Raw genomic sequence first — 72089 nt, forward strand, 5'->3', positions numbered from 1 at the left:
TCTAATTAATTCAAGTTCGATTCCCGACGAAAAATCCAAGATGGAAGGTGATGACATATACTGTAACCTTTGTGGTGTTGTAAGGTCTACAGATCTGTGTTATTCACAAACAATAAATCCGGTCTTTGAATTAATGAAATGTCTTTGTCCAAGAATTTGTATGAGCACTCAAATTTTTCCAGGAAAAAGAATTGTTCTTTAGAATCCATATAATTCGAATAAACATTAAAATGTAATTCTCCTAACTGGTCACAAACAAACGAACACCTTGACACCAAGTGTTTTAAGCCGAGACTGAGAAGAAAAAGAAAAAGACTATACAGTAACTTGAAATGCAAAACAAATTCCCGGATGAGGGTCAACTTTCCAGAATCTTCAAGAAGTATCTACGTCTAAAATCACGTAGCCCCAGTATGACCTTGACAAAAAAACAATCATTTTACTCTAAGAATAAGATAAAAATAAAAAGTTGTTTACTTGTCTCAGTGACTTATGAAATCAAGGTCGGGAACTAGGTCAATTTTAGGTGTTTACAACTGAAGAGTCGAGATCAAACTATGTTCTGAAAAAATATCGAGTTCCTAGTAAACAAAATTACATTACATTGACATGTAATGAAATAAAAAATTAAAAAGATTTTAAAACTTACAAACAATTAAATTAAATCAAATAAAAATTAAAGCCAATATACTTAACAATAGAGGGTATCGATCAAGCCCGTGCAGAAATTGGTGATATAAGGGATCTTGCTGAACCAGAATCAGAACCAGAACCTAATTAAAACAATCTACCTGCCCGATTTACCAAAGAAGGTTTTGCAAAACTTCAGGAGAACCCTACAGCGATTGCTGCACTAGGATATTCGATTCGTGATACTTTGTTGGACTAAAAAAACGCTGATCTTCCAGAATCAAATTTGGTTCTTTTTGTGTTTCTAAACTACCACGGTATAAATTGAGTCTCAAAGACATATAACGCCTGTATTTAAAGATTTTGAGAAACAAGTCGAAGAAGATAGAGAAGCCCGATTACTTGGAGATATATTATCACCCAAACGATCACAATTTGAATCATCGCGTATTGAGGAAGAAGAAGCACCCGGATGTGGCCTTGCCACTCGTGATCGACATCGTAGGAAACAAGCTGGTAATATGATCGCTGAATCGCCGGTGATTCAGGATAAACTTTGACCAAAATAACATCCTCGCTGATGTTGATAGACAAGAAATTCTGATTGGTGGAAGACGAGCCGGCATTAATTCCCACGAAATCATCAATGAAGCAGCTGCTATTTTATTTACCAGTGGCCTCATGGGCAGTAGCGTTTATTGGGCGCTGATCGATGAAATTATCGACGACTACTACAATGAGTGATCAATTAGATCGGCAATAACAAAAATAACATGACTATACACAATGCTCAACGTAGAGCTAAAAGCGCCAGGGTGATAAATTCAGGATTACCGGTTTATAAGATGATCTAGGGAGATGGACTCGGGATATTATTCACGGTTTATTTAGAAGGATAGCCCAAAGCTATTCCGATTGCAAAGCAATTAGGTATGAAAGCCATCGAAGTTGGTCGTGATTAGAGTATTGGCATTGTTGGTAATGCTGCTGGTCAAGCATTCTCGCGACCAAAGACATACTCGCACGATTAGTACGACGAAAACTACAGCAGATTGTGAGGCATTCCAGCGCAAGCATTCCAGTAAAACCGCCTAGCACCGAAGTAAGAATTTCAGTAAACCTGACCAACACCGAAGTGATGTCACCAAGTGTCAGCAAAATAATAAATCAATCTGCAATAGAGCAGTTGAAAGAATTAGCTGGCGTGCCATCTTTGACAAAACAAGCGTCCGACGAGGTAGAAAACATAACCACAAACCTAATAGTGAGTAATGGTCTGGCCCATCGTCGTCGCTGATCAACCACTTATCCATCAACGCTGGAACGTCGTTTTAGACAGCAGTGAATATAATAAAAATGTTCAAACTTGTATCTGAACCAGCATTTGACAAGGACGTACCAGTACTCAAGGATGAGTCTCTGCGTGATTATCAACATTATTCTTATGAAGCACGAGTACCAAACCAACGTGGGCGAATCCAAGTCCAAGATGCTTCCAGGTATTTCTTGCCCGCCGTGGGATTTTTCGAAGTTCAGGGTAGATTTTTGAGAGATAATAATAGTCCACACACTGAAGATGACAAATGTGGATTCGTTAACAATGGTGTTATCGGCCTTGAAAGATATTCCGATGATTATTCAAGGTCTGCTGGTCCTTCAGTGATGTTCTCAAACGATATTACTGACCATTATAATAATTCACAGTATGACATAAGACGACCAAGAAACCATGCAGACGACGCTGACGCCGACGTAAATCCGGTAGTCCATGATGTTAATCCAGTGATGTGATGTGATGTGATGTGATTTTTTATTTTTAATGATGCTTTAACAATTTTTCAGTCATATCGCTTCGATGTCTGCATTGTGGCAGTTTACAGTGATGTCTAGCACTGGGGCATCATGCCGCAGACATGTAGCATGATGTCCCACCCAGTCACATTATCCTGACCCCAGGCCGACCAGTCCTAACACTAACCTCTTAATGCTGAACGCCAAGCGAGGCAGCTGTTAGTACCTTTTTGTAAGTATCTGGTATGACTCGGTCGGGGATCGAACCCACGACCTCCCGCATCCGAGGCGGACGCTCTAACCACTAGGCCACCGGAATGGTTCGGCGTTAATCCAGAATTTAACTTTGGATTTGCGGTACGACAATCTTAAATTTAGACTCAAGGTAAAGTCAGCAGTGTGATACCATTGTCTCATATTTTTGGATTCTGCAGACCTGTTAGAAAAGTTATCTTTGAAGCCAAACATACCGTTGAGTTAGTCTGAAAGTCCACAGACAACGATGCAATTTGGCGAGATAATACTGGATCTGCAGGTAAAGTAATACTAATAAAACTTGCATTGTGGATGTCAGTAATGACTCCATCGCTCACAGAAGAAGCTCGATTATTATCGTTGATAGATAACGGCGGCATGTCAACGGTGTCGTCGCTGACAATGACGAAAACCACAGCCGGTAAAACTGCCCCGCACCGAAGTGATGACAGGAAGTGTCAGTAAAATAATAAATCAAGCTGCAAATGAACGGTTGAAACAATTAGCTGGTGGGCCATCTTTGACAAAATAATGGAAAAAATATAACCGCAAACCTAATAGCAGGCAGTGGTCTGGCCCGTCGTTGTTGGTGATACTGATCAGCTTTAGAACATTGTTTTAGACAACAACGAATGTGATAAAATGTTCAAGCGTGCATCTGATCCAGCATTTTACATGGATGCACCAGTACTCCGGGATGAGTCGGTGCGCGATTATCAATATTATGAAGCACGAGAACCAAACCAACCTAGAAGAATTGAACTACAAGTCCAAGATATATCCAGGTATTTTCTACCCGCTGAAGCATTCATTGAAGTTCAGGGTAGATGTTTGAGAAATAACAATAATCCATACGCTGCAGATGACAAATGTGGATTTGTTAATAACGGAATTATGGTGTTATTTAAAATGTCGTGTATATGATTGTTAGTAGACAAATCGAAGTATGTCAGAATGATGTCGATGTTGCTACGATGATACTCGTTCTTGCAAGATATTCCAGCGATTATTCAAGGTTTGCTGGTCCATCAATGATGTTCTCAAACGATATTAATGACCATCTTAACAATACACAGTATGACATAAGACGACCAAGAAACTTCGCGACATCGCTGACACCGACGTAACCCCGGTAGTTCATGGTTGCAATCCAGAATTTAACCTAGGATACGCAGCACGACCATCTCAAATTGATGCTCAAGGTAATTCAGCTGTGTGATACCACCGTCACATATCTTCGGATTCTGCAGACATGTTAGGAAAGTTATCTTTGGGGCCAAAATACAGTTGAGTTAGTTCGAAAATCCACTGTCAACGATTCAATCCGGCGAGATAATGCTGCAGCTGTTGGTAAAGTAATAATAACCAAACTTGCATTGTGAATGCCAACATTAACTCATCAGTAACATAAGAAGCGCGATTGTTATCGTTCATGGATAGTGGTGTTAAGTCAACGTTGTCGTAGCTGACAATGACGACAAACTCAGTTACAAACACAGCAAATTCATTTGCATGGCAGATAGTGGCAGACAGCATGGCAGATAGTTTCTCAACAGGAAATACCAGCACCACGACATATATTCGTTGCGATTCAAGGTAACACAAGATTAGAAAATCAAGAAATAAACCCGATGGTGTTTGTCAGATTAGCTGTGTCTACGATTTCGCTGAGGATAAATTAACATCAGGAACCATCCAAAGACATTATATTGAATTTCGAACAAAGCAACGTAGCAATGGTATATCATAGTTGGAAGAGATTTATGGGGTGTGAACAGAATGTTGATTCTGGTTTGCAGATACCTCAGCGTAATTTCTCAACGCTGTATCCTATCTATTATTCCTCACTGGAACATCTGGATTTGTTCAGACAATCTGTCGTTGATATTCATGTCCGAGCAACTGTTAATGATATACCGGTTGGTCCTGGTGGTTAGAGAACAATCGTTGTTATACTGTCAGACAAAACAATGTTGCTTGAAGGTGTTGGCGGTCTTAAGTGTAATTGGATCGTAAGCGATCTGTAGTTAGATTATTCATGATGTTTATATGATTATATGTCATGTCATCACGTCAATGTTACTCCGACACCTGGTCAGGTGGCCGAGTGGTCTAAAGCGCTCACCGTTCCGGATCACTGCCATCTCACCTCTGTCTGCGTCGATTCGAATCTCAGGTTCGGCTAACGTGTGTAGCATTTGAGGAGACGAACAGACCTTTTGCTGAAATATAACTTTGAAAACTAAAAACCTCATACGAAAAAAAAAAACAATAAGGTCACTGATGCCAAATCAAAGCCTCTAACTTTACCGATAGTTATTCTTTCAGAGTCTCTCCTGGGGGTTAGTATTTTTGTTACTTTATTTTTGTCATTAGTGTTTTTTAAAAAGTATATATGTTGTCGTTTACCCGCCTGACGTCTCTCTGAGGTCGCGCCTCCTCTACTGCTATAATTAGATCATTATTATATCAATAATGGCACCTGGTGCTGAATCTTATACAGCTAGATTAGCTCGAGAAAGATAAGAAGCAGTCAAAACATTTTTTCCTGTTCGCGATTCTGTTAGACGAAAACTTCAAGAACGTCCATAATCTCAGGTAGAATTTGCAGAAAGTTCTCAGCAATTATTCAAACCCATTACAAAGGTTACTGAAAGAGTTGCAGAAGCATGTGAAGGTCTTCGCCCAACGTTAGAACAGACTGTTACAGATACTAGAAAAATAGCAAAAAGAACTAAACAAACAAAAAGATTTTAAGAGATCTTCCAACTGAAATAGCTACTGCTCAACCCCCCTCCCCCAGTCTTATTTCTTGTCCTAACAATATTCTTTCTGACGTAGGTAGATTAGAAGTTTTATTGGAGGAAAACGTGCTGGAAATAATTCTCTAGAAATCATTAATGAAATATCTAATATTTGCTGAAAATTATTTACTGGCGGTATTATGGATATCAATGCTTATCGTTCTCTCATTGATGAAATCGCTGATGATTATCACAGCGACTAACAAATACATCTAATTAATCATCATTTAATTCAAAAAATGATTATGCACACTGCTCAACGTGGGCCTGTAATTATCAGGGTAGTAAACTCACGATTACCAATTTACAAAGCGATTTACAGAGATGGACTCGGTGATGTTGTTCAAAGTCTATTCAAAAGGATATCCCCAAAAGCAATACCAATTGCAAAACAGTTAGGGATGAAGGCTATTGAGGCTGCTCGTGATAAAGGCATCGGCGCTATTGGTAATCTTGCCGGTAAAGCGTTCTCAACAATCAAGGATAGACTAGCACGGTTGATTAGACGAAAACCGCAGCAAGTAAATTTATCCAGCACTAAAGTTATGCCTGCAAAAATCAGTAAAATAATAAATCAAGCTGCAAATGAAAAACTAGCAGATTCGCTGTTAATGAAGTTGTTCCTACAAAGTTAACAAATGAAATTATACCGACAAATACAAGTTTTCTTTTTTCAGGAAGTAGTCTTCGTGCTAGACGAAGATATTTATAATAAGATGTTTTAACGTATAGCCGATCCAGCGTTCGACATGGACGCACCGATTCTTAAAGATGAATCTATACGAGATTATCAATTTTATTCTTATGACGCACGTGTACCAAATCAGCGTGGTCGAATCGAATTACAATTCAAGATACAAGCAGATATTTCTTACCTGCTAAAGCATTTACTGAAGTAGAAGGAGAACTTGTAACAGACGTCGTCGATAATACACCATATGGAGCTAATGACATAGCTGGTTTTCTTAACAATGGTATTATGGCGTTATTTGATAGCGCTACGTACATGAATGATGGAAGATATATTGAATCAATTCAAAAAGACGTTGATGTTGCTACAATGATAACAGGTTTAGCAAGATATTCAGATGATTATACAAGATCAGCTGGTCCATCAGTGATGTTTGCCAAAGATAACACGGATCATCCTCACAATGTTAGGGAGTTCAGTGAAAGGTAAGAGCAGCTGGAGGAGCAGCTGATGGGCCAGTAATTGTATCAATCAATGCAGACTACAACTTAGGCTTTGCTACACGTAAATCAATGTTGAAAGATGGTCGCAGAAGATTTTCAGGCGCGATTCCACTGTCACACATCTTCGGATTTTGTACAAATATCAGAAAAGTTATCTTTGGAGCGAAACATACAGCTCTATTTGTGAGAAAGGGTAACGATAATGATGCTATTTGGCGACCAGCCCTCGTTGCTGCTGGTAAAGTAATATTATTTAAACTTTCATTGTGGATGCCATTAATTAATCCATCAATTGCTGAGGAACAAAAATTACTTTCTTTTATGGATTCAAATGGTAAATCATTGTTATCATGGTTAATAATGACCACATAAAGCATTCAGAGCAATATTGATGGGTTTATTCACATGGCAGATAGCATCACAACAAGGAGTTTCTGCGCCAAGGCATATATTTATCGCTTTACAAAATGCTGAACGATTAAATAATCAAGAACGTATTCATATGATATTTGACACACTTGCAGTTAGTGAAGTTTCTTTACGGATAAATGGACATCAAGAACCATCTGAAGACATAACTTTAAATTTTGAAAACAACTACTTAGCACGTGCATATCATCGTTTAATGACATTTATGGGACGTGATCAAAATATAGATACCGGTTTACAAATATCGCAGTTAGATTTTAGAAATCTGTATCCGATCTATTACTTTTCTTTGGAACATTTATATTATTTAAATAATCTGTTGTTGATATTCACTTTCGAGCTCGTGTAAACCCAACTGGTGGTGTTAATTACAGAGCAGTTGCAGTTATTCTTTCATATAAATCAATGTTACTTGAACGTTTTGGTAGAAGAATGAGAGTTGTTGACGCACCAGTAGAAAACGTGTAATTAAATTACTTATCATATTATACAAATATCGTATAGTCACGTTAATGTCACTCTGACTTCCGGTCAAGTGAAAAAATTACAATCAAAACTTGCAAGTAAATGCGGAACAAAAATGTCACTAAAAAGATTAAATTTCTGGTGGTGGTCCAAACAAATTATCATTAAGCAAGATTCAACTCAAACATTTTAATAAGGCTTTAGAATCAAAAACCGGAGTTCAACTTCATCTTCCTCCAAGCGCTTTTAAAGACAATTAAAACAGGTGGCATATTTCCACTTCTTGCAGCTATACCAGGTTTAATAGCCGCTGCAGCCCCAGCCATTGCAAAAACAGCTGCACATGGTGTTTTAAGCGGTACTGCCGAAAAGGTTGATAGCATGCTTGTTGATAAAATAACAAGAAAAGGATATTAAAAAGGGAAGGGGTCTAAGATTACCGGGAACCCGTCATCGGTACGGAAAATGTCTGAGACTTCCTGGAACACTTCGCTAATTTTGCCTATGTCAGATTTTGATTTACTCGATGTTAAAAAAGTAAATATACAAAATTTCAGATGTGTTTTTATGCGTGACCAATTACTAAAACAACCAAACAATTTTGAAACAGGCATTATTAATCTCGATAATAGTTCTGTTCCAGGAACTCACCTGGTTGCATACGCAATTGATCCACGTAGAATCGTTTAGTTTGATTCGTACGGGTTGGCTCCACTAATTGAATTTTTAAAGTATACAAACACAATAAAAACTCCAGTCTGGTATTCATCATTACCAACACAAACACTAACTGATCGCCATTATGCGGCCGTGAAGTAATTAATGTGCTCAAAGCTATATCAAAAACTGCAGATGCACCTCATAAAGTCGTGCATGATTATACAAGCATCCGTGTCCTTTTAAACAGATATAAACGTATAATGGTTGATATTTACGGAAGATCTTCTCTTAGTGGTACCACTAAGGGCAAGGAAAAAAAAAAGATGATACTGATTTGTCAAATTACGCGACTAAAGATTAACTCGCTGTTATTATGAACCTCTCTGTAGTTGACCGAGATGAAGTTGTTATTTTTCAGGATAAATACGGTGTTTTAAAGACTAGTAATATCAAATTAAGAGCTGAGTATGATTCTCACGTAAGCGCGTTTACAAGACTTCGTAGAAACTTTCAAAAACTTAATGAAATCGCAGATGATTTCTTTGGCACCCCGTTGACTGTTAACGTAAAACTCGTTGATATTAACATAAAGCTTGGTAATATTAATACAGCTATATCAGAGATTGAAACGATTAGAAAAAAACTAGAAGATGTTATAAGTGGAATTCCTGAGATCGTTAAAAAAAATTAATCTGATTAAAATTCCCCACAAGCAAATTAACAACATGGTATATACAGTACCGTACGACCAAGCATTATGGTCACCACTCAATAAAACTATTAAACATCGTGCTGAGGTTACCGGTATATACAGGCTCTCATTATTCGGTGTTATAATATTTATAATATCTACCACGATTTCACGGCGTTATTCGTCAAATGGATTTATGTTAGTGATATAAGATCAAAACGACGAGGTAACATTTACTGTGGAACCTGAGCGGAAAAAAACTCAGTCTGATTTATTATTGGTGTCTTGAATTAGTAGCTAAATTCCCACCTAATTAAAATACAATGGGTATTCCGATCAACGTTCAACGTGATGTTACAGCGCAACATTATTATATGTATAATCAAACACGTGAAATATCGTTGACGAGAATATAGTAAAAATAAAGAAATATTGCAGACGTGTAGTTATTGTTGATACAATTGTTTATTCGGCGTCTGCTGTTATTGCTGGAACCGGCGTATTATTATCAATAATAACAATGATGGCGCCAGTAGTTGTAACAATTTGTTTCAACTGCAACTAAGACTGCCAGTATTCTCAATATCATTGCAAAAAAATATGCACGTGCATAAATGCAGAATTACATGATTATATAATAAAATTACACACAGTGACGTTAGCATACTCCAAACTCATCCTCGTTATTATGAACGAGCCTTAGTGATGGAAAAGTATCAGATTGTGAGTTCACGGAGATGATCAAAATCTAGAAAGAAGCAATGACCGTGATTGATTTAGAAAATCAGGGTTTAAATAACAATGTCAACTCCGCTGACACCTCCAAGCGGGCTACTTCAACAAATCGTAATGAACACAACTCCTTCAAAAACAACAATGATATCGGTAAGCTCAACTAATCCAGAATTTAGTGTTAACTTTCCAACAGCGATTCCAGTGAAAGAAATCGCACTAGCACAATTACGAATATATTACAGTTGGCCGAATATCAGATCAAAATCATTTGGTGGATTACAGGCGAATAGTTCGCTAACATTTGCAAACGAAAATAAACCAGATGGAACACCCAATTGGCAAGTTGTTTCTATTCCTACAGGAAGTCATCAAATCGAACAAATAAACGAAGAATTTCAGCGCAAAATAAAAGCTATAACCGGAAAAGAAGCAAAAATAGCTATTTCAGTTCACGAACAAACGTTATCAGCTGCAACTGAAATATATTCTTCAGATTACGTTGTAGATATGTATCAATCATCAATCAGATCTGTTTTAAGATGGCCAGACATTTCACCAGAGTATCATGGACCACTATAACCAAAGCTAAATGAATTTTTAAAAAAAGATAGCAACATTTTTATAACAACTCCAGATTATCGAGATGGATATCCGTGGCGTCACTGTACAGATCATCTTTCTGATGGTAGAATATTTCCTAAAACACCGTTTTCAATAATAGATTTAGATGAAAAAACTTCCGATCTTATTGTTTATGAAAGATATTTCAGATCATTGACTGAAAAAAATTAAACTGAACATATCACTACATTCACGACATTTATGCAATTATTTAAAAATTATATCCTTGAGTATCCTAATAGCGACCTAAGAAATAAAATTACTGAAGCGATACAACATTTAAATCAAATTGTATCAGATCTTGTATTTGTTAATCGAGTTACTATCGAGGTAATAAATGCTAGCACTTATGATATAAGAGATAACAAAAATAACAAGTATCAGGCAGTTATATATTAATCACTATAAAATAGCTGAAGCGAAATTTTTTTAAAGTTGTACTACCAGGATGTGAAACCGATGATCTAAAAAGAAGACTTAACGATATTATTAACGAAAAGTTTCCTAAAATCGTTGAGTCATGGAGAAAAATAGCCCCACCAGCATCTCTTCTCAAGCATAACAACAATCCATATGGTGGCGGCAGATATATGTCATAAGGAATCGTTAATATAACCTCAACGATTGCAGTTAATCTTGTATGCGATGTAATTGATGACAGCTATCAAATAGATCTTGAAAAATCAAATCAGGCTCAACAAGGATATATTCTGTATACCTTTACTCCGCAAGTACCTCCTGGATATTTGATTGTACAAGAACCTATTAATCCTGTTTATCTACGTTGTCATAATAATTTGTTATCAACTTACTGACCAGTACTCATACTTAATTCTTAATATAAATTTATACGTCAGATCTTAACGATTTTCAACCTCAGCGTCAATAAATTTTTATATTCTGATGACTAAATTATTGTTTTATGTAAAATGAGATTTCGTAATTCATGAGGTGAAAACCCCAGCGATTCTCTAATTGATTTATCGATAAATCGATTATTTTTCGATAAATTTTTGTATAACACACCTAAACATGATATTTTTCATGTGTTTTTATCAGTTCTTGGACTGATTTTCTAGTTAAAAAAAGAGAATTTATCGAAAAATGGTCAAAACTATTTTGGAGAATCTCTGGGGTTTTCACCCTCAAGAATTACAAAATCTGATAGATTTTCCTTGACAAAAATGACTAAAATGGGTGAAAAAGTTATGAATTTTAGCCAACTTTCATGGAAAAATAGGTTATTTTGACCAAAAATCAGAAAAAATAAAATATTTCAGAAAAAATAAAAATCGTTATAATAAAAATGTTATCCGTAGATGTTTTGATCATGATGATATTTTTGCAGAATGTTTTACAATTATTTAATCAAAGAGGTATATTATTTAATGTACCATCATGTGAGGGTTTTTCTACATGACAAAGACGAGGTACTTGAAAACGCCATCAGGACAATAATGACACAGTCTCCAGTCAACACAGAACAATTTAGTGTTAATATAGTTATTGATGAATACGGTAACGAAGACTTTTTATTGAAGCACGAACAATTAAGTTAACTGCGGCGAGAACATATTTCCATGATCACGTGTGATAGAGATCAGATTATGAATTATGCACATTCCTGCATTAAATTTGATCAAGTTAAAAAAATATTGTCTAATTCTCAATAAAAATCTGATGGCATATTATCTAAAAAGCAAACAAAATAAAAAATCTATTTCAACAGAATATTTTTTGACTGATTCTCAGGTAGAATAAAAGTGAGAGGATAATTAACCACTACATTGCCGTAACTTTCATTTTCATCAGTGACATTGTCAGTTTCACTGTTTTCACTTTCACTTTCAAAATTCTCCTTACTATTTTCGCTTTCACGATCAGAAATAATCTTTTGTTAACTGTCTCATGCGCGTGTCAATATTTTCTTCGTTTCGTATTCGTGATCTAATTTTGATCTTATTTTTTCTATCACGCTTGAGAGGAATACGAAATTTTTAGCTTCTGTATCTGTTACAGTAGCCACAGATTGGAACATAACCTGTTGTATAATTTTTATGAACCTATATTCAGCTGGTAATGTATATTTATCTTCAAATTTACGCTCTTGCAGTGATCAAAATCAGAAATAATTGTCTCTGGATCAAGTTGAATTTTTATGCCGTCTTTTTTAATATTTTTAATACCGAAATAATATCATTAATATTGTTAAAATTCATTTTATTATACATACTATAAAATATATATTTAAAATAAAATATATTAGGCCACCATTGACCGTTTTTGAGGAAGACACAACCTCCATGTGAATTCCTAGATTGCCAAACGATATTGTAACAAGCTCAGAAGGCGATATATTTTGCACAATACAACATATCTACATGTAATCTTAATTCTAAGGATAGCAAAACAAATAATTTTTGTTTTTGAGGACGGCATAAATACATATAGAAGCATATTTACAGCATTTTATAAAAGCATATATTTACAGCATTGTTAAGCATATTTACAGCGTATTATATACAATCTTATTTCTAAGGACGGCACAACATATAATCTTGATTCTAAGGACGACACAAATACATATAATTTTTGTTTTAAGGACGGCACAAATACATAAAATTTTTGTTTTAAGGACGGCAGAAATACATAGACGGGAGCCTTCTCTACGTTCAACAGATTTTTGCACACCCCCATAATTCACCCCGGGAGAGTGCAAAAGCATATCCACCACGTGGTCATATGGTGGGGAGGGTGTTTTTTTCTGTTGAAGTTCGAGTTTGGGTTTTTGGCCCCCCATATTATATAGAATAATTGAGAAATATCGCAACCGTCGACAGTTGTCAGTCACGGGTCTCGATCCCTAGACCTCGATTATCAGAGTTCTATGCTTTAGTAATCAGCCACGGAGACATCTTACAGATATACGTTTCAGAAATTATTATTATTATTGCTACATACAGTACTGAGTAAAATCGCAGCATGAATTTATTTCTGTTTAGAAACACGCTGTAGAAAATAACTGTATATATATTTCTGCAAATATTCCTGCCTTGACAAAGTCAGGTTTATTTCTGCGAAACAGATCTATTGTATTGTAAAGTACCGCGTGTTTTTCTGCCTTGATTTCGTTTGTAAGTTAGAAACCATAAATTATCATTCTACTAATTTGAACTATTATACAATTGACTGATATTAATTACGACACAAATGGTTAATTAATTAATTATCATGACAAATTGAGTTCCAATCTACGGACAAACATATACTACAGAATTATCTCTCTTGGTACAGAATTATCTCTCTTGGGAGTAGTAGGAAAAAAGGAGTTATGAAGAAATATAAACTACAGAATTATTTCTCTTGTGAGTACTAAGAAAAGGGTTTCCATAATTTCCATCTACAAACCCTCACGATGACTTTTTAGTGTCCCATTGAAAAGCGGACATCATATATAAGTTTGAAATGATAAATTGATAGTTGTATCACAATTAATTCATTACTGAATGATGACCAAAAAACGAAATTAAAGAAATAATTCGTAATATAAGCGGGATAACTACTTAATTACTCTACCGGAGATAGCTTAGCTTGACATTTATCTCTCTCAACAGGGGGCCCCGAGTGGCCGAGTGGTCTAAAGCGCTCTCCGTTACGGATCACTGCCATCTCACCTCTGTCTGTGTGGGTTCGAGTCTCGGATTCGGCTAATGTGGGTATGCGAGAAAGCTTGCCAGTAGGTTCTCGTGGGTCGGTGCTTCTTTCCGGGGTTTTTCCGGGTTCTTCCTCCACCATTAATACTGGCCGCCATGTATAGCCTATCGTGTGCTGCAAAATGGCGTTAAACCCTACAACAACAACAACAACAATCTCTCTCAACAATAATGGAAAGTTAGTTTTTGTTTATATTTCTTAGAGAGAGAGAGAGAGACAGAGAGAGAGAGAGAGAGAGAGACAGAGACAGAGAGCAGATGTGGTTATAATTTTTGCAACAAAATATGCTGATTTTGATTGAATATCGAAATATTTCGCAGCTGCATATATCGACGGGAATATTATGTCTATCTCCAGTATCTGCATTTACACACTTAATCGCCCTCTTTGTAAATATTTTTTTCTTCATATTTACCAGTACCACCACATACAGAATTCTGACTCTGCGTGATAGATCTCAAATTAGATAAATTATTATCGATTTTTATACCCTTGATATGATCGATCACAAGACCGTCTTCGATCAATCCATTGAAACATTAAAATAAGAACCTATGGCAAAAATACATCTTATTTTTCCCGATACTGGATATGAAATAACCAGTATTAATGACATTTCCGACTGGTTTTTTTAGTCGACATTGTCTGATTATACCATCACGATTTGCTTCATAATATGTTATAATAGGATGTCTTACGAAGTTTTGGCTCATTTATATATAATATCATTTGTTTAATTGATTTTTTGTCTAAATCATTATTTTGAAAATCTTGTCAGATAATCTTCTACACTTTTTATAACCTTGTCATTATTGTCGTTATCTTTTTAATCATAGTATCTTTTATGTTTTACCACCACTTGCACGCACAACCGCATTTCTCCTCTCACTCCAACACCGCAATTTAAACACTGTTTTGGTTCTACACGTTCCATTACGCACGCTTTGCAAATGATATCCGCAGAATTCGTTTATGCAGACAAGAACCTATCATTATTAACCAGTTGCATTTGTCCTTTGTTAGAAACATTATATATATATATATATATATATATATATATATATATATATATATATATATATATATATATATATATATATATAATATTGCAATTGAAATATTTGTATTAATTATAAATGGATGAATTTGATAGATTATCTAAGATTAATCCTTATAAAGATAAATTTAATCTTGACAGAATATCCCCTGACTTACAGATAAAAGCTCTGTTTGATCCGAAGAACAAAACTTTGATTAATAAAATTCATGACGCCAAGAAAGAATTTCGCAAAGATGACGCTTCTTCTGTGTGGTCAATATTCAAAGTCATACGCAGTGACAAAGGTGTCGATGCTACGATGAACGACAAACGAGCGGTAATGATCATTCATTATCTCGACAATCGAAAATATCTTTTTAAAGTAAAATTTATTAAGGAAGTAGATGATCCCTGGATTATCCGTGACAAATATGATCCTGTCCTTCATATTGAAAAAGTTACCATACTGAGTAAAACTTCCAAACCAGGAATGTTGACTGGTATTGACAAACCGTATTATGAAAGAGCGTATCATGTAACCCCAGTTATTTATGGAATTTATCTCATAAATGATAAACCCAGCGTTAATAATTTAAAGCCAATGAAATTTTCCGGGTTAAATTGTGTAGCCGAACCAGTAACGGAACATTTTACCGTTTCGACTCGTGGAAACGGTCTACCGGATAAAAGACGTAAAATAATAAATGAGTAGGGATAAATAGTTAAGGATACCGGAGCGTCTGTCAAAGATATCGCTGAACTAGGAAAGAAACTAAAATTTCCAATAAAACTGAAAACGATAATCGAAGAGATTTTGTACGAATCAAAGTATAAATCAAAAGGAGCTTCATTTGAAATGATTGATCATAATACGCATGCATGGACTAATGCAGTAACAATCTTTGCATGAAATCGAACTGTTAAATTTTACCAAGGAGATATATTTAACGAAGCAAGTAAAAACGATCCTGTATTAGTATGGTTATTTCAGAGTTCAGATAATGGAAACTATGATCAGATTGTACGGAACTAAATTAGGTACAACTGTAGTTATATGGACGGTGAGTCACCAAAGTTTACTCATTTAAGATCTTCAATGCTCGCGTACGTTTTGATAAATCCATTATCGATGATAAACAAATTTCCTGATACTGCGGTTAGAGTCGCCACAGATTCGTTTTATATCAAAAAAATAAAAAATAAAAAAAATATTCAGGATTGTTGGAAAAATTGAATATCCTCACTTATGCATCATGGGGCGAATGGAGAATAAAACAAGAAAATATAATTGATTATTCTGAATCAACCGACGTTGAAAGCAGATATATTTATTACAAAAATAATCGAATATCAAAATTGTCATCTGCACCGTCTGTGTATGATCTCGTAGGTAGACATAAAACAGTTTATCTTAATGGACCAGATAGTTCTGGTAAAACAACTCGTGTGATTAAACTATTTCGGAATTTTGATATGTTTGTTTTAACCCCTACACACCGACCCGCCAGAGAAATGAACGAACGTTTAGTAAAATCGTGTACTTATCACAGCTTTTTTTCGATGGAAAGGAAAAGCATTGGACTCCTGATCGAATGGGTGAAAAATACATTCCAAGATTATCGTTTGGGATGAAATATGTACAGTGTCGTTAGAAACATAAAAAAATTTCTTGATTGGTTACTAACAAAAAATACTGCCGTAATAATGTGCGGCGATCATGGTCAACCACCACCTTTTGTTGGATTGTCTCTACATAAATGGCTGAGGAATTGTGTTGATTATTATGAAGAAATAACTGATGATCATAGAGCGCTTGATCCAGAATTAAGAGAGTTTAAAAATTAATCAGACTACAACCGAATAATGTTCAGTGTGAAATAATGCGTGAAGTAATTTCAAAAACTCCTATAAACAATTTTTGGAATTTGTGAGACCAAATGTTTTTATAGTGGCAAGTAGAAAGATAGTGCTTGATATACTTCAACAACAATTATTTATGTTACATAAAGAAAAAGTTTCAAATCTACTCGTACCATTATGTTATCGACCGGTTGATACGCGACGACAGAATATCGACGTTGATATACCAGGATCGTCAGAAAAACAAAATCTTGTTTTAAATTATATTGTTTTAGTTGCTGTCAATGTTGTTGAGAGCGCGTTAACTATTGACAAATCTCGATGGATGCTAGGATACGCGATGACAATACACTCATCTCAGGGGTTAACCATCTCTGATACTCGAGTTTGGATCGTCGATGATCGTATCGAATGGTCAAATTTAGTTTACCTCGCAGTTTCTAGAGTTAGAAAAATATCTCAATTGCGGAGGGTTATCAAAGACTTTACAAAAACAACTGGCGATGTTATTGACAATGATATAATAAGAAAAAAATTAGTTAGCTATAAACATTGTGAGAAAAAATAAGCGCCACTCTGACATTGATGCTGAATTAATAATGACACTGAAACAACAACAGAATAATCATTGTGCGAGCTGTAATACAGTAATGTTGTGGTGCAATATTCTTAATGATCCGAGACAATTTACTATAGACAGAATTAATAGTATGTTTGGTCATACACGCGAAAATCTAATGCCGACCTGTCTTGGTTGTAATCGTCGTTGAGGAACAGTTGAATCTAGTCTGTAGACTGCAGGTCTACCAGTAGATCTTACCACGCTAGATCTTACCACGCTAGACATTTTATGCGTTGTAATGCTCCAGATAGCATCAGTCGCTCTTTTTTACCACCTTCAAGTTCACTGGGTTCATATGAATATCTTACAGTAACATTACCTAATACTGGTTGTTTTGAAAATTCATGTCGTTGTATTGGTATATGTTTTTCTTGTAATTGCATTAATAGATTTCATAGAAGTTGCACGAGTAATTACATTGTTTAATGCTGCTATCACACTTGGTAATCTTGCAACCCATTCGCGAGATCTTTTCTCTTTCTGAATTATTTCCTTCGCATACTGATATCCAAATAACCGATCAGCAAGTGTTCGATTAAATCGTTCAACAATTGCATGATCACGATGAATTGCGGTATGACCTCGTCTAATTTCGACATTATGTTTTTTCATCAGTGATGATACTACACCAAAATATTCTTTGCCAGGATCAACCTGTAATAGCTGTGGCCATCGCAAGGGTTCTCGTTGATAAATTCGTTCAAAAGCAGATACAACTTCAGCAGCTGTTTCAGTTGATAGTGGCTTTGCTTCTTTATACCTACTTGCAACGTCAACGACAGTCAACGCGTATTTGTATGTTTATTGACGTCTAGCAATTTTTATAGTATCGTGTGGTCAAAATAAAATATCAGCCTGATGAACTTCATTAGGAGTGCTGACATCAAAATGTGCATGCTGAATTCGTTTAGGTGGTGGTAGGTAAAATTGCCATATTGCCTATCGTGCTAACCATTTTTCAGCAGTAGAACGTGTAACATTTGCTGCATCAGCGAGGTTACCAATTGCCGCTCTACCTTTCCAATATCCTCTTGGGCTATAATAAATCGATTCCATTATTGTAATAATTGATCGATTAATTAGCGGCTCCGAATAACAATTTACCTTTCATCGCCGATCTTACCAACCAAATAGATAATGATTCTCTCATATTTTTATTTTTTATGGAATTTAACGAATGAATTAACTTCACATATGCAATATGTCGTTGTCGTAAATCTTTACTTTTATAAGCTACACCATGAGCGTGACATGCTTTATCAATATCATTTATAGGTTACTCTCCAGGTTTTGGTTGATCTCGTTCGTCAAGTCGAATATCAAGTCGGGTTCCAGGACCACAATAATTATATCCAGGAAGGTGTTTTTCTCCTGGGTATTTAGCCATGGTATTTCTGGTAATTTTCCTGATGAAGTAGCCATATCACCACTTATGTTACTGGTAGAAATAAATTTATATTTACTTGTACCACATTTTACACATTTACCTGCAAGTGTGCGTCTTTTATTTTTTGTTATCATTGTTGTCAAAATGCTCGTAGGAGTATGTGCTCTACATCGAACACAGCATAGATTCATATTATTTATTATAGTTCTACAACATGGATGTCATTGATTTCTCAGCGCCACGAAAACAAGAGCCGGTAAACCATATTTCAGCATTACCGAATTCCATCACAATGATTATAATAGGTCATTCCGGATCAGGTAAAACACAATTATTACTTAATTTGATAATGAGATGGTTAAAGTAGGACAAGTTATGTTTAGTTGCACCATCAGTTGATGATCAGAGATGCTACGATGTACTTAACGATTTTAATGAAAATTCAAAATTGTTAAATGAAGATGGTGACGACAATATTAATTTTATAACCGATATTGATGAAGCATCGTCTGTAGATGAACTAGACAGGTTTATTAATAATCTCGTAGTATACGATGATGTAATGCTGGACAAGCAATCAAATCCAGCTAGAATATTTTCCAGAGGCAGACATAAAAATACAGATATAATTTATGTCATTCAGAGATGTAAACAAATACACAAATACCAAAATTAATTAGAGATAACTTTAATATGTTAGGTGTGTTTAATGGAGCTGATATACATACTCTGAGAAATATTCATCAAACTTGGTGCAGCGGAGATATGGATATAATCAGATTTAGAAATTTTTTCTCAAAAGCACAAACTACCCCACACGGATTTATAACAATAAATTTACATGATTCTCGATCGCGATATCGTATAGGCCTTGATAACATTTTTGGTTGATATAATAATGATCCAATTATAGCAGCTGAGGAGGCGCGACCTCAGTGAGACGTCAGGCGGGTAAACGACAACATATATACTTGTTAAAAAACACTAGTGACAAAAATAAACTACCAAAAAAAAACAAAACAAGAGAAACACTTAGAGAGACTCTGGGAGAGAAACTCTCGGTAAAGTTAGAGGCTTTGGTTTAACATCAGTGACCTTATTTTTTTTTCGTATGAGGTTTTTAGTTTTCAAAGTTACGTTTCAGCAAAAGGTCTGTTCGCCTCCTCTGCTGCTTCGGTACGTGAGAAAGCTTGCCTGTAGCTTCTCGTCGGTGGTTCTTCCCTCGGTTTTCCAGTGTTCTTCCTCCACCAGGAAAAATGGCGTCAATCCCTACAAGAACAACAACAGCAACAACTACACATGGTCAGATTAAAAAACTGCAATCCGCATCGAAGAAGAATTCTGGGATAAAATTAACTCTGAAATCAGCGGAGTTGCAGGTTCCAAATAAATTATGGTTGACTGAACGTCAGCTCAAACACCACATTGACTTGATCTTTCTGCGAATGCAATCAGCGAACCAAATAAAACCGGCGGTATATTTCCGTTTCTAGCGACGTTACAAGCGTTCATTCAAGCAGCTGTTCTAGCTGTTGCAATGCAGCTGCACTTGGTGCAGTTGGAACTGCTGCCGGTATCTCACCGAGAAAAGCAACATAAACAAAAGCATAAACACCTCAAAAAAAGAATGGGGTCAAAGATTACGAGGAAAGTCAGAAAAACAAACAGTGTAGAAATCAACTACATAAGTATAATCATGTTGTGAAAGAAGTATGACTTATTTTGAATTTATTAAGCCCTTACACGATAAAATAAATTGGCATGGTTACTCTAACCTTATCCTGTCCGCCATGACAGATAACGCGAGACTCTCGTCGTGACCCCTTTACTACGTAAGGCTTGACAGACCATATTTTGGATATTCTACGCTATATTATTATCAATCAAGTGCAAATAATCGCTTCTTGGTGGAATTTCAAAGTTGCCGATAAACCGTATTTACTTTTAATGTGCAGAATTTCTGACCCAAACGGCGCCAGATATTTACTACGATTTGTTTACATTTCCAAATAAGGCGTCAATGTCCTTATATAGCACACAAACAAACGAGGCTGAGAACGGAAGTAATCATTATTTGAAATAATATGGCGGACGATCTAAACGAAAATATCGGCTAAGAAAGTTAAACGAGATTTTACAACTATTTCTACAATAATTTTCGATACTTCCGGTATTAAATAAGATGACTACTCAATTTATTGGATTATATGCAAGGAATATGTTTAAAGTGTTATTATTAGGCTAAAAGAGCGCCGGGTGTGAATCACACCCGGCTTGCTCCGAGTAAGGGTACTAATATTAGTACTACCCGATGATGACCTTGTTAATGGCAATCAATGATGGACTGACCACATTCAGATCTGAATAAAATAATGATATTACCGCGTTTGTGGATTTTCGCACAAACATAAACAGATTCACCGGTGATTTCCTTGGAAGACCAAGAGTTGTCAACATTAAGCTCAATGAAAAAATTAAAAAGATTCAAGATAGTGTGATTCACACGACTCCGCTCATCAAAGTGATATACACAGTGGCGGCTAGACCAGCAACATGGTCACGGCAAAATAACTCCATCAGACACACCGCTTAGGTTACTGGGGTGTACAGACTCTCTGTCTTTAAAGCCTCTTTCTTTGAGATATTTGCCAAATATCCATGGCATCATTCCACCGACAAATTTTCCGGAACCGTCTCAGTCGTGTTAAATCAAAATGCCGAGGAAACATTCATATTGTATCCAGAGGACGAAACCTCAACCGCAACGACATATTGGTGGTGTCTGGAATTCGTCGCGAAAACACCCCAGTTGGTAATTTAGTATATATAATAATGAATTCCACGCAGACATTCCGGTATGATCAAGCATGTATGTGGAATGCGTCGCTGGAAGAAATCATGGACGAGCACATGACAAAACAAAACAAAAACTCGCAGACGAATCATCGTCATCGACAATATTGTATATGCGGTTTCCTCGCTGGTCGCTAAAACGCACGTAATACCGCCTGTGGTTGGAATCGGTGTCTCTGTTGTTGGTGGTGGTTGCTGATATACTCGATATTATCGCGAAAAAATATCTGTATGTACCAGTAAAAATTGCACGAGCACACATAAATAACTTACGCGGCCACGTATGCGTGTATAAATATATCATCGGTATCATCAGCGGGGATAAACGATGGTGTAATATCAGACAATGTATTCGCTGCGATCAGGGGTATTTATTATCGATATCACAAGAACGCAAGCATACCGTTACCAATGTTACCAACGCCATATTTAGAATCCGCCGTATAGATAATAATGACCGCAGAAATAGTCACACGACTGGAACAGATCATCGCTAACACAACACCGCCGTCGACCACAATTATATCAGCGACGTCAACACGGCCAAAATTCGATATTGATTTTCCAACTCCGATAAAAGCCCCCAAAGGTCGGACATTTAAGATCGCATTGGCTTAATAACGACTTTATTACAATTGGCCAAATATCAGAGAAAACTCATTTGGTAGCTTAGACGCCAACATAACACTGTTATTCTCGCAGAAAACCAAGCCTGATGATAATGGGCAGCCAATTCCAACTGGAAAGTCGTCAGCGTGAACCGCGGCGTATAATTTAATCAATATCAGGAAAAGAATCAAAGATCGCTATCAAGGTACTAGCCAACGCTGAGCGCCGCCATTGAAATATCAACGGGGAATTCAAATTACGCCGTTGACATATATAATTCATTGATGAGAAGAGTGCTGAGATGGCCGTAGGTAGCATCAGTTGTTGCTGAACAAAAACCAGAAGCACAAAAATATGATTTTATTCAGAAGAAAATAATAACAAAAGACATCAGACATTATTTTTTCATTATTAATTGTATAATGTTGCTGGGGGTGATTTTTTTCCTGTATAAATATTTAAATCAAGTATTTATCCTGTACGATGGTCGTACCCTGGCGGACCTACCAGATCCCAGACTTAAAGATTTTAGAAAACTGGTGGAATTACCTGTGTTTGAATTGAAAGAATTTAGAGATTACGCATATGGTATAGAGGGTTAATTTGGAAGTTCTAAACATGAATTGATACGTGAAATTATTGAGTATATCAAAGATTTGCCTAGAAGAATTAATATTTATGTATTTGGTAAACAAACAACAAAAAAAAACCAGTAAAGAATTGTTAAACTTATATATATAGTATGGGAAACAAAATATGAATTAGAACCATTACCACAAACTCTGGAAGCATCAAATACAACTCTATTTTGATAAATAAAAGCCCGTTTAATATGTTTGCCTGATAAAGTTATTTTGGAATAACCACTATTACTCACATTTTATAGTAATATTTTTTTAAAGACTCTTAGTTCTCACATCACACTCGTAGTTGCTCTAATACAACGCCTTTTATTATTACCTGAGATACAGCTCGCGTGATAATATCTCTGTTATTCTCTATCCGATGAAACCTTTGGAAACCATCAATTTGAAGGATAATATGCGGCAGCATTTTGATTATTATTTCACTCTTATTAAAATAGTTATCATTTCACTGCGGTTGAGAATCTGAGGTTCGCTCATGTACAGGATACAATCTATCTAAAAAAAAAATAACTTTTTGTTGTTGATGCTTTGCCGTAATAAACGCATGTTCGCCAAAGAAAACTATTACTCCGACCACCAACGGAGTACCTTTATAAACCCCAAAATCTTCATTGTGAAACCTTTTGTGTACATGTTGGAAATGTTGAGCTGACATAAGAGTACATTTTCGGAAAACCGCGTCGATTAACAACCCTTGTTCTGCAATCGGTGACATTGTCAGCCATGAAAACACTTAAGGCAGATAGCAATCAGGTAATTTTCCTACTCGCCAAGCAAAAGGACACTTAAATTTGAGTAAAAATTATCTTATCATCGGTAACAATATATCCGTCCGGGGTGTATCTGAACCCTTGTGTGTCACTGATGCAGATGTCGTTTCCCACTATTTTTCCAACTCGCATTCGTTCTGTACATGTTCTGATAACGGACTCAAATAATTTTCATCCCCAAATAACGATTTCCATTCGTCAAATAACAATTTCCATCGTCAAATAACCATCCACATCTGCCCGGTAATCTAGTATGTAACTCCTGTTTTAAAATTGTCTTGTCCACAACTGAATTGATATCACAGAAAGGACAATAACCGATTACTGTGCAATTATAAGTCGAGTCAAACTGCAAACTACAAAGATTATAATCTTCAAAGGCATAACGAGCCTGCAGATCAGGGTCTATGATATTTGTTCTACTAATTACTCCTAAGAAACTTCAAATACCCAGATCTGCCTGCGCATTATGCTGGAGCAGATCTGGGTCTGTGCAGTTTGCAGGTGGACTTGACGTATAAGCGAGTAAATCGGTAACGTTTCTAATTCAGATCCACCGATAGTAGTTTCCATGAGGAAATACCATTGGTCATTTTTTTTTTTTGTTTTGTTTTGTTTTGTTTTGTATTTGCCAACAAACTTTAAAAACAAATGTAATTACAATGCTAAGATGTCTTATACAACGACTTATGTCAATAACATAGTAGTGGAAAATAAGCGAATATTAGATGAAGCAATAATAATCACATATCGAACTTTGGTTGACCTTGAAATATAATCAAATCTAATAGAAGTAATAGGATGCGGGCATGATCGAACCTTGTAATACAAAAATAATCGTGAAATAATATCAAAACATAGTACTTGCTGCCTGAGTCGAGACGATTTAAGAGACTTGTTACACAGAAATTATGAAAACTTGTTGTATAGTCATCGGATAGTAAATGATGTTGGCACGTTTCCGTGACAAAAAAAAGATGATTACGTAAACCTTTAACTAAACAAATTAAATAAATAATACTTTATAGTAGTAATTAGGTAGTATAAATAAACGCCGCGTTTCGAACAAAAACAAATTATATTGATTATGATCACGTTCAGGATGTGTCGCTTACAATGACCATGACCAGGGAGGGTCGTGACCAAAGGGTGACATGGACTTGGTGAATGTGATCATAGTCGATATAATTTTCTGTGCTAGAACCGGCATTCGCGGATACTACTATTAATACCATAGACAATGTTATCTTTTTTGTGGAGGCTATGTTGGCTTACACGGAAAAAAAAAACAATTTGCCTAGTTTTCTTTTTTTTTTTTTTTTTTTGTTAAAGGGAGGTAACTCAGCGTACAATGTACAAAGTACGCCACTGGAGTTGTGACCCTGTCAAGTTAGAGTTCCGAATCGTTTGAACTGGTTCTAGGATGGATGCTGTGTAAATCATTCACAAATTTCTCACCCACCCACTTCTGATAAAAGTGTAAGGTAACACTTTCTTTCCTTTTGTAAAACCTTGTCCGATGTTTGTTTTTATTTACTATTTCAGCCACCTTTCATACAAGTCGAGGAGGAGATGGAAACTGTATTTTACAGTGCAGACTGGCCTTAAATACAATTTCACATTAGCCGACCCTTCTTGCTGCGGCGTTTATACACATATGTACAGTATAAAATTAATTTTACGCGTTTTCGGAGAACAGAATCTTTCATAAGACTTTTTCTAGCTGATGACCATAGGATGCAGATAAAAGAATTTAGATTTTATACTAAATGTCGACATTGCTCCATATTGATTAATGCCAGATCTTTATCGTCAGTGTGAACATGCGTCGGTTTGATTCTGGTACACATTAGTACCCCTACTTCGTGGATGGGGAACTAACCTGAAGTAATGTGTATAAACGGAGCAACCCGACGCTTTTTGCAGCCTACTATCAAAACGTTTCAAAATTTTCCTTACATATACTGAAATAAACTAAATAGTCCTTTTATTTAATATCAGATCTGCTACATAGCATTGTGGAAATACGCGTAAAATATAGTTTACCTTCTTTATCATACTTTTCATTTGGATCGTTCGCCATATTAGTTCATATTCGTTTTCTGCTTCGTTTTTTTTTTTTCCTCGTGTGGCATGCAAGGACATTGCTACCATATTTGGAACGTAGACAGATCGTGGCAAATATGGAATACGTTGAACAACACATCGTAGAAAAGCCATATACGGCATATCAAGCTTTATCTGGAAAACGAATTACCGCGATAATCTCGTGTTATCTATCATGGTAGATAAAATACGGTTAGTGTCAGCATACCAATATAATCTGCCTCATTATAGGCTTAATAACTTTATCATTAGCGAACCTTTCTGAAAGATAACTCGAATTAGGTAGTAGATTTTAACTACAGTCATCTTTTTTACTTTGACGATTGTTTTATTTACTCCATTGTAAAATATCTAATCAAACCGTAGCCTCAACGACGTTGAGTTTACGACATCTTAGCGAGTTTGATTTCGAGATTTTTGTTGTTGTTACCCTTATTAATAACTAATTTATCGCAGCTGATGGGGTTCAAATGATGGGGTTCGAATGACAAAGGATGTAAATGATGTAACCCAATGGATTTATTTGATCCAGGAAAACGACTATGGATTTTGTAACTCAACTGGCTTGTGCCTGTATACAAACTTACAAATTGGGCATTAGGAGGGAAGGAATGGTGTGGACAAAGGGTATACTTTGCATCTCCAGAAGGGTCCATTCTACATCTGGTACCAGACTGGAGTTGCCTACATGTTTAAGTCCAAGAAAAAGTAACCAAGAGGCAGGTGTTTGGGACGGCATGAGCAATCGGTTGCAGAACCTATATCAGAACCTGTCCGACCTTTGAGGTCACAGCGGACTGGTCACTTTTGTCACCAAAGTGACACTGGCATGTATGGTTAACTTAGTGTACATGTGTCAGGTCATCCAGGGATCTACAGTATTGAACTACGAGGGTTTCTTGGGCGTGTGGCCCGATTAATCCACTATTTGTTTTTGTGTTGTTATTTAGAATTAATACTGGTGGTGGACTTGTTTAGGTATGCTGTTAAAAAATTGATAACCATCCAGTGTGTATAACTGCATGGAAAGTACTTTCAAGGGATGCACTGACGCACAGCACACTTACGTACAGCACACTAACGCACAGCACACTGATATTTAGTACTTTTGAAATAAACCTCGTATTTACTACATTTAAATGGACGCCTGTGGATTCCCGTGGGTTGGTGTTCCAGAGCTTTTCCGCGTGTTTTTCCGCCACCAGTTATACAAGCCGCCATGTATAGCAGCCAACAACATTTCCATAGACTTTGTATATGTTTTTGTATTTTACATGTCTGAGTATTGTTTTATGAGGAAGTAATACTGGACTAATTCACAAAAGTGTACGTAAATATTTAATGAAACGTTTAATTTAGTAAAACATGAAATACTTATGTTTGACAGGAACAATGATGATTCTAAGACATACTTTAAAGCCATATTTGTCAAATAAAAAAGCCTTTAAAACAACAGTAAGAAATTACTTGCCACAACTGTGCTGGCGAATGCATAAATCAACCCCTGCAGTGGAACAAAGCTGCAACTCTACGCCCTCTATCACTTGGGATAATAGAGAAATCCTACCAGTCATTAAATATTCATTTATGCAAATATGCAAATGACTTTGTTGAAACGATGATTTTCATTGGATATTGTGGTTTTTAGAAAATAACATTGACGTTGAGACTTGTGCTGCTAGAAATTTAGCATTATGTTATCAGACCGGTAGTGTATATACTTTAACCGTTATTAATAATTCATTGTACGTTTCATTTCAGAGCTGGTAATTGCATTTTATTTTGTTTACTATTACAATTTTTTAAGTACTATTTGAAATTAGACCGCCATTGGTGGCGTTATCAATTTTCGTGGATTGGTTGAATTGCAAGGTTATTTCGCTAGTAGTTTTAGTTTTATTATTATTATTATTATTATAACTGTATCTATGAATTCCTTGTACGTTTATATTTTTCAATAGACACGTTTTTAAATTAGAACTGAAATTAAACGAAACAGTACCCATTTATGACCGTTATCAGTTTTCGTGGTTTAGTAATAAGATCGCATTATTTTATCTGCACGGCAGGACTCGTAATAGTATGTATAATGACAGCGTTACTAAGAAATAAGTTACATTTTATTTGGGTACTGGCAATTACATTTCTTTCCGAATAAAACACTTTATTACCGTTATTAATTTTCGAGGACTGGTAAAAAAAATCATTGAAAACCCCACAGGGGCTCGTATCGTTGCTTACAATGGACCCGTCATACATGTGCTATATTGTTGTTATTATATAGTACATTAGTCCGAGTTTCCTCTGACCCTCGCCTCCCCATTTTTTATATTTGGACAACATAAATAGTACATGTCTGACAGGTCAGTTGTAAGTAACGATACGAGCCCCTGTGGAAAAACCAATATGATGTGGCCTAGCTTCCGACGATACTGGTTCTGTGGTATCTCAATATTTGAACTTTTCGGTATTTATTTTATCTATTGCACCACATATTGTGTACTTATATATACCACATGACCATAGGTTACTAGTTCTAAATCACCAGATTATTTTGGGAAAATGTCAGGATTGCTGACACGTTCACTATTTGATAAGTAAACCCATGAATACTACTGTTTCAAAATAATATCCTTAACCTATGTTCTCAGACAGAATCAATATCTTCTTAAAATTTCTATCACTTTAACAAAATGTTTAGCCTGTTTGTTGTCTGATAATGTTATACAAGAGTTAGATCATATGATTACTGTGATGGTCAAGGACTAGGAAATCGAATCTATGGTAGCAAATAAGAATCAAAATGTGAAGCATGTTAATGTCGTTTTTTGGTGGCTTTCGCATTTAACAGGCATTGACTTGAAAGCTGCATTGTACACGATTTATTACTTTTCATTGGAACACCGGTTGTTGTTCAAACAGTCTTAGGTTGATATGTACTTTCATCCTCATATTGATTGTTCATTCTCAGCAACAATCACAGAGCAACTCCAGTCATCGTGGGTGGTTATTTACAAATGCATTTCTTTAATTCTTTCTTATAAGTTTCTGTTGCTGTAGGGCACAGGTGGCATAATGAGTGCCATAGAAGTAGCATCCATTTTTCAAGTTGATTACACTTTGTGTAACACAATTATACATTAAATTTCCAACATTAATACAAGTGTATGCCATTATCAGATTATTGTTTTGTTGCTGGTCTTACTGCAATATCAGAGTAACTCCCCTTTTACAACTAGGACTGTACATAATGTCTGTTTATTGTTTGTTTCCCACAGCCATCTGATTTATAGTGGAAAATAAATTCATTTTAATACAAACAACAACAGACTTAAATTATATCTTGAAGGTCATTGTTTTTATTAACTTGTTTGCTGATTGCAGACTTTATGACCTGAAATATCAAAGCACTCATGTATAGTAGATAACAGAAAATCAAAACAAAAGGAAAGAAATAATTCGAATTTTGAATCAGTTTAAATCAAAAACTGAATTAACTGAGTCTCATAAATTTTGTGACATAACTGCACAAGTTTTAAGACCAGTTTTGTCTGCTTAAATGATAAATATACATTATACAGCTTCATCACTCAAATGTATGTTACCTTAGTAGTTGTAAAGACTTTGCTGGGTCTATATACTGGTCCATATCTTCCCATATCCTATACGTACCAAAATCCATCCAAAAATCTCCTAAAACAAACATTTTACAACCTTAATGGTAATCATATTGATATTTTACAGTCAGCTGATCATTAACATCAGAAGTCTGTTCAACAGATGCATTAAGTTGAGTGATAACTTTGTCAGTGCATATCCATATCTGGTGACAATAACAATCAGTACTGTTCGAGTTTTACAAATAACTTGTCCATATAAATGTACATTTGCCTGTATATTATAGTATGTGATTTAGATTTTTAACATAGCTTTAAAACAATTTAAGTCATATCACTATAATGTTTGCAGTGGCAGCTTATAATGATGTCTAGCACTGGTTTATCATTCCCCAGACATGCAGCATCATCTTCGACCCAGTCACATTATCCTGACACCAGGCCGACCAGTCCTAATAATAACCTCTTGATACTGAGCACCAAGCAAGGCAGCTGTTATTACCATTTTTTGAAGTCTTTGGTATGACTCATTTGTGGTTTGAATCCATGACCTTCCACATCCGAGGCGGACACTCTAACCACTAGGCCACTGGGGTGGTCACCTGTATATTATATAATGTATGTACTGGTAAATTTTGTGATAGTGACATGATTAGTTCATTCTGTCACTTTATTTTTTCTGTGACACTAATAGGTTGAGCATAAAGTATGTATTCATTGAGTGGAGGTGGGAGGTGTTGAAAAAAATTCAGAAAGCATTAGCCTGTGTATGTGGCAGGGTAACTGCTAAGTATGTTCTGCAGTGATAGGGGTCAATATTCCTTGATAACTATGATGTTTATGAAGACTAGTCAAGTCAGAAACATAACTAGCAGATGAGGTAGATGCAAAGTGGCTGGTATGCCATGTCAGGCAGAGTCAATATCTGCTTAGAATTATGAAGTGTGATATGTTTTAGTTTTATTGCACATGGTGCACTTTGCAGAAGACATTTTTTCCTCTTCATTTTCTGGCATGACCAGTTATTTTATCTCATGATTCCGACAGATTATGCATTCCAGACCCTGGTGCCTCATGCGAATTTGTGAAGCCATACCTTGCCAGACTGGGACAGTATTGTACTTGGATAGACACATTGATTGCCTTTTTGACACCTATTGTCCTTTACTTTTATAAAAGTGAGATTCAGAAGCATGTCTTAAATTAATTACTCATCCTAAGCCATCATGAAATGTCACATGATCGCACACACCTTACAAAAATTGTCACCTGAGAAAAGAACTGTTATGGTTCATGATTTTGATGATATCGAAGCTGATGATAAAAATTTGAGGTTCAGTCATTCCAAATGATGATAAGGCTGATAATGTTCCAATTTTCCAAAGTTGACATAAAATTTTTAGTCACTGTCTGATATTTGACTATTAAAGTTAAGGTCAACTAAATATTAGCTGCTGTCACTTGTTTAAAATTATTATTAGAGATAAATATTTACATTTGCTGTAGAAAAGCATTGGTTACGATTTCTGTAAAATTCAACCTTTGTATCACTATTATAGTTAATGTTAATACTTTCCTACTTTCATTTTCAGAGTTTGTTTTACATGGTATTAATTTAAACTGCTGCTTATTTTTAATGACTACTAATAACTTCATCTTTTAAAATTCAATTGTCCCATCTATTCTTGGAAAGGGGGTGGTGACTCAGCAATGTACTTACACAAGGGTGGATACAAAATGTATGATTTGCAATGAGTAATGGGAAAGGGGTAAAAAAAATCTCCAATTGTTTGCATATGTGCTTTATGGACAACCCTTAATATCATATCAGAATATTATTATTGCCAGCGTAACTGTTCATGGGTAAAGTTGTTGGATCGATGAAATGTTTTAACAGCTGACCATAATGTCATTATAGTTCATTTGTGCTTGAAATATAATTCTTCATTGTAACTTTTTCTCATTTTTTTGTTAACTCTGTTTGCAGATTAGTGTAGATTTCGGCTGATTTTGGTAATTATATGGACTTTTACAAATGGGCCTTGTCACCTGATAATCGAAAAGATGTTCACATGACCATTCCTCTGATAAAGGTGTGTAGATGAGTCAGCGGCTAAGGACAAGCTGAGAAATGTGATGCTACAAAGGTATATTTTCCATTTGATATATCATAGATGACTCATATAAGCATCCATACTAGAAGTATGGGTGTGACTGACTATCCCATATTCTGCATGAGACATAAAAAGCTATCTAAAGTTGTCTGCCACATCTCATAACATATATGCTATACATTAATGTGTGAAAGGGAAATATTATTTATTTTGTAATAGAGTGGGAACATTTTAATTTGTCATAAAAAATGGTACATTTTCCGTTCCTTATGCTATGGATTAGCATTTTGAATTATGCATTATTTTTAACATTAACATGAAAAATGTGCAATATTTTTGTGATTACTTCAATACACTAAATGGTTTAACCTTCTGTGAGCAACAATTAATAATTTTTCTAGATTAAACACATCAATTCCATTATGTCTTAGATATTTCACTTTGTACGCATGTATATATAAGTTATTGCACACGTATTATTATGTGCAGTATTAATTTTAATCTTTATTGGGTGGGATATTCGTAGTGATGATGTAGTATCATTTAATACTCAGCTTTACATGATGGGTAAGCTGATGAGCTTGAATGTTTATAAACCGCTGTTGCTTTTAACTACTGTTGTTCTAGTATATTGATAGTCTCTGTATCACAAGTAGAGCAAACTTTTCCCTAAAGTTCGGAGTGAAAGCAATTTTACATCGTAGGTAATAAGTACAGAGAGAGAGAGAGTTCACAGGCACTGGCCAAACTGAAAAACAACTTGGTATGATGTATCCCAAAATATTAACATCTAACAAATAATCTTAAAATTGCCAGTCAAGAAAATATATCATGTGTTAATTCTACCAGAGACAAAGAACTCTTTTGTCCTATGTCCAGAAAGCTTAGAAATAGATAATATTGTAATAAGTCCCAGATGAAATCAAAGCACAAAGTATTGTGATAAAACTTCATGTAGCAACACAGCTTTGATTCAAAAAGATGCTTTATCACTGACTGTGCACAGCTTCTAACTTAGACAACTGTACTAAAGCGACACTGTTACAAAAGAGTAACTAAAATGGCTTCCAGTCAATAAACAAACCGCTTTGGTGGCCTAGTGGTTAGAGCGTCCACCTCGGATGCAGGAGGCCGTGTGTTCGATCCCCAGCCGAGTCATACCAAAGACGTGCAAAAATGGTACTAACATCTGCCTCGCTTGGCGCTCAGCATTAGGAGGTTAATGTTAGGACTGGTATGTCTGGTGTCAGGATAATGTGACTGGGTGGGACATCATGCTACATGTCTGTGTCATGATGCCCCAGTGCTAGACATCACTTTAAACTGCCACACTGCAGACATTGTAGCGATATGACTGAAAAAAGTCAATAAACAAACAATATGATTACACTGTTGAGCCAGCAGGAGTTGGGGGGGTATACATTAAGAAAGGTAAGGTAGGGACTAAATTCTGAGTACTGACTTAATGTTAACTCAGATGTAAATATTAATCACCTAGATTTTCTGATAGTTACAAATAGACTTGGTACCTCTTTATGCAATTAAATGTGACCTCTCCTTTCTGTTGGTGAAATAAATTATGTAAGATGGGTATGTTTTGATTCCTTTTTGTTTCCATCAGTGGTATACAAGGTGTTCAGACATCTAATGCAAAATGTTTCTTTTTCTTTCATTTATTCAGTGATCCAATAAAGGCAGTGGGCAATTGCAGAAGGATTACATCATCAAACGTAAAGGGAAATGCTGCGTTACCAGATTACATTAGATTTTTTTGGTAAGTTAATCAGAATGACGAATGTTGTTGTATGGTTTAACGCCATTTTTCAGCACACGATAGACTATACATGGCGGCCAGTATTAATGGTGGAGGAAGAACCTGGAAAATCCCCGGAAAGAACCAACGACCCTCAAGAAGCTACTGGCAAACTTTCTCACATACCCACATTGGCCAAATCTGAGACTCGAACCCATGCAGACAGAGGTGAGATGGCAGTGATCTGTAACGGAGAGTGCTTTAGACCACTCAGCCACTCAGGGGCCCCCAACGAATGTTGATTTGGATGTTAAGATTTTTGTTTCTTGAGCACACTGGATACTACACACTTTCACTGCAATCATTCCAGTTCAGTTGTATGGATAATACTCCAATTTCATGTATTTGAATGCAGTTAAAGCAAGTTTTGATCTGAATTTAGATTATACAAGTTAGAGGCATCATTTGTCTCAATAGCAATGTAATGAGCATTGTTGACAGTACTTTGACTTAGTTTACTTTTTTAACATCAATTTTTATAGTTTAAGCTGCTGAAAAAAATTAGTTCAGTTTATCAGTGTTCAATGTTGCTTCATTTCAAGGTATATATTTATGAGATATTTTTTTTCTCTGTATTATATAATCAGATAATTACACTAACATATGAACAATCTACTACATTTCACAGCATTTTAGAGAGAAAATTGTGGTGGTTCTAATAAATGGATGATCTATTTTGAACTTATACATTATTGTTAGTGCAGAGGCTTCATTGTCTATCAATATTACTATAAATTAGTGCTACTTGCCTATTAATAATAACTGTATATATTGGACACAAAGTTTTTCATGTAATAGAACTTATGGTGAAACTTTTTTTACACCTAGGTCATATGTTCCAAGACTTAAAAAATGAAATAAATTTGTGTTTAATTTGTATCCCCATGTTGCATTAAAAGTGATAAACAAAACACTTATTTGATAATAAAATGAAAGAAATTAACATTGTATTTGTTATCAATTAACATTGTATTGTTATCACTTAGTCCTCTCTTTTTTCCATCATGAGCATTGAAGAAAATGTATCCACACACTCCAGATATGCCGCAGAGACATGAATGATTGCTTGAAGGTATATGCCCTTCACCCATGACAGTGTTATGTGCAAAATAACCAAGATTGTATTATATCCAGTTCCTGCCTCGCTTGGCGCTCAGCATTAAGAGGTTAGTGTTAGGACTGGTCGGCCTGGTGTCAGGATAATGTGACTGGGTGGGACATCATGCTACATGTCTGCGGCATGATGCCGCAGTGTTAGACATCACTATAAACTGCCACATTGCAGACATCGTAGCGATAAGACTGAAAAATTGTTAAAGCTACATATATAAAAAAAATTCAAATCAAATCAAATTCAAATTATATCCAGTTCAGTTATATGGCAGTATCTTGCAAATAAAAATCATTATTTGTCATTTTGCCAGCAGGATATTGAAGACAGAGGTTATTTTTTTGTTGCAAAGCAAGCAAACCTTGGAAGCCAACTTTGGATACTTTTAAGCTGATTATTTTTTAAAGGATATCAATATAAAGGTTATTGTTTTCAAAGCAAGCCGACTCTGGATTCTTTTAAGTGTTCTGATTTTATATATATATATATATATATATATATATATATATATATATATATATATACACACACACACACACAAAGTCGGCCCACATAAGGAAACTACTTTGCTTCTGTTTGACCAGTTTTCACAGGAATTTTGGAAATAAATTGAAATAATGAAACAATTTCTAAAGTGACATAATATAGTACTTCATGCATGGACATCGATGATCCAGGGTCACCTAGATGATTTGGAGAAAATAAAATCATTTGATGAATTCATGAAGCCCAGAAGAGTAGATGATTTTGCAGACAATATGATCATTAACATGGATGAAATTCCAGTGTGGTTTGATCTCATTCCTGGATGGACTGTCAATAAGATGGTGGTTGAAAGTGAGAATTAGCATGACTGGTGCAGATCTTAAATAAAATGACTTTAGTCCATGCAGTTTCCGCTTAAGGAGATATGTTGTGTCCAACAATACATTTTCACTGTATGACAAAACTAAAAAGATATTCATGCACTGAAGGAATGGATCATATATGTGCAGGAGAAGGGTTGGGTTGTTGAGATGATGTTGCAATGGATTAAACAAAAGTACAGTTTTATAATTTTTTAAATAAAAATTTAAGTTGGAGTGCATTTTCCGACATGTAATTTTCAAATGATTTAAAACGTGCCCACAACTTAAGACTGGAAAAGAAATATTGTGTCCCAGAACATACAGTGCACAAAAATGTACATTCAGAATTAATTTATGGTGTCTCAACACATACGGTAAATATGGTAGATATAAGTATTTATGAATAACAAACTGTTGATTGAGTTGCATAGCTAAATGAAAGTGAAACTGACATAATTCTTCCATGCTCTTACGTACAAATATTAATACTATTGTCACTGTATGAATTGTTTGCTAGTCATTTAAAGAGTGATATATTAATTTCATGATCTTTATATTATTATTTGGCAGCATAAAATTGATTTTTCAACACACTTTGATGCAGTTCACTAAGCTCTATAACTGTTAGAGATTTCACCAAAATGTTTCCAAAAGTGAAGAACAAAAGTTGCTACAATTATACTGCAGAAAAAAATGTTTTTCCTTTTCTTGATGAGATCCACACCTAAATCTATTAACATAACAATTCCTAATAGTAACATTTCATCTGAAATGTTAATTGCCATAACTTTTTTAAATATGATATTTTTAAAAGGAAAACTATTCTGGAATGATATGGAAAAATTCTTTTAAATTGATTCATTCCTTCATAGAAATTCAGAAAAAAAAGAAATTCATTTTCTGTTTGCTAAAGAAAATGATTCTTACTTCGTTCTCATTATTTTCACCTGTCCATTCCTCCTTTCTGGGAAATACATATAAAATCTATGTTATGGTTTTAACCAAGACAAGTAAATCGCAGTCAAGGGGTTACATTGGGGAGTCCAAACCCCAACGTATATTATTTATCTCACCCAATATTTTCCTTTAAAGCGAAAAGAACTCTTCACTAGTGTTGTTGTTGTTGTTGTTGTAGGGTTTAACGCCATTTTTCAGCACATGATAGGCTATACATGGCGGCCAGTATTAATGGTGGAGGAAGAACCAGGGAAAACCCATAGAAAGAACCACCGGCCCACGAGAAGCTACTGGCAAGCTTTCCCACATACCCACATTGGCTGAATCCGAGACTCGAACCCACGCAGACAGAGGTGAGATGGCAGTGATCCGTAATGGAGAGCGCTTTAGACCACTCGGCCACTCTTCACTAGTGTAATATAGTTCATGTGCAAATGTTTACATGTGGCTCATTAATGCAAATATGTTAATGAAGGCTGTGGTGTGACCATTGCATCCCAGTTACACAGGTTATTAGCATGAGCAAAGAAAAATAACATAAAACGTCACATAGTAATCAGGTATTATCACGTTTAATATATGGATGTTATATGAAATTGACAATAAATAATTAATATTTATTACAAGAAACTTTCATTTTCATCAGTTTCAATTTTGAAAAGTTATATTGTAAATAACGAAACGATACTGGCTACTCAGCTCTACTGTAGTTATACTTAGTACAAGCTGTAATGAAGATTAATATCTTGCTTTAGATTATTCATTGGTAATTAGACATCTGTGTCACTATCGTATTTAACTCTCCTTTTCTTTATAGGAGGTGAAATTGTTTGTGACATACTTATGTTGTCCATAGTATTAATTGTAAAATTACCCCTACGTATAAAAGACCCTCCAAATACGGACCCTAGTGGATAAACATGTGCTAAAACGTTCAAGTTCACGGATTCTTTGAAAATGTATTCTTCTGTCTTGGAAATATTGCAAGTAATACAGTGAAAGTTGCTTATGGATTAATGATTCCTTCTGGCTGCTAAGTGCATTATTTGTCATTAAATATTGTAGGTTTATCTTTTAGATACAATGATGAATGTCATTCTCATGATTGAGAAGAACAAGGTTATGCTTCACTGAAATCCATGTACCTGCTAGAGATTGCAGATTTACACAGAGATTGCAACCTCTGCCTCGTCTGTCAGAGCACAAGCAGAATTCGTCAGTCTTCAACAGCACAAATTATCAAGAATCACCAATTATTAGTAAACATGTTATTTGTATTGCTAACTCAGTATACAGTAATACTGAAAGGGATGTACATTTCTGACCACACTTTCTGCTGTTTCCATGATTTTACTCATAAAAAGCAGTACTGGTTTACTCATGTTAAAATTTGGCTCTGTTGCAAGAGCAATTAATAGAACTCCACTTTTCATTATTGTTTACCTTTCTTGTTTAGCAGAGGCATCTGCTCCAACTGTATTTTACATGATTGTGTTATTGAGTAATGGTTAAAATGTTGCTTATTATTTCAGCTTGGTAAAAAAAAATAAAAGAAATTTAAAAAGCTTATTTCAGATTACTTCTGATTCCTGATTAAACTTAAATGATGGCAGCCAGATTAATTGCTATTCCATTAAATCATACATGGGACCCAGGAAGGCACTTTCAAAGTGGGATACTCACCCATTGATGCAGTATAGAATTTTCTTATCATTTAAATATGAAATCTGTGAAATCAATGTACATATATTTTTGTTAAACTGCCTTCCCTGGGTACTATGTATGTTCAAATGGAACAGCCCTAAAAGCAAAGCTTAAAAATATGGAACATGTAGTAAATAAGCTAAAATTGAATGAATCTTGGTGGGGGGAGCTCCACTATTTAAATAATTAGATTATCATGTGTGCATACTTTATATCTTGTACTTGTGTCAGTAATTGGCTTAAAGCACTAAATATGTATATATGTTCATAAATATATGAAACATGAACTGGCATCAAACCATGTGCAATAATTGTTGTCCAAAGAGTATTCACAAAATATTTTGGTGGCTATCTGGGTAGAAAGTAGTTGCCTATGGGCACAAAACAGTGGGTAGTGGATGTGTTCCTCCTGTCAAGTAACAAAGTGAACAATATGTACATGCATGATAGAATGTTGCCTTTGCAACAGTAAACCACTTTTGGATACCATAAATTTCATTTATTGATTTTCTAGAAAAACAACATCCAAATGACCAATGTTTTGTGGTGAAAATTTAGTCTGATGAATTTCCCAGAAAAATTGTTCTTTTGGTAACAAAAATCCATTGTGTATAAACATGTACACTGTTGTTTCTTAATTTACTTACCTAGTTTAACATGTTTTGAAGTGTATATATTTTCTGTATTTAGTCCAAACATTGTCATTGAGATTTTCTAATTGTGACTGCAAGTCATTTGCAATTGCAAATTGTACCGTTCTTTAATGTAAGAGTACAGTATACATGTTAAGTGTTTCACCTGAACTTTTTAAATAATGGTACAATGTACCTCTGCAAACAAAATATGTGGGTGCAGATGAAAATTACAGAAGTACATTCCTTGTAAGTGTCAATTTTCTTTTCAGTAAGTATACAGTATGTGGCTTTTAATTGCTTTATAGACTTTAAATCTCTACACAGTAATGTAGTGAAAGTTACACTGAGTGTTTGCAAATGAATAATTGAGGAATTAAGCTTTAAAAAATGTATACCCAATAAATGCAGAAACTGTACTCCAATTTTACCATTAGAAATATTTAGAATTGGCTTTTTGTCACAGCCACCATTATTTGGCTTCCCTGGACACTGAAAGGCTTTTTCCCAGCCTACAAATGCCTACCATGTCTGTCCTTTAGGTCTACAACAGTGATTTAAATGAATGACAAGTTGTACTGTATTCTTCATAATTTGCTACCATTTTATTCAATATATGCTTTAGTAATGTTTTCAGATAGGTAAGATGCTGTACATAAAAGATGTCCTGCTTTTCAAAATCTTTTTACCAGTCTCCCACCTCCATTGACCCCCATTGTGTCCCAAATGTTTTTCAAGAATTTACACACCTGGACAGCTTCTGACGAGTGTATAAGTTATATTGTGATTTGTAAACACCATTAATTTTGTTGTAACTATAATTAAAATTTATATATTAAGAAGTTGCATTTTTGGTGCTTGAGTTTTTGCATTTAAATAAAGACTTGTTTCACATGTTAAGAGGCCTTGTAATAAGTATTAAGGAAAGAAATGAAAAAATGGCAATGTCTTTTTCATTGCATGATTTAAAATTCATTTTGTATTCAGATGTTGTGGTCTTTAATGTTTCTGTGTGAAATAAACAAAATTAATAAAACATTTAACATCATACAATATTTCTTTTATTACTTGCATGCACATAAGACCATACTTTTAGGCCACACATTGTCATGATTCTAAGCATCCACAATTCGTTTCTTCAAATAGGGAAATAATTGAATCAAAAGAAATTATTTTATTTGACTTCTGTTTCTGTCCTAGATTGTATATCTACTGTCTTCTAACAGTTACCTTCTCACAATTATCAAATGTATTTTTATCATTAAAATTAAAAACAGTATTAGTCCCTATATATAAAGTGCACAGGCCAAGACATAAAATTAATAATGGGAAATGATAAGGCAAAATATTTGTTTTCCTTTCGTTAAATTATTTTCCATTTCAGGAGGTGTATTACAAGACTACTATTTTCTCAGACTGCCCTGGTGGTCTGGTTGCCCAGTGTCAGGGTAATGTGACCAAGAGGGATATCATGCCACATGTCTACATCATGATGCCCCAGTGCTTAACACCACTATAAACAGGCCCCTGGTGGCTGATTGCTGTAAGACATCACAAGCTCTGGGTTTATACACTCTCATTAATATTGCCAACACGTAAGGCCCATAAAGCTAAAGAAACCCGAATAACTCAACAGAAACCTGGGTAACTGTCATTATATTCCATCGATATTCAATTCCTACATTTGTATCATAGAAATTATGGTACATAAAGGGTTCTGAATTAATTGGAGTGAGATCCTCAGCTGATTTCTTTACCTTCTCGCATATCATTCTACCATTGTTGTTTCTATTCCCACCCCACCCCAACCAGCACTTCATAGACAGAATAATTTCTTGCATTATGTTTGTTTGGTAGTTGGCATGCATGACTATAAAAAAAAATTCCCATGCTAAATTCACAGAGAATAATTGCATTTGGTTTTGTTCCTCTCCAGTTCAGTACAGTTATAAATGTAGAAATGGCTAAAAGAACAGCACACTCCTTTCCCAACCCCACCCCTGAGTTGAAACTACGAAACCGTAACTGTCTACTTCTCCCAAGTGCAGGTCCTGTATTGAGGAAAATACGTTGTCTATTTCAGCAGCTTCAAACAATGTATATATGCTGACTTACTTTCATGGTGAGAACAGGAGAATGACTGAAACATGAAAGCAATCTACATGCTAACAGATTTAAGATTGATGTTGTTGTTGTTGTTGTAGGGTTTAACGCCATTTTTCAGCACAAGATAGGCCATATATGGCGGCCAGTATAACTGGTGGAGGAAGAACCCTGGAAAACCCAGGAAAGAACCACCGACCCACGAGAAGCTACTGGCAGGCTTTCCCACGTACCCACGCTAGCCGAGCCTTGGACTCGAACATACGCAGACAGAGGTGAGATGGCAGTGATCCGGAACGGTGAGCGCTTTAGACCACTCAGCCACTCGGGGCCCCGATTTAAGATTGAGAAAATATTTGTTGACTAAGTGAATGACAAGGACAATAATATCAGTCAAGCTGAACAAGAAATTGTGGTTATTTGTTAACTGAAAGAGAGGCTTGAGGATTTATTCAACAAACTAAATGTTTCATAGAACTAATGCCATGTTTGTGTGATGTAACACATCTAATGGAACAAATTTGCCATAAACGTCCACATGATTCAGGGAAGACAGATTCTTAAATATTTCTTACAGCATCTGCGTAAAACATTAATATTTAACTGGGACAAATGCGGCCAAAGTTCAGTCCCATCAGTGTTTGCATTGACTTAAAGAAGAAGGCTTACATCTTTCCTTCAAAATACTTAATACACTTCATGGTGAGCCACCATTGTTCTAATAATGACATTAGTGGTTAAGCAGAGAAGAGGTTTTGAAAGGATGCATAAATCATCTTCCAATAATAAAAATCTCTTTTAATCTAAATAGAAATTTAACATAAACAAGATGCCAATTAGTTCTTTTAAGAGCTTGTTAGACACCAAAAATTATATTGTACACAAAATATGATAACAGTTTAACATGTAAAGGACACATACAATGCAAAACCCTGGAAAGAACCACCAACCCAAGAAAAAACTACTGGCAAGCTTTCTTCCATACCCACATTGGCTGAATCCGAGACTCAAACCTACGCAGACAGAGGTAACTAGTATGCACAAGTACTACTACTAATAATAATAATAATTGAAATCCAAATATTTTTTTAGTCTGGATAAATGTATCAATGGAAAATACCACATACTGTGACAAAAATGCATTTAAAAAAGAATACAGGTGAAAAATAGCACAAGTCGATTCACTGCAGAAAAGGTAAGTTTTCTGAGCTTTCTTGAATTGTGTTGCAGGTACATTATGATTAAGTTGAATAGGCAGACTATTCCAGAAATTTGGGCCCTGGTAATCATAAGGATGCTTTCCAATGTATTTTAATCTAACATTGGGAATACAGGAGATGAGTGCAAGTGTCTGGAAAGTGTGTATACTCGATGAACTCAACAATGTACTTAGGGTTTGACACATAGAAAATGTTGTAACAGAGACGTCATTTTTTTATTTAATCCTTGATATAACCAGAAGCCTGTGAAGGATGCCGCGCATAGAAGATAAGTACTCACTGATAGGTTTTCATTGACAAAATAAAGAGTATTTTGCACCTTTTTGATATTTGTTAAAAACTATGTACTGGGGTAAAAGCAGAGAGACTTGAATCGAAATAATCAAGTAGAGAATTTATAATGTAAAAATGCATATTGAGGAGATGAATCCAGTGATACATCGCTGATGAAAATCAGTTGAGGCATTTGTGAGAAAATTGTGTTCTTGTGACAGGGTTAGGGTTACGATTTTCCATTAGTAACGTACGAACAGAGTACCATTTTGGATACCGTATTCACTGAAATACTTTTCTCATGGAGTCCGATAAAAAGGTATTTCGTTCATGAAAATTGGTCGAGTGGTTTATGAGAAAATTTAATTCTTGTGATTTCCCATATGTTTAGATAGGTTATGGTTAGGATTACGGTTTTCTGGTATAACATACGAATGGACCCGGCAATTTTAATGCGCTTTTTGCTGCAGTACATGTGTCATAGAGCCCGATAGATAGGTATTTCTTTCATGAAAATCGGTCAAGTGCTTTGGGAGAAAATTTGATTCTTGTGATTTCCCTTATGATTATCATAGGTTAGGGTTAGTGACGCAGTTTTATGATGATACGTAAGAATGGACCCGGCGATTTTTATGGTCTTTTCACTGCAATACGTGTCTCAGGGAGCTCGATATATAGGTACGTGGTTCATGAAAATCGGTCGAGAGATTTTGGAGCAAAAATTAATTTTTTGTCATATTGTGTTAGGATTTAGGGTTACCCATGAATTAACTATTTTCTCAAGATCTTGGGAATTTTTCAAGCAGTTTGCTTTGTTTGATCTGCCTTGGGTAAACCTATGTAAAATGGTGCGTATGTCTTTCTGCGACCTGCAGCATCCATTATAATGCGAAATGAGTGTTTGGCATTGTAGTGAGCAGACGGATCATCGGAGTTTTATGATACCTGTATCCAACGACGGATCTTAAGGAGATAAATCTGCTAATACTTTGATGAGATAGAGAGCTTGATTTTTTGGCTAAGTTATAACCTTTCCAATAAAATTTTGACTAAGTCATTTTTAGATGAATTTCGTCTTTTTCGGTGAATATTTTGGTAACCCCTTTGAATTGCTTGCTGACATTGGACCAACCAGATAAGCCCAGTAAATACGCATGCTGAGACACCTAGCCTATGAAGGTAGCTTGAGGGCTTATGGAGTTATTTGGATTCGAGTGACAAAACATACCATGTACGATATAAATTGCAATCAAGCCCGTCTTGCAAACTAGCACCATAAGACGGTCTGCTGGAGGTAAAATGGCCAAGTTGCCACATCAATATTTTCTGATTATCTCGAAACAGCCTTGGAATTTTAACATGCGGTTTGCTATGCTAGATCTGCCTTGGTGAGACAAACATAAGGATGGTTCGTCCGCATGTCTGCGACCTACAACGCCCCCATAATGTGAAACGAGTGTTTGGTACTAAGGTAGCGGACGGATCGTCGGAATTCTATGATACCTATGTCCAAAGGTGCGTCTTCATGAGAGTAATCCAACAATACCTCATTGGTGAGAACCGGTCGATGCATTCGTTAGAAGATCGGATTCTTGTGACTTAGGGTTAAGGTTTAGTGTTAGGGTTATGTGCTTCTAGTAATAACGCAATGACAATATGATTTGGATGCACCTTTTACAGCAATACGTGTCTCATGGAGCCCGAAAGATCGGAACTTGGTTCATGAAAGTTGTTTTTAGTAGTTTGGGAGAAATTCAGATTCCTGTGATTTCCCATCGATGTAGCATTGGTTAGGGTTAGGGTTACAGTTGTCTGTCAAAAGCCTACGAACGGATGGGGTAATCTGGATGCAGTTTTCAATACGATTCATGTCTCATGGAGCTTGATAGATAGGTAAATTGCTTCACGAAAATCAGTCCAGAGGTTGTGTAGGAAAATGGATTTTGTCATTTCGAGTTAGGGTTAGGGTTATCTGTGAAGTAACATCAATATTTCGGTAACTCGTGGAATTTTGTCATGTGGTTTGTTTTGCTAGATCAGCCTTGGCGAGGCCTAATTAAAAATGGTTCGTCTGTATGTATGTACACAGCCCCCATATAATGTGAAATGAGTGTTTGGTGCTGTTTCGGGCGGACGGGTCAACGGAGTTCTACGATACACATGTCGATTTTGTCATAAGAGGTTTCCTATGCTGGATAAAGGTAAGTCTGTAATCAAAGTTAATCATATGGAAATAAGATGTATCCCTGGTATTGATGACACGTCAAGTACTAGACTTGCTTGGTGGTGTTCACACCAGTTACACGTATGCAAAGTTTTTGTTTTATAAAATTTCAATTAATCTGCAGATGATAATGCCTATTGAAAAGTATGTAACATACAGGTAATGACCATTAAATGTTGTCTTCTGCTAACATCGTCAACACCCTCAGGACTCAGGAATACGATGTTATCAAGAATTTTTTTGTATCGGTTACTTTAATATATATATATATATATATATATATATATATATATATATATATATATATATATATAAAAATTGATCGGATGTTTATTGTATCGATAGTAGTAAATGTAAATAATTACTTATTGGAGGATTTGTAAATGATTAGTATACAGTGGCTTAGACCTTGAGATTACCCGTCTGTTGAATTGAAAACTGTTCTTTGTCGCCATCGGGCTAGAGAAGTGACCGGCGTTTATATGACCGGGGGTGGGGTGGGGTCACAGTCGCTAATGAAGAATACGAGTACAGGATGGATAATAGTCATTTGCTGAACGTACGTGCTTGCGGTGTTTGTTAACGCACCTTATCACTTGTAAGGCGTGAACTCGTATTTACCTAGGTGCAACAGAATTAGTGAAGAGTTGGTGTCAACTATGTTTTTCTGGGTCATACGGATAAATAAAAATCCAAAACCAATGTGTACATACACTAGAAATAACAGGACATAGCATACAGTACACAGACGCTCAAAATATAGATAACAGAAGAGCAGAGAGATACAGTGAGCGAGACAGCGAGAGACAGAGCGAAAGAGAGCGAGTGAAAGACAACGAGCGAGAGACTAGTGCAGAGAAGCGAGACACAGAGCACGAGAGACAGAAAGAGAGAAAACGAGAGCGTGAGAAAGCGAGTGAGACAGAACAAGAGATATCAAGCAAGAAAAGCAGAGAAAGCCTAAGACAAAGTTATACAGGGAGAAGACGGATAGAAAGAATAAGTGGGACAGAGCAAGAGGGAGCCTCTCACTCGATTGAACAAGAGAGACAGAACAAGAGATAGAGAGAAAAATAGACATATATATAGAGAGACAGCACGAGACATACATATGGAGACAGAGTGAGAAAGAGACATAGAATCTATGTTGAGGTTTGGACCGAGACAAGGCAATCCCAGTCAAGGGGTTACATTATTTGTCTCCCCACGAGGCTTGCCGAGGGGGATTTCCTAGTCTCGGTCCAAAACCCAACGAAGATTCTTTTTCTCACCCAATAATTTCCTTTAAAGTAAAAAATAACTTCTCACTTTTGAAAAATAGTTTACGTGCAAATATTTACGTGGTGCATTAATACAAACGTGTACGAGGACTGTGGCGTGACAGTGTCATCTAAGTACACAGTAGTTATGCATGAGCCAAAAAAACCCACAAAAACAACATAAAACGTTGCATAGTATTGAAGTATTATTACATTTAATATATGAATGTTATATGAAATTAACAAGAAATAATATTTATTACAAGAGAATTTTTCATTTTCATCAGATCTGATTTAGAAAATTAAGTTGTAAATAATGGAACGATACTGGGCCCACATTTCTTTTGTAGTAGTAGTGGCTATGTGCCAACGGATAAATGATTCATTCTGGCTGGTAAGTGCAATATTTGTCGTTAAATATTGCAAGTATATTTTTGATTCAACTGGGGCACAATGGATATGCTTAACAAAATTAGAATAAAGCTTGTTTGACATAACACATTTCTGGCTGTTACTAAGTTTTCTGTAGTTGTTAAGAGAGTTGGGAGGCTATGAAGTGTATAGGTCTATAGTCTGTGTGCACAGATCAGTGTTTTCCGTCATAGTTCATTTCACACAGCAATGAGAATTTTGTCCCATCTGTAGCACAGTAAATTGTCATGTCAGTGTCATTAATTGTTGCAAACAGTATATTGTTTCACACGAAGTATCTAAAACTAGTTAGGTAGCTTTAGCTACATTTAATGACGCTGACATGAAAATGTACTGAGCAATGCCTGCATATAAGATAAAATTTACTATGCTGTGTGGAACAAACTAGCATAATATCAAAAATCTCGACATTGTATGCATGTGTATCACTGTCTCTCTCTCAAAGTGTTTTTGTATGGTGTGTTCTCAAAGACGGATTGACATAAGTTATTATGTTTTTTGTTATACATTTTTGTTGTTTGATTTTAGAACAACTACATCAGGCACAGCAGCAGAAAACAAGGGCTTCTTTTTTAAAAAAGTAGTTCTGAGTACATAGACACCTTGGCTGAGATGACTAGACTGAGATAAGAAAAGTAAGGTTAGCAAAACAGCTAGATTCTTCTGTCACATGGGTGAGAAAAACAAAATAATAGCCATTTGAAACTTTTATTATGTATTCCCAGCCACAAGAACAGCATAAAAGAATTTAGGAAACATTAATAATTTTCAACAGTGGTAACATCAATAGAGCGGTTCAAATACAAATACTGAAAATAAAGTTTCATAAATGTTCATCTCACGAAGACATATGATGAGATTCACTATAAAATGATACTACAGACGACAGCTGATAATATGAAAAAGAAACATTAGTGGGTCATTATTCGAAGCGCAAATAGCTCTGGTCAATTTCACGTGGACATCATATAACAGAGCAAAATCAAGACCCATTTATTGATGGGATAGAAATGTAAATAAAAGTTTGGGGTTAACAAAATAATTACTGACTATATACCATGATAAAAGGAGGGACAAAATAATTTTAATACTGTTTAGACTAACTACATTTTAAGGAGCCGAGCAGTGAGAACCATTAACTATGTCATCATGTCCAGTATGAATTGACTTGCAGTCACTCTAGAATTAGTACTGGTGTGAGAAAATAATAAATAAAAGGAAAACAAACTGTCCAATATATGAAAATATTCTTAATTGGAACAGCTATCAAATTTATTACATCAAAGAAATGAAATGATTTCTGACTCTCTACTAAGTTTTTCATTGACCAATACCACAAATGTTGTGTCAGTTAACAATCATGAAAATAAATGAAGAAAAGACATTAAGTGTGTGTGTATGTGTTTTAGATTTTTAACTCATCATTAGCAATTTTTCAGTCACATCGCTATATCTTCAGTGTGACAGTTTGCAGTGATGTCAAGCACTGGGGCATCATGCTGCAGATATGTAGCATCGTGCCCTACCCAGTCACATTATTCTGTCACCAGGTCAATCAGTCCTAACACTAACCTCTTAATACTAAGTTCCAAGTGAGGCAGCTGCTAGTACCATTTTTATAAGTCTCTGATATGACTCGGTCAAATGTCATTCATTCTTACCAGGATGTATAATACCAGTGCATTGTCTATTTACTGATATGTATTGATTAGGGCTGAAAGCAGCCACAAGTTTTGTAGATACAAACAATGGAAGCAGACAGTGCTGTTTTAAACAAGAACAAATTTCACTGACTGGAGGATAGAGTTTCCCCCAAGGAATCTGCTGTTTTGAACCATTCAATTGATTCCTTGAAACCATTTTATGTGCGACTATGATAGCTTTTCCACAGAATGCATCTGGATGGATTGTTTTCTTATAAAGCATGTGCAAGATGAAGAAAAGTTGAATAAAATGTTACAATTAAAAAAAGCTTAAAACTAAACCAGACTATAGCATGGAATATGATAAATAAAGAAATGGAACTTCAACGATTCTTGGCTGCTGAAGTTTCTGTGGCACGATACCCACAAAGATCGAACAATTGCAGCTTGCAATGCATGTAAGAGATGGCCCTTATACCAATGAAAACCAGCGGATTGTTTGCAGAACAGGTTATCACAAGGAAAGATGCACTGTTAACAAACCAAAAAGTGCAAAGCACAATACATGTCAATTAAAATGTTTTAGTGAAAAAGTCAAATCTGATAAAGAAGATGTGGGTGATTTAGATAGAGTGATCAATAAATACAATGTGAGCCAAACTGAGCTTTACAAGAATCTGTTTAACACAGCATATACTATAGCAAGGCTGAGAAAATCTTTTGCAGATGATAAAATTTTGGTGAGGTACAAATAAAAAACCTGTAAATCTGATGACCTACTGACAAAAGTCGAGGATATAATATATAGAGCTAAATTCTTATTTGTCCTTTCAGATGCTACTATCGATTCTGCAGCAGTTAGAGACTGGGAATGCATTCTTGTTAAAGTTGTAGACCCTAATAATAAAAGTACAAAACTAAGAGAAAATGAAATATCCGGTGTGTTTCAGCTGTCACAGATCTCAACTGCATGCATTTATATGGTGCAGCTTAATAAAAGTAAACTTTTTAACAGTCCTGCCTTCCACTATGAAAACAAAGACAAGAGGGTCATTTATACAGACAAGTAAACTTTTAATTTACTTGCCCATTGTCAACGTGTTTTTGACAAAAGTTCTGCACCCCTGTTCTCTCTCTGTGCCATATTATTTTGCTACTGTATTTAGAAATACAATATAATACTATGTACTATTGCTGAACTACTAGTTTGTGGGATGGATCCCATAACTATGGCTACCTTTGTATGGAAAATAATAATAAAGAAAACAAATATTAATAAAACTATCAAATGGGCATACAAGGAAATGTGATGCTATTATAATTAAACAGTGACAAGAGTATTCTACTCTTCAATATGGCTAGAGCAGAGGTGGGCAAACATTCCAGTGCAAGTGCCACATACACAAATTTACACCCTGTCGCGGGCTGCATAGTTCATTAAGTAAAATAATTAATATTTGAAATAGCAAAAACAAAAGGTTTTTCTAAATAACATCATAATTAATTTTCAGTTGTTAATATGTTGTTAATATTTGAAAACTTAAACTTCAAAAGAAGCACATTTATTTCATAAACAGAGTAACATAAACAGAGTCAGTGCGAATGATGACTTGTTCCTAGGCCGCACGAAAACCCTTGGTGGGCCTCAGGCCGTAGTTTGCCCACCCCTGGGCTAGAGTGTTAAAACCCAAAAAACTTGTATACTATACACATAAGGAAGATATTATCACAATCACAAATAAATCTTATCTAAATCCAGAAATTTTTGGTTAACATAGTAACTTTAGCAAGGGATCCTAATATGTGCACAAATACAATTTCAAATATAGGATGATAAGAAAGTATTTAATGTACACTGTATACAAGATTATCAGAGTTTAAAAATGTTGCGTTAACTAAAATTCCAAAAACAAAATTTGATGCATTTTCTTCAACTTCCATTTATTATTTCATTTATAATAAATAGGTACTTCACTGCAGTCCACTTCTATTTTAAGTAATGTAAATATGAAAAGTCCCCCTCTACACTAAACAATTTGGAAAAGTGGATACACTGATAGCTGCATCCTCAAACAGTTGAAGCTGCTTTTTTTTTTGAATCCATGAAATGGCACTCTATTAAGTGAGTGATCATGTCATGTTCAATGCAAATGGCTTTATGTGATTTTTCCAAATTGGTTGTAAACACAGTTTTTGCAATGGGTAACTTCTGATAAATCGCATTTTCTTTCACAATTGTATTGCTAACAGCTGGTGGATGTAATGAGGTTTCCTGCAGTAAAGAATTGGACATGGGAGATATAACTTCTGTGTTGTCATCTTGTATCCAGTTTTCTCATAGAAGCTGTATCTTTGAAATAAATTCTGCAGTTTGCTACTCAAATTCCTGAGCACTGCATTTGTATAGCATTCATAAGTAGTGTGTGGACACTGGTGGCATTTTGAAATATTCATCTCATAAATGCAAATACAGTTTGGATCACTATAGACAGAGAAATAACGTGAATTGTGTCTGTAACCAGCACATGTCTTATAACTTAATTTTAAAAATGTACAATGTGATGTAGTTATGTTCAAGGGGAAAAAAAGTAGAAGTTTTTCTCATTCGAAAGTGGTGATGACTGCCATAACCTAAGGACAAAAAAAGAGCTAATATAGTACTCTAGGAAAAAACAATACCTGTGAACCTATACTGGAAAATGCAACCAATACAACTTCGTATCACATATTTCCAAGTTAAAAACACCAAATATATAATACATAAATTTTAATGCATTTATGTTGCCAATAAGAAAATTAACTGGGTTAAAATTCTGAACAGGTATTTCAGAGTTTGGCATAAATGCTTAAGAAACATGCACATAATCTTCTCCATTTCCCTTATATGAGGAACATGTCTGCACAGGTAATGGTTCGAAAGGAAGTCTTCCTTAGTGAATTTCACAGGACACTCAGAACAGCTGAATACCTACAATGAAAGAGCAGTTTCAACAGTTATAATGTTACTGCAAAAGGAAAAGGACATAAATGATAACCAAGCTGCATTATTTTAAATAACAGTTTATTATTTGCTATATTTCTAGAATAGTGATTGAAAAATTGATCACATCTAAAGATAAGAGTTTACCTTTACTGGTCAACTGTAAAAGAGTAGTCACAAAACAATATAGGATATGGAAATACAGATCAAACTTTATATTTTCTACGTACCTTTGCAGGGGCAATTCTCTGGAATAATCTTTCATTTTTGGCTACTGGTTCGTAAAGGCAGCATGAATGTGTTGATCCTTAAAAAAAAATTATATGATGGCAAGAAATGATCGCAACCGGTAACAACAAAAAATAATGTCAACATTAATATGGTCAGATGTAAAAGTTTAATACATCCAAATAATTTTTTTATTAACTACCATTCTAATTACCACATTATCCTTAATTTCATTTTCAGAACAGACATTACTTTCACAGTAGTTGCAACAATAAACTATAATACCCCAATTATAATCAAGTCTTTTCTTAAATTATTGGTTAAAAAAATAACTTTCTGACTGATACAATCATACACTGACACTGAACAATTCCCATGTATATGTTATGAATAGCTGTTTGTGATATTACAGGAATAAACACCAATATTCACTATTATCTCATATTGATCGAATCAGCATAAAAAGGTATACATCAGTGCACACATTTAAAAAGATATCTTCCTTACAAAAAAACCCGAACAGAATGAAATTACTCAAAGTATCAGCAAACCTGATACAAAAGAAAAAGACACCTGTTAAAAAAGAGACCATATAAACGTGTCTCTGGTGGAATTATAAATGTCAAAATAAACAAGTCTTTCAAGAAAGAAAAAACAATTGAAAACTAAGAAAATGCTAACAATATGATAAGGATACACCCATGGGCTGTAATGGGTGGAATGTGGAGAATATTCATGTTGATCTATAAAAAAACTTAATTTTTAACAAATATGCATACAAATGTACTTTCCATTATTATAAACATTTTGCAAATATATATGCAGTTTATGAATAAACTAAAATATACACTGATATTACTGGCACTTTCAGTTTTCTCCTAGCAGAAATGAATAAGCCATTATCAATGTATGTTGGTATCTATATTCAGTATATAATCAATAAGCGTTAACGGTTCTCAGTGACTTAGTAATCATGTTGTAACAAAGCAGCTTCACAGCCATTAGTAAATTACTATCAGCCAACATTGGCATAATTTTTCATTATTTTCCTACTCAAGTAAAATCACAGGGACTTTCGCTGACCATGTATTTGGACCAATTTTGTTTGTTTTTTTTAAATACATAAACTGAGTTAATGTTAGTATTGACAATATTAAAAACTTTTCCTAGGTACCAAGGCAATGATGTAATGGTGGTGGAATTGAGGTTTTAATACCAATGTTGACACTTAAATGGTCATATATGGCTGACAGTCTTAATGGTGGGGAAGTAAAATGGATACATCGAGGAAGCAGACCTGCCAACCATAACAAGATGTCAGTATCATAGTTGATTTTTTCCATAAGTTAGGTCAGTTTTCAGTAAGATGTAATAAAAAATAATGTTCTGCTATTGTCAATCTGGAAAATATGCATTTTAAAAGTCCAGAAGTGTGATTCAAGGCTGGTGTACCAATGGAAAATATCGTGTTTAATAAAGGTAAAACTAAATCACAGAAAAATAAGAAAATCATAAGTTTAACTATACCATAAAATATGGATCATGGAAGTTAGGCCATAGATAGAACTATCAGTGAACCAAAAACATGTATCTGTTAATTTCAAGGCGCATTTCTAATGACAATTATTGTAATATCTCACCAATGGCACTGGATATAAAAATGCAGATCAGTAGTTATTTTTGATAACTGTCCTAGAGGTAAAGCTTGTTCCCATTCTTCAATAAAATGGAAAGGAAACTGTTCCTGCCAAAGTGATAAAATATCAAAAATTAAAATGTTTAAATAAGTAATTATTTTCATTGCTACCTTAAATATCATGTATGTTCCAGAGAACAGTAAATAAAGAAGTGGAAAACAAAATATATTCTGAACATTCAATTGTTCTCCACAAATTACTCATATGATAATCAAGATGGCCTTAAAAATGTAACAGTGAATACAGAAAACTGGGTATATAATGGTGGGGGGGTTTGGGTTATCATTCACCAATGGTCAGGTTTTCACAACTTAAACATAAAGAAATTCATGGTAAGTAACCGTTAACATGGTTAGGTTACCAGAACTAATTGTTTTTTTATTTATGACTAATGCAGTAGGTGGTTTTGAGAGTTCCTCTTCCAGCTTCACATGCCACTGCTGAAATACATTTCTTCAATAGTGGTTAGCAACCAACAAACATAACTTGTTGTCACTGTTACTATGCACAAGAGTATTTTAATATGTTACCCAGTATATAAAATATTTCAGCCAAATAAGTACAATTGTAATAACGAATCAGTTAATATTGTCATTACAAAGTTACTATAATCATGATTAAGGTCTTCATAAGGACCAAAATACTGTTATCTGCCACAGATTTTTCTCAACAAAATATTTTCATAGCCTCACTTGATTAATTTTTTTTTGTGATTTCACCAATTTGTGCTGACAGTAGCATGTGATTCACATTTTCTAAAGTTTCAGTGCACTATTATTATGTTAAAAGATACGTGAATGAGAAAAGAAATATCTGACAGTAATTGAGTCACACTTTTCAATGTAGACAAATATAAAAACCTTAAAAATGCTTCTTAAAAATCAACAAAATTACAGCAACATCCTCACTGACATTCACTAATATCTCATGCTGCTCTAACCTGCATAACAAAGTATATATCTGCAAAAGCATTTAAATGGTTATCTTCCTGAGAATTATTTTTTAATAGAAACAAATTTCTCAAAGTATCAGCATTAACTCTTGACACATAAGAAAAGGAAACCTGCTACAGTTAAATAAAAGACCATGTAAATGTGTCACTGGAATCATAACTGTAAAATTAAGTGCATGCCTTTCACAGGAAAGAAAAAAAGAAGAATATGAGAACAATATTATAATGATGGCTGCACACATGAGCTGTAAGGGGTGGAATCTGGTGAAGAATATTCACTCTAATATCAAAAAATTATTGTGAAATAAAGATACATAAAAATGTAATTTCCATTATTATTAACATTTTGCAAACATGCAGTTTATGTAAACAGTGTAAGATAGATTCATATTGCTGGCAATGTCAGTGTTTCACATACAGAAATGAATAGGCCATTCTCAGTCTATGTTCAGTAAATAATCGCTAACAGTTAACAATTCTCAGATGACTTAGTAATCATAACGTAACAAAGTAGCTATACAGATGTCAGTAAATTACTATCAGCCAACAATAGCATCACTGATGATTATTTTTCCACTCATGTAAAAATATCACATGGAAAAAGGGAAAAGACAAGAAAAATAACAAATTAAACAGTAACAACTTTAAGTAGGCAAACTTAAGCTGCATTTACCCAGGTTCCAATAGTCTGTAATAACACACACACACACACATGCAATGTATGTATTAATGAACACATGCACATTGGATAAACTTGAATCAAATACATAATCAGTGGGCACATTTTGTTTTTGTATGAGTGAACAGATTCAGTTTTGTCATCTACAGAATAAGTTAATATATGTTTTAACTAAGCTGCAAGATTGATTATATACTCTATAATTGGAAAATATAGCAGGCATGGCCTTGCATAATAGATTAGATGTACAGTACCAAACCTTAATTTCTAAGATGGTCAAATATTGTAATTTTTAGGTTTCATGTAAATTTTGGGCAAAATATAAATCAATTATTAGAGCAGTAAACAACATTGTTTGAATATTATATGTATATGTACAAATGAAGTAAAAATAAGTACTCACAAAATTTTGAAACCCACTGGCTTTCATAAATACCCACAGGAACCCCAATACGATTTGTGTACCTTTGTTAAAAATTGAAAATTCCCATTGCACGAGTGTTGTATATATTCTTTTTAGTTGTTTTAGACTTTTGCAGGCCACTCAAATGTTTTTTTAATTACAAAAAATATTGTTAGTAGTAACAATATAACAAATTTCTTTTCTAACGTGTGTACATTCTTAAAATGAATTGAAATATAAAGAAACCAATTTGGTTAATAATGAACACATTTTGTTATGACTGAATAATAAATAGTAATTTTAGAAATAATACCATTATAGAAGGTAGGAACATACTGAGCTTTTGTACTGTGAATAAAGATATGCCACACTTAATGATTTTATTATATGCTGATGAAAGGATAATTTTACTACAAATTAACATGCACATTCTGAGATAACATTAACATTAAAAAGTGGCATGATTTATATCATCATTTGTATTGTAACTGACAGATAGCAATTCGAGTCATCGAAGAAAGATGTTTATTTGTTTTATTTGATTTTTAATGAAGCTTTACCAATGTATCAGTTACATAACTATAAGGTTTCCTTGTCATAGTCTATAGCAGGGGTGCACAACCATTTTTGGCCAAGGGCCAGACTGCATTTTCTAAGACCACTTGAGGGCCACAGACACATTTCTTTAATATTATTACTGTTCACAGGCCAGATTTCTGTGTTGTTTTAATTTGTCCTGAGGGCCAGACAGAACAAGTTTGTGGGCCAGATTCGGCCATCTGGCCAGGGTTTGTGCACCCATGGTCTACAGTGATGTCTAACACATGCCGAAGACATATTATATTAGTGCACAACTATTAGGCATTAGATAGCTATAGCAAAGAATGTTACTGCACAAATAAAGCTAGAGTACAATAATTTTGATCTATGAGCAATAGATGGGTCAATGACTTTTAAAATTTCTGGGTGGGTGTAGATATGACATGATCATATAAATCATGTTTCATATGAATAATTCCATGAAATCTTTGTGAAAACCCAGACATCATTCAAAAGTCAGAGCCTGCACAAGCCTGTGGTAGGCCTAACCTAACCTGTGACTATCAACCATAAAGTGGAACATGGATATCATAATTATAAAACATTATCAATATACATAAACAAATTATCTGTACTTTGGTCAGTCCAATTACTCTTAAGTAAATAATAAGTACATTAATAATTTTACGTCTCTTTAAAAAAAAAAACATGAGTTTGGACACAGGTCCAAGGATAAAAAAATTCAGCGCTATTTATCTGCACCATGTCCAAACAAACAACAAATGATTCCAATACTGTTTTCAATACATATGCACCATTTCTGTTTACATGGAGTCCATCAAGTGCTAAATGCACACTTCGATCAAACAATGGGTTATAGTCAATACAATGACACTTATCACATTCTCGGCTTAAAAATGCCATCATTTAGTGCAGCACATCCTCTTTGTAAGTCTGGTAAAACAGTCGAGTTTCAATGCAAAGATTTAAAGTTAATGGTGGTTCGAGGCAGAATTCCAAACATCGACCAACAGTGTGGGATTCGTTTCCAGCAGCTGATGAATAAAGTCTCTGTAACAAGTGAAAGAAATGCACAAAAAGAATTAACTTAACTAAAATGTGACTAATAAATCTGACAATTTCAGAAAATCACCATGGTAACTGCTGGTATTTGGAAATATAAACAAAATGATCCAAACATAGAAACATCTGCTACCATGGTTATTTTGTTCAACTAACAAGCTCTAAGCAAAAATAACTATCCCATTTTGACATCATATGGCAAAATTTAGGAACAATGCATACTATTAAATTTTGTTGTAGCAATGTAAAAATTGTATGCAATGGTACAAATTTTCTCATAAAGTCATGTATATATTACCTAATTAATGTTACCCTCCTCGTGATGTTAAGCTTGTATATTTTGTTGTATTTGGTGGGTTGTTAGTTAATAAACCTAGCTTGTTGGAAGCCGAGAATACCAAAATCGGTTAAAAGTATGACAAGAATCTTGAATGAAATAAAGGTATTGAAACACTTTCTTCTATATTTCTATGTTTTTATTCATTCTGTTAAAGAAACATACTTCAACTTAATCCAATTATGGTGTTCCCGGCATAAATCACATTCCAGGCAAATGAAAAGTAGGTCAACATAACTTGAAAATAGGTCCACATGATTGTGGGAGAATTTGAATTTATTAGAAAAAGAGCATCAGAGTAAGAACAATCTCGCTAAAACATTATGACTTTAATTTGTAGAAAAGTGTTGATATGGGCTGTAAAAATGAGATATTTCTGAAATCTGACTTCTCATTATGATGCTAGGTGACACCAAAACATGCTACACAAGCACCATTAATTCGACAGTAAGACCTCAACCCCAAAACATAACAATTTGGGTCCATGTCTTAGACTGTAGGACGACTAGACAATATAAATGCTAAACATGCAAAAATATTCTTGAAAATTATGATGGTCTTATTATAATTAGAGAGATTATTTGGAATTCATCACTAGCCAGTTCTACTCTGTAAGATCAATATAATAAATTAAATATACAATACAAATTTATAATAGTTCTGCTGCAAATATTGGGTACAAATAATTACAAATGTTTCTAAAGTAAAACTAGCAAGTAAAAATACCTTGTAAATAATGTTCACATCTTTTCCAACATCATTGGAACCTATGTAAAGAATCAGCAGGTCAGGTTTTTGGGCTTGGACAATGTCTAACACTTTGGATTTAAATATGGTGATATCTACACCCAATTTTGCACCAGGAATACACAACAGGAATAAGTTGGGATGATTCAGAATACCACAGAGTTGCTTCAACTTTGAATCACATGCAATGAAAATGATCAACGCTCTGGCAAGTATGCAGCAGCTATGTAAAATATACAATGAATATAAAATGAATATCAACTATTTAAAAGAAGTTGTTGTTGTTGTTGTGGGGTTTAACGCCATATTTCAGCACACGATAGGCTATGCATGGCGGCCAGTATTAATGGTGGAGGAAGAACCCGGAAAAATCCCTGTAAGAAGCACCAACCCATGAGAAGCTACTGGCAAGCTTTCTCACATACCCATGTTAGCCGAATCCAAGACTCAAACCCACGCAGACAGAGGTGAGATGGCAGTGATCAGTAACAAAGAGCACTTTAGACCACTTGGCCCCTTTAAAAGAAGTAAATGTCTTTCTAAAAAGAAAATAGCAATGACATAAACATGAAATTATACAAATTTTCACCCTATATCAAGTGTAATCAAAATGAAGTTAATCATAAACACTTCAGAAAACAAACTACTATCTTGGAGTAGAAACGCGTGAACACTTATCAAATGAATATAACTAATAAGACCGATTTAAATAATGGGAAACCTTTAATGTGATAAAAAATGCAAGGAACTTAGTCAATTCATTCAATGATTTATTGTTTCTAACCTGACTCTGAGTAGAGTGGAAATATCTTTGTCATCATATGCGCGTCTCATGCTGAACGGAAGTTTTCAGTGCAATAGACGGACATGCTCGGATCCATTTCCAGTTTCTGGACAAGTCCATTTTCAGCAAAGGGGTGTATCACAACTACAGATGTACATACATATGTCGTCTGCTTCCGATATTTACAGTGTCAAATCAAGCAAAGGAAAATAATGACAACTACAAATTTGCTTTTCATGTGGATTTAACAAGCAGTTTAATTTCTATATTCAAATATGCAGAGGGATATAATTCCAAATTCTCAACGTTATGTTACTTATGCAATTATTCAGCAGTTACCGAACAGGATGAACTACATCATTATGCTGTCTGATGGAAATAAACTAGCCTATAGTGTATGCAATATGGCACTGTGTTAGTATGGGAAGTCCGTTAAGCATGAAATGGTGCAGGGGATGCCAGCATTAGGGCCATTCTGGTCACAGTCAGGTTATAAATTATAAATCAATGATTCAATTGACTCAGTTCTATGCACTTTTTATTACATTAAACATTCTAGTTTTTTAAATCGGTGGGGGGGGGGGTACAAAAACAAACGTGGAAATAGAGACAGACTATAGCAGTATGTGAATAACTAAGCAAGCTAAACTTCTTACGAAGCAATCAAACGATAAGACATATAAATGAACAAAAAACTTAGCAATGTAAGTACAATATCAAATAAATTCAACCAATATTCACAAAAAGAGAAAATAAAGTCAAACTGATAAAAGAATGAAACGAAAATTCAAATTGGTCTAGCAGTTGGTAACGTGACTATGGTCTATACAAACTAGTTTGTTAAATTTGCACACTAAAATAAGCTGTCAAATAAATGAAAGCGTCAGCAGTTATAATTACCTGTATGTCTGATAATTTTTAAATATATATAAACGAAGAAAATTGTAGCTAAGATGCAGCAATTAATAATTGTTATTGCTCAAATTTGAAAGGTATCCACACGAATTTTGGTTCAAGCGGAAGCAGGAAGTAAAATTGATGGTTTATGGGATTGTTTCTGAGAGAATATATTGTACAACCAATCAAAGCCATTGTTTTAGCAGGTACATTTGCATATCTGAATATATGAATATTTAATGACGGGTAGGATTTCTCCATTATCCCCCCTCCTATACATTGCGCTAACACAATGTGGCAGATCCACTACAGGTAAAACGGTCAAAGTGGGCACATTTAGTTTCCAGGATCTCATAGAAAATACCAGTGTTTCCAAGAAACATGTCAGTAATTTATAAATAAAGAGTAACGTATAGTGATGTTAAATTATGCAAGAGGAAAATGCAATCACTTGCCTGTCGACAGTGGTCTGACAAATAGACCAGTCTGTTTATGACACTAGATTAGAGTTGTCGCGTGAGATTCATTCAACTTCAGGTTTGCATGCACTGTTTCTCTTGGTCCTGTGCGCAAGAAAGGATGAAGGAGAAATGATGTAGTTTGTATCATTACGCAAGCAGAATTGTAAACAATAACTGAAAGGCAGTTTGACTCAGTGTAGTTGACATCTGTTAAGAACGCATTTCTATGATCAAAAATCTAGGAAAGCTTGATTACGAAATGGAACTTGTACACAGTTTAGATACACAGTTGCGTTCTTCTGTCCATCAAATGTTGCCGACGACAACGGCCGAATTTAAAGCGAGATCTGTAACGTTTAACTAATTCTTTAAATTATTTAGAATAAAATTATCAAAGCATTTTTCTGCCTGAAAAAAGTGCCAAGTTTCGGTAATTAGATGAAAATTGAGTTTGCTAAATTCAAATCCATTGTTGGCCAAATGCATCTGGAATATTTGAGGAATTTAAATGTTTAAATGTCTTAAGCACTGATAGGCAATTTTACATTCTCCTTCATTTACAAATATATCACTGTCAGTATCTTGATTACCCAAACTTTTAGTTCGTCTGATCCTCAAAACAGGTCCACTTGGTTGAGAGGGTAAGTGGGTTGGTGCGTGCAGGCAAGGCGAAGGATGCTATAACTTGAGGACGTTGGTTTGAATCTCAGTAGAAGATGAGTTAAAAATTCCCTAATCATTATGATTTTTAAATATATCATCTGACTAATTTCACTCACCCTCTTAAATGATTAAGTGGTAGCACTTTCCACTCTGGTGCTTGGCTGCCAACACCAGAGTACAAAAATACTGACTACTTATGAAAAAATACTGATCTTCAGGAACAAATACTGATTTTTAAAACTTTAATGCACATGTCATATTACAGCATCTACAACCATCAGAAAACGTAGGACTGTAACTTAATTGTTTAATGCCATATATACATTTGTTGCACTCTTGCACCTTCTGAACGGGCACCCTGTTCCAGCTGGCTGCCCATTCATAAGGCGCAAGACACACACAGACAAATACTGTTTATTTTCCACGCCTTTCTTTTGTTCTCAATCATTATCGATTCCAATGTACCATCTTTCATTGATGATTGAATTCAGTACGAATTTTTTTATTGAACTATTTTTGTTCTAGCACACGAGTAATTCTTGCCTGGAAAAAGTGCAAAAATCGCCAGCAAAACCAGCAACTAAAAGAGGAAGGTTCATTTCTAAAATAAAGGTAGTTAAACGAACTTCTGATCGAATAACATCAACATTCTCTCTGGTATTTTTAAACGTAAGTTCAGGCTGTGATGTTGATCATGAAGCAGCAAGATGGTGTTTTATTAACTTTTTTCATGCTGTTTTATGTCATAGGCGCCTCCATGCCCATTAGCGAAATCATAATTACACAATTTGCAAAACGCAAAGTTTTCTCTATTACTATATGGATTCACAAATCTAAACCTGACGGCATAATTGTCCTTCCAGTTCTGTTTTCTTTTCCTTGCCGGAGAAAATTCTGAATCTTCTGCTTTCCTTTTCGACATGACTAAAAGTTGAGTACTACAAAGATGAGATTCAGTGATAGCGTCAACCACTTTGCGCAGTCAAATATGGTGGTTGAAGTCTGGCACAGTAACCTCTATTTCGAATGAACCAATAATATTTTAAAAGTCTGTAGTCCTATAAACATGAGATACATTTACTTTCAGAATGGAACCAGGTACCACTTCTAACCCACAGGGGTTTGTTACAAAGAAAATTTGGAGAATCCTCAATGAATCAAGAGATGGGGGATATAACCTGTAACAATATAACAGAAGGGAAGACACCAGTCAGCACCCCTCGGTAGTTCCAACACTGCTAGTTTATCCTAATTGCATCTGTTAATTGACAACTTAAGCCAGTCGTAATCAAGAATAGTTTAGTTTTCAAAACAGCTCGACACACTTCGTTCAGTTTGTGACATAATGGAGAAAATGCAATAATTGTTCGCCGATTTTTGACGTCTGGACAAATGCCGTCTAGAAGTGCCCTTTTACATTTGGATAGTCTTGGATTTCACCAGTGACCGAAAGGTAAGATCCGAACAACCTCGAGTCCGCAGTAAATATCGTTAATGTACATTGTAATACGTTTTAATTTTGGTGGCAAAAAAAAAATATTGATTTTGGTAAATTTGGTGCTGATTGCTGGTTACAATGTTGGACATTATATTGTTAACTCCTGAAACATACTTATTGTTGAACTACAGACTCGGGTTGTTCGGATCTTACCTTTCGGTCAAGACGGCATTTGTTCAGACGTCAAAATCGGCGAACAATTATTGCATTTTCTACATTATGTCACAAATTGAACGAAGTTAACCAGCAATGCAGTGCCATAACTATCCTACAAATCTAATAATAATCAATTCCTAGCATGCATGATTCATATTACATTTGAACAAATAAATTCAAAAATCATCTCAAGACTCATATGAAAGAAAAATACATATGACATTCTTAGAATACTTGATTAATAAAACATAAAAGCATAATAAATGAAAGCAATTTTCTTGAGACTCGAATCAAAGAGAAAATATATGAAACTAAGACAAACAGATTCAAACAATTATCTTCAGACTCAGATCGAAGAAATGTTGTATGAAACTAAGACACGGTACCTTGCTCTCTTTTCCTCTTTGACAGAATGGTCTCTCAAGACTTTCAATACACATACCTTGGACCTTTTAATGAGAGAATGCTTGCTATTCTTCTCGGAGTCAGTAAGTCTTGCATTCCGCAGAAAAAAATGTGACAACTTTTGCGGGCAATATATTTATAAAACACGAAACTTGGTCTCTTAAACTATTCCCGGTTTAACTTAACCAATCAATATTTTAGGTTTATTTAATCGCCATAAATAACATAAGCCGATCTAAGGTTTGGAACATTTAACATCCTTCCCGCCTTCCTCAATATATCGATCTCTGCAAAATTTTCAACTTATGACAAATATTTCAGAAAGTACAAACGCTGTTTCTGCAACATTGCATCCCTTGGCATTCTTGATAAACAACCGAAGCTTCACCCATTAACCTGACACAGTTATCGAAAGGACCTCATTAAGAATATATCATGTCCACAACAGACAAATTAAAGTATCGTATCCTTAACCATGACATGGATTTAATTTCGTGCCAAAATGACCTACATCAGCTTAAAATGGAGATGTATCACCATAACATCTGTAACGTTCACCCATTTATGTATTACAATGACATTTACAAGTTTAGTACCGTTTATAAAGCAAGAGCATACAGTCTGAGATCAAGTAAAATTCGTTGGAGAAACCAGTGAAAAAATTCTTATTTTCATACAACACATACCAAATGCCATTTTGAAAAAAGTAATCGTTTAGTATACTAATAATATGGAATTTTTTTTTAAACTAAAGAAAATATTTATTGGATACATGACGTACGGTGGCCTAGGATTCAAACAGTATGGTGGATACTAGAATCACAAAGGATTATGATTTTAAGAGTTTGGTGAATACAGGGGTCGTAGCATATAAGGTTTTTATTTTCAAATTTAAAGGTTATTATGATCACATTAGTTGTGAAATTGTTCATGTTGTTTTTGCTTGGTGGTGGTGGTGGTTGTGAAGTAGAGTCCTGGCTGTATAAAAATAAATATCAAAATTGGAGTTAGTGCCTCATAAAATATATAGTTTATGCTACTACTATTATGCTAATCGGAAAAAGAGGTGCTGATATTAAACCTATTTTCATAATCCCTCTCTTTGTCGCTGCCAGCGAGGTCATACATAGTTGACAACTTAAAATTTAGAAGAAAATGTTTGTTTTCTGAAAAATATTTGTTCTTAAAGGACTTGATGATGCAGTTAATATTGGTCATGAAGGTGTCACGGGAAACAAATCTTGCAGATTTGTACATTGTTGGAGTTGCTTCTCTTAAGCATCAACAGGATCTGAGGATTCTTTGAAACTTAGAGGTTCTCATAGTTTGTGAAATCATAATATATTAGTTGCACAGTTTGCTACAATAAAGAGGAAATTTTAACTGATATCATTCAATTACATGCACAAGGTAGAAGCGGACGAAAATATCATTAAAAAGAACATTTTGGGGGGTTCGAAAAGTGTATGCATTGCCCCACCCTTTTATCCGAGATCACTATTCCACGTCAACGACGTATTTATTCATCACCGCTGTCTAAGGTGGTGCGGATAGTTTCGTAAATCGGATCTGTCAGATTTCTTAACTTAAGACTATCGCGTGACTTGTTCAGATATTGTTGTTTAATAATTAAAGATATAGCTAAAAGTAGTGAATGGGGTGAGATTAGCGACAATGGGAATTAGCATTAAAAACACCCCGTGGGTAAGATTAGCGACAATGGAAATTTAACATTAACCACCCTGGGTAAGATTAGCGACAATGGAAATTTAACATGGGCAAAAAACCCTGGGTAAGATTAGCGACAATGGAATTTAACATTGGAGAAAGGAAAAAAAAGGAAATATCCATTCTAGGGACAAAGGCATTCGAACAATGGAAAAAAAATATCGATTCTAGGGACAAAGGCAATTGAACATGGGGAATAGAGTTTGGGTCTGTCTAGGGACAAGGGGAATTGAACATGGGAATAGAGTTTGGGTTTGTCTAGGGACAAGGGGAATTGAACATGTTAGAAAAAAAAAGAAAAAAAAAACTACTTTAGGGACAAGGGGAATTGAATATGGGATTTTTTTTTTTTTAAATTTTTAAAAAAGGGGTAGGCAATGGAAAGTCAGTCTCTTTTCGAGAAATGTGGGTGGCCCTGAAAAGGGCCTTTGGGTTTCTTCTTCTTCTAATTTCTTCTATTTCTCCACCAACTTCTTATTTTCTCTCCTACACTCTTTCTCTTCTTTTCTTTCTTTTCTTCCTCCTTTTTCTCTTCTTTCTGCTTCTCCTCCTCTTCTTTCTTCCTCTTCTCATTTTCTTCTTCCTTTTCAATTTTCTCGTTCCATACTCTCATCTTTATCCTTCCCTCTTCATCCTCCTTCTCCTCCTTTATTTCTTTCATCACAGCACTTATCATTTCCTTTACTTTTCTTAAGTTGTTAATCTCCATCTTCACTCTATGTGGGCTATAAGAATAGTGATCCTCGTTTAACCTCACTAACATTTGCTCCATCATACCTAAATTGTCCAGGACGTCTTGCAATGTTTTCATTTTATCGAGCTGGTTCGAAGCCATCTTCTTTTTTTATTCTTTGTAGAATGGTTTGAACGACGAATACTGTGGATTCTTATAGTGAAAGCGCGGACGTGAAGGAAAACATCCCCCCTACTTTCTCATTTCATATAATATACTATTCACATAAGTGAATCAGCAATAAACTAACCCCAAATCTATTATCCACACAATCGTACGTGATCGGTTACAAAACCCAAACTATACTCTCCACATACGCTAAGAAACAATAAACAAACCGAAATCTACTATCCACACAAACATACGTGAGCGCTTACAAACAAACACACACACACACACACACACACACACACACAAGAAAAAAAAGAGTCAGTGTTTATATTCACACTACTCTACCTACACACATTGGCAAATCGATTGTTATATCTTTTCTAGAGATTGGGGTAGCCCTGAAAAGGGCTGTTTTTTAACTCTAGATGCACCTATCTAATGTTGGCACCTTCCTGGTCTGGCACCACACACATCTTCGACTCGAGTCTCCTTGCCAATTCACCCTTGTTGCTGTAAGCGCAGAGGCGGGTTGAGTGGCTTCACTATTCCAATCTTCTGTCTCTGGAATAGTGAAGACTTCCCTTTCTCTTCTTCTATTTCTTATTCTAGGATGAATTGGCATCCTTACCTCCTGTTGTAAATGTGGTGTAGCTACAGGTTGGGGAGATGTTCTTGGCTTAGGTGTCACCTTGCACACAGGGTTCATCATAGGGTGACACCTGATCTCTCTCTTTCTTTCCTCCTCTTCTTTCATTTTTCTCTCTTCCTCATCCTGTTCTATCCTGGCTTCTTCCACAAGGGCCTCCGCAGCCAGCTCGTTCAGGAGGCATCTGGCATATTCCAGGTGCATCTGGAGTTCAAAAAGTTTTTCAAGTCTGCTACTCATTTTTATTGTTGATCAATCAACAAGGGTAGCTAGACTGTCCAGCGAGTTTCAATTTATAGTGAAAGCGTGGACGTGAAGGAAAACATCCCCCTAAAAACATAAAATTGATCTTACCTAGATCATGACCAAACAACGCGCGGACCTAAAAGAAACATTCACTCACTTTTTTTATACTACCCATTTCTATTCTAAAAAAAATTTTCATTAATCACTTCAATATACTATCCACATACTCAAAGCAATCAAACCCCAAATCTACTCTCCCCACACCTCAAACAGCCAAAAACATGATCTTAATCTACTATCCACACAAACGTACGTGAGCACTTACAAACACACAATCCTATACACAAACACATACCCTCTCACTATAAAAAAAAGAGTTAGTGTTTATATTCACACTACTCTACCTACACACATTGGCAAATCGATTGTTATTTCTTTTCTAGAGTATTGGGGTAGCTCTGAAAAGGGCTGTTTTTTTTGTTTGTTTTTTTTTGTTTTTTTGTTTGCTATGGCAATCTTTTAGTTTCTAAGAATGCGACGTCCTCTGAGGATAGACTTTCTGACGATAGGTCTGCTTCTTCGGAAAGAGAAGAAGAACTCTTTGGTGTCGATACGACAATCGACAAAGCCTCTGTCAGGTTCAGGTTCCTGCTGTTGTTGTTGTTGTTGTTGTCGTTGCTGTTGCTGCAGTCTCTGAAGTCTGTACTTCTCTGTCCATTCTTCTTTCTCCCTGTTCACTTCTTCTCTGAAGAGCTCTTCTATCAGTCTTCAGTGACTTTTAGCATTCTCACATTCTCTATCTCTTCTGGCTTCGGTATCAGACTGTGTCTGACCCTATGCAAATTCACGTAGGCTTCGTTTAGCTTAGCTAGTTTGGAGCACATCTTCGTAGGAGGATGAGTCGACAATGGATGGTTAGACTGGAAACTCCCCCCCGGTTCTTAAAGTCAAAGCGCGGACGTGAAGGAAAACATCCCTCCACGGTTTTCGAGCCGCAACGTTCAGTGAGTGTCATGAGAGGGATAGTAAGAAGTCAAAGAGCATGAATCAACATTCTTATAGCCAAACAAAAGACAAAGGCATTTTTTTCAAAACACAACATTTTTTATTCAAAATCACTTAACATTAACCAACAACTCTAACATTTTTTTTAACAATAATCCAACCATATAACATCAAACATTTTTTTCAAATGACAAACATTTTTTCAATTTACACTCTACTTTAAACAGGGTTGGCAACGTTGTGAATGAAATTGTGATTTCCACTGTTGCAAGTCATTGAGTCATGGATGGACACTACGTTTCCTAGCTGAAGACAACAAAATAAGCATACTAGTCACAAAATCAACGATTTGCTTTCTCATCGTTTCTAGAAAAATCACGATCAAAATAAGTCACTAAATGTTCTTTTGCTGATAATAAGTGATCAATTTCGATCTCGACTTTCTCTTTGAATTTGTCAAAGAGGGCTTTGATGTAATGGATGTCTCGAGTCGTTAATGGAGGACAGAAATGTTCACGCAAGTCTTTATACCACCAACGTAACACGTCTTTTTTAAACAGACTCCAAGCTTCGTCCAGATATTCGTTGAATTTTTCTTCTTGACTGATGTTTTGACATCCATAGTAATCATGCTTCATCCATATCGTAATTGTGTCTGCCAGGTATGTAGCACAGTAGGAGACCAATTGCTGTTCTTGTTCTGGACATCTCGACTTGATCACGATGTCCTTTTCGTCTTTGTGTTGGGATTCTCCTTCCACGGTCTCCTCACATTCCATCTTCAAAGCTTCTCCACTAGGTAAAGAGGGAGAACAGTCTTCCATAGCTTCTAATAGTCTAGAATGACTTCTCTCAAACTGTTGATTTCTATGGTATTATCGAATTCTGCATACAGGATGACGTTCACTGTTGCTGGCAGTTCTTTTGCAAACTGAAGTTCCACACGAATCTGGCCAGATTTTATAGGGTGAAAATGTCCCTCGTCGCTGCCTTGGTCTGGAGTGAAATCGAAAGCCCACAAAGCATAGCCTCCTGCGTAATCTTCGTACGTAATGCCGTGACTGGTGTTGGTTCCTAACTGTCCGGTGGCTTCGTACAGGGACAAGTACGATCTCAAGTAATTCATCTTTGTGGGATCAAAGTTAGGTTCGAAAGGTCGGGTACACAAGGTCTTCGATTTTCTTCAAGTCGAAGTGATGAAAGTTGAAAGGATTTTTTTTTTGAAGGCTCCGTTGAAGGCTTCATTCTCGACCATACCAAGGATTAAACGCTTGGGTAACTGTCCTTGAAACAGATGATCTTCGATCATGGAATGATGGCTAGCGGGAATAGTGAACGTTTTCACTTCCACGCGACGTATGGGATATTTGGCGGTCGTTCTGCTCAACGTTTGACTGATGTCGTTTCCCACTTTGGGTAACACCTCCACGCGTCGTACGTAGAGTTTGACGTCCTCGATTTGACTTTTGGGATTGCCAGCAGCATTATCAGCCAACAAATGGAAAGCGGCACTGCTGAGATTCAGTCTCAAGCGAACATTTACCCCGTTCAGCAAATATTTCTCTTGCAACCACATGTCCAAATGCAAACGATCCATCAGTTCTAAACTGTTCTTATTCAAGATTTTTTTTCTCTTTCCTCAAAGCCGTCATTGCTTCCATCTATTTTGTCGAACTTGCCCGCTTCGTCAGGTTCCCATAGCACACAAGCATTGAGATGAGTATTCTTGGTATCTATTCCGTACGTCAAGAGATTTTCCAGGTAGGCAAAATAAGGGTAAGTATCCATGCTGCTGCTGACCAGTTTGTTATTCAAGTACAAGTCCACTGAGCTGAATAAGGAATGCATGAAATTGTTGACGGGAGCTATATTCTCACTGTCTTCTACTCCATTACCATCCTTATCTAGAACTTTGACTTTCAATTACAAGTAACTGCTATTCAGATCGATGTAATCTTCGGGCTGTCCCTTGATTTCAAACTCGATGTGAGCGGAATCGGTCAGTGAGGAGACGGGATGAAATTCCATCCATTGGGATTCTTGCATGGTCATCATGGTGGGCGGCATGGCAAACAGATCCAGTTCCGACTTGGAACAGGCGCATGACTCTCGGTGCATCATTTTTTTTTTGTTGCTGTGTCTCAATAATCGAAAACGTCTAAGTCTCGAACGGTTCTTCTTTTCTTTGCCTTTCTAGTTTTAGAAGTGTGAAGTCTGGTGAAAGGGTGTTTTCTTCGTCGTCTCTTTCTGCCTTGTCCTTGCTGAATGCCGGACTCGGTAACGTGCAGGGCATTTATAGGTGTGTCTCGTTGGCCCAAAAGGTCTTTACCCGTTTGCAGCAAGACATTTTTGCCTGCCCTCATGAAAGCTTCTTTAGGGTTTTGTTTGTCGATGATGACATTTTGGAGAAATTCTTTGCCTTGCGTCAGTGCCGCATCTTTCAAGGCGTGCAATCCGCGTGTCACCATCGGTTTCAACACAGGGGCCACCGAACGAAAAGCCGATTTTAACATATCTCCTAAACCGTGTCCTCGCTGTCGAGCAACCCCTCGGTACACTGGATACCTGACTTACGAATCGCGAGAGAACCGTTTTCGAAAATGGAGTTTCACCGGGACTTTTCCTTTGGTGAATGGAATATTTTGTCCCAAATCTCCTTTTATAGCAATGTTGACCGTGTCCAAATACGACTTGCTGACAGGCAAATAGTGAGGATGTACAAATTCGCGGTGAACGTGGTAAGTGTTTCCACCTTCCTCGTCAGTGGCTGTGGCAGAATTTACTTTGAAAGGAATGACACGCAGTAACGGCACAGAGGTGTGTCCCACCACGTTGTACTCCACCACATCGGAGTACACAAACATCAAATTCAGTCCCTGGTTCAGTTCTACCAGGAAACGAAAATACCTCGCAAAATGCCCGTTGTTGTCAATATTTGCTATGTGAATTTTTTTGGTCTGCTTATCTGTGACCAAACTGAGGTCTCCACCCAAAATGTCATACAATTCTGGGCAAAATTTAATACGTATACTTCTATCCTCACTTTCAAATCTGATGAGTAGACGGTGAGACTGTTCGTGGTACTCCATGGTGACACGTTTATTTAGTTTGGTCAGAACTTTGTCAAATGCTGCATAGAATTTGTCAGCGATGGCCTCCACCAGATGTTGACCACTAAAATAATGGCCTGAGTTAATTTTAAAGTGATAAACGTAAAAAGGAGGAGAAGTGTCACTGATGTGGAGTATTGGGGTCTTGGGAAGTGATTTATGTTGAGAAGTGGTCGTCATGGTTTGCTGCACTGTTGGGTCCAGAATTTCGACGTCAAAAGTGTTTTGAGTTTCAGTGATGTTTTTGATTTGTGTTGGGTGAATCATTTCTACCAAAGCCACTTCCCAATGGGCTTCGTGATCTAATGGGATGGCCTGAGGTAATTTGGCCGTGTAACAGTACAACGTGTTGTGGGGAAACACCTCCATGGAACTGTCACTGGGTAAGGTTAAGTAAAATTGGTTTTGGTGACTCATAATTCCAGAGTTCTGTGGCTGTCCGAGGGGTTAGTGGACGTCAGAGGCGTGTCTCCGCCCAAAATGGCGTTCTGGTTGTGGTTGGAGTGGTGACTGGCACGGGCACTGGACACAAGGTTTCCGTGGTTTCCGTTCGAGGAGAATTTCAGGGAGGGATTGGGAAGCAGGTAACCGATGCAACTGCTCAATAAAATGGTCCACAATTGTTTGTCTCCTTGTTGCAAACTCAAATTGGCAATGGCTGCCCCGACGACACAAGACACCACGAAGATTTGGCAGAAAAAGACGATTTGCGTTTTAGGCACACGTTCTCCACACCACACCCACAAAGGTTGTTTTTGTAAATCTTGCACAGTAGAACTAGGTGAAGGAGTGGTCGACGTAGCTGCGTCTGTGTGAAAGGGCATGATGGTCACTTCTTTTTATAGTCGATGACTTGCGAAGCGTCGATCCAAGAATCAAAACTGGGTGGATATCCTTTCCAACGTACTTTGACTTCTTTGACACGTCGTTTGCCTACTTTACGGGTTCTGCGTTCGAGAATGCTTTCGATGTCGTACACGTCGTCTTCTTTTTTGGTGACACGTTGTAACTCGGGCAAATAAAACGTTCCTTTGAGCACTTCTCCGTTCATGTCTTCCAATTTATAAACGGCAGGATGCCGGCCATGCACTCGTCCAGTGACACGAAACAATTCGGTCGTCCAGTTAGGTAAGTAACCTTTGTCGAAAGTGCATTTGGTTTTGCCAATGCGCACCCAATCTCCTACGGCCAACTTTCCACTTTTCTTGGGGACAGCCCTCGTCGGGGACGTACCAAACTTTCGCTCAAACACCGGCACTTCGTTGTCGGGAGTCACTTCTTGCGGGTCACGTCCGATGCTTCGATGGTAAGATTGTTTGTACGCTTGCACCAGGTGCGGTAAGATGTCGATGTACTTCAGAGTGTGGTGATGCGTAAAATATTTCCACATGCGTTCTTTCAAAGTGCGTTGAAAACGTTCCACGATGCTGGCTTTGGTTTCGGGATTCTCGGTGGTAAAAAAATGAATGTCACGTTTCTTTAATTCTGTTTTGAAAGCTTGGTTCAGAAATTCGGTGCCTTTGTCCGTTTGCCATCGAAGAGGGTGACGACCACTTTGTTTCAACACTCGTTGCAGGGCTCGCACTAACTCGCTGCTCGATTTGGAAGTCAAGGGTACGACCCAGGCAAATTTGGAAAAGACGTCGATGACACAAAACAAATATTTGTAGCCACGATTGTAGCTGGCCAAATGAGAGACATCGGCTAAATCGGCTTGCCATTGATGATCGATGCCTTCCACTCGGGTGCGACTTCTGGCAAACTTGCGTCGAATGGGTGTGTGTAAAGTGTAGGTAGCTTGTTCTTGTAACCATCGTTGCACTTGAGGTAAACGGAGACTTTTCAGTCGCATTTTGGCAGCACGATACAATTTTTGAACTCCTGCGTAACCTGCAGGATGGTAGGGATCGTAGTAAATGCTGGTTAACACTTTTTCCATTTTTTTGTGTTTGTTTGTGTGTTAATAAGACACCCACTCTTGAAGGATGTTACTCTTTTTCTCTTGGGGTATTTTCTTGGATTGCAATGCTTTGCGTGTGCGACCGGCAATAGGTGTCGAGGAGGAGGAGGATGTGTGAACAGGGAATATCGGTTCTTGTTTCACTTCTGTCTTCACTTCTGTCTTCACTTTCTTTTTTTCTTGTGATGAAGAAGGGGTGGCCATCATC

General features: G+C 35.8%; 2 long non-coding RNA genes across 8 annotated transcripts; one reads left to right on the forward strand and one right to left on the reverse strand.

The window, feature by feature from the left end:
* Positions 1-27512: 27512 nt before the first annotated feature.
* On the forward strand, positions 27513-40353 carry LOC149789181 (uncharacterized). Of its 6 annotated transcripts, none has more exons than XR_016424311.1 (5): positions 27513-27590; positions 29852-30117; positions 31487-31646; positions 33295-33387; positions 40063-40353. It is a non-coding gene; the product is annotated as an uncharacterized LOC149789181 (long non-coding RNA). The 6 variants fall into 6 exon arrangements; XR_016424314.1 differs by lacking the exon at positions 40063-40353 and adding an exon at positions 37408-39731; XR_016424312.1 differs by lacking the exon at positions 40063-40353 and adding an exon at positions 37421-39731.
* A 5592-nt stretch (positions 40354-45945) lies between these two features.
* LOC149789182 (uncharacterized) lies at positions 45946-61694 on the reverse strand. 2 transcript variants are annotated; one of them, XR_016424318.1, is made up of 5 exons: positions 60211-61694; positions 57458-59722; positions 52681-56382; positions 51043-51119; positions 45946-50800 (listed from the first exon to the last, which is right to left on the reverse strand). It is a non-coding gene; the product is annotated as an uncharacterized LOC149789182 (long non-coding RNA). The 2 variants fall into 2 exon arrangements; XR_016424317.1 differs by having other exon boundaries at positions 57458-61694.
* Between the last annotated feature and the right edge of the window lie 10395 nt (positions 61695-72089).

Source organism: Sinohyriopsis cumingii, chromosome 11 (genome assembly GCF_028554795.1).
Source record: "Sinohyriopsis cumingii isolate HCF-2022 chromosome 11, ASM2855479v2, whole genome shotgun sequence".
In the NCBI taxonomy this organism is placed as follows: Eukaryota; Metazoa; Mollusca; class Bivalvia; order Unionida; family Unionidae; genus Sinohyriopsis; species Sinohyriopsis cumingii.